Below are 72,089 nucleotides of genomic sequence, written 5' to 3'. Positions count from 1 at the left end.
ACTCTGCTTTTCAATAACTGCCAGAACCTAATCAGAACTCCAATTGCCACATCTATATTCAAAAAGTTCTGCTAGCAAAGCTTTGCCATCTCAGACCCTGACAAAGTCTACCAGCAGCTGACTATTGGGCCAGGAAAATGTCTTCAACACAGTTGTGCTTTCAGAAAAGTTCTATAAAGTAACCTTGGGCTATTGAAACAGGCAGTGCAAAAATTTGGTAGAAAACACAAAAAGAAACAAGAGCAAGCAAATAAACAAAAATTCCAGAACTGTCTGCAACTGTGGTACAAGTAAAACCAATCAGGACTTGGTTTTTAACCCAGGAGCCAAAAAGGATCAAACAAGTCATGCTTCAATCTGCCCTCCTCCCTCCCACAATGGGATGACCATATCCAAATTGCCTGTTAGGACTCGTTTTTAGTATTTGCTGCCACTCACACCCTTTGCAAATGTTTTCTGCTTGTTGCTACTGGCCATAAATAGGATGCAAACTGAGAACTGCACAGTCTGGACAATTATTTGATGTTCCACACTTTATTTACCAGTTTAGGTATATTTAGTGATTATATCTGTAGCAGATGTATTTTAAAAATAGCTTCACCAAATCACCTGTGGGGATTAGGAATCTCTTCTGAATGTAACACGTGAAGATAGTTATCTTATTGCCCTTATATATGCTCACTAAATATGTTTATTTAGGATTAAACTGTGCCTACTCTTTTTTGCTGTCAATACAAATCTATAGCTAGTCGGCTTTGTCATTCTCTGCTGTAATTGTTTCTGTTTGCAATTCAAAGTATCACAGGGATCAAAGACACACAGATTCCTACTCTCATTTTTGTATCAGAGAATTTCTGGTAGCACCACTGATGCATTTTGACCCCAAGCAAGGAGGTTTATGTCTAATTTTGATTAAAAAAAAAAAAAAAAAAAAAACCAAAAAAACCAAAAAAACCAAAAAAACAGAACAAAAGGGGGAAACAAAAAGAAAAATAATGAACAAGCTGATTAATTATTTTTTAATTGAACTAATTTGCATGGAATTGTGCTTGTGGTAGGTCAGAAAACAGTCACCTTTGATTAATAGATATCACAAAATTAGAAACATTAACAAGCTTTTTTTGGCATAGCCCATTAATCTAAATAGTTTCTCTTAAGTCAAGTCTGTTTTACATAGACATTTTAATTTACAGACCTACTTGGACCACTACTTACATTTAGCAAAATTTAGCTACAAAACTGATATTCCCAGAAGAATTTAACACTTTTTCATCCTCTACATAGATGATTCGCTTTGGTCAGCTGCCATACACCCACCCAGCCTCACCCTCCTTCTTCAGACATTGCTAATTAGGAAAACAGTTTATCAATTTCATGACCTTTGTGTCATAATTAATGGTATATGTCTGTGTCACAGATATCTAAGAGTTTTTAAAACTTTTTCCCAGGAGAAAACCCCTCCATATTCTATCCTGAACTACTATTTTGTAGAAACAAATCATCTAGCATTAGTTTTTCATCAGGTGTGTTTTTGGGGAGGAAAAGTTCCTGCTGTTCTTTTGCAAGGGCTCAGGAGAGGAAAATGTGGAACCATCCTGAGAACAACTGAAGCAGAAAGAAAGGAATAGGTATATGAAGAATATATGTGATACATGAAAAACTCTTTCTTAGGTTTAAAGTTAGTCTGCAGGTATATAGAGGGTGAGTTTTGCCTCATATTTTATGCTTACTTTTATGCTATTTATGTTTAATAAAGATAGATGTTTTTGTGTGTTTTAAGGCTTTGAAAACTTCTTACTTATCTCCTGCACTTTGAAAGCAAATTTTGAGAAATAAGTGAGCAGTGAGTGGAAGATGTGCAACAGAAAATTGACAGAAAGCCTTACATGTGCATTGTCAAGACAAATGTCATTGTATTGTCAGGAATATGGAAAACATTGGCTAAGAACAGTTAATTTGAGTGACAAAATCACTGTGTTCTGTTTTTCCTACCTGGACAAGAAATTTCTGTTGACTGCTCTGCTACTGCTTGCTCGGTTACTATTGATATACCTGATTTTAATAAGCATTAAAATTCATGCCAACACCTTGAAATAATGACAAATGCAACAAAAATATCTTCAGGCTCTGTGTTAGACAAGTTAACATAAATATTAGTGGATGGATCTCGAGCCAGTGTGGATCAATGTGCTTTACTTGGAGTCAAAGTGATTATGTGCAATTTCACAACCCCAGCTCATAATTCTTTCTTTTCCCCTTCAGGGATGGATTTTTTTCAAATATCTAAAAATGGATGGGAACATCTTGTCTCACTATAAATATTCAGGGAAAGTCAGGTACCTGATATACACAGATGTCATTGCTAGTAGGTTCTTTGATGGCACAAGCTAGGGAGATCTGTTTGAATATCTGTATTTTCTGGGAAGCAATGGGATTCTCTCATTTCTTGTCTTACTCAGAGAAGCCAAACCTCAATGAAAATAACTTTCGGGGGCTAAGCTGAACATACGTGCAGAAACAATCTCTGAAACCTTGAAATTTCTTCAGCTACCAGTAAAACACAGTTTTTGTCTTGTCTCCAAATGTAAATATACAGTTCCCATCAATATGCTTGGCAGCGAATCCATGTATCTTGAGGTAGGAAACTGGTGGATTTCAGTCAAACTAATTACACAGAGTGTAGTTTACAAAGTGATGTATTTCCCCAGTAACATGGCATTAAGAGTGGAAACCAAAATTCTGTGCGTTTATGGGCCAGCTATGCTGACTCCATAAATAAATAACTGTACAACCAAATTGCTTGGAAACTCTGTGTATACTATACTGAATATCTTTGCAAGTATAATTAATAAATAATGAGGTTTTTAACTGTGGATTATCTTTCCTGCATTTGCTGTGTTGATCTCATTCTAAAAAGCAAATAAACAACAGCAGCAACAAATGTTAACTGGTTTTAAATTTAAACTACTGTTTTTTCTTTAGAAATAAGAATCTGAGTAACACTGTAGTTTAAGAAGTTCAGTAAAATTGTTTGTTTTGTAAGTTTTGTTTGTTTTTATCTTAGCATATTAGATCTCTTGCTCTAATACTGTGGACACAGAACGCTGAATAGATGTCTTGAAGATTAAATGGTATCTGAAATATTTCCAGGACATCTGTTACATGATTTAGGTATGCTAATTCCTAGGAGTTACAGTGTAAAGATTTTAATCACTTTGAAAATGTGACTGTCCTTGACTTCTTATACATAAAGAAATAAAAGTGAGTTATTGGGCAATGAAAGTAATTGTCTCTCTACAGCTTATCAGGTTATACCTTCAATACCTCCATCAGCCTCGGGTACTTCAGAGACTTAGATCATACCAATAGTTCCTCATTTCCCATCCTAAAATGTGACAAAGCTTCTCCTGGAGACTGGAACCTTCCAGAAGCTCCAGAAGACAGACAGCACCAGCTGTTATGTCACTCCATGCAAATAGGATTCTGCCACAAAATGATGATTAATTAGATTAGGAAAAATCAATGAGGCACATTTTTATCAAAATAAAAAGCTACACTTCCCCAGCTCAGAATTTTTACTGACTTACATGAGTGAGTTTACTCCTGGTGAGTCTGTTTTGTGTTGTGCTTATTATGATTTTCTTTGAAAAGCTTTGTTTGTCAGGATTTTCTGTATTTTTTTTCATCTGAACAGGATGCACAAATGGCATTTGTCTCGTTTAAAATGCATTTGCAATTTCTAAGAATTCAAAACTTTAATTGCACAACCATCCAGTCTAATTGGTTGGTTGTTAGGGCTTTTCATCACCTGAATCTTCACTGCTCACTGTTTGTCTTGTACAACGATTCATTAGACATCTTAGCATGACAGAAATCTTGACATTTCTTGAGTGTTTATAAAAAAAATAATGGTTTTTTCATGATTGTACTTGATATAACAGAAACTGGTAGTGTGGAATATACACGGTTTGCTTTGTTTCACTTTAGTAAAAGGTACAGGGCTTATTCTAATTAAAAAGATATCTCTCTTTTCAATGTAATTTTGTCGAACTCTTCAAGTAGCTGCACGATCTTAACTGTGTTTCTGACATTATTTATCAAATAATTAAAAAAATATTACTAGAAGGTCAACTTTTTTCTTAAAGTTGAGATGGAGATGCTAAGAAAGAATTGAAGTTACCAACATTTTAAAAAGGAAAAATGACACATGTAATTACTTTCTTTTTATTCTGATACTGATCTTGGGCAAAATAATGGAGCAGCAGACAAGGGATTCAATTAATATTAAAAGTAAAGAAAGATAAAATTATTAATATCAATCAACATTGAAGAAAAGGTCAGCAAGCTAACTAAATATCTTGGCTAACAAGATAAAATATTTTGGCTTATAAAGGAAGTGGCAGTGGTGCCATAGATTGCAACTGAAAATTTGATTTTGTTATATATATATATACATATATATAAATTATTTTTTTAAAAATCCAGAAAATCGATTACCCCTCACATTTCATAAGGCAAGTGTGGAAGGGGGTTGGTATTTGTCCATAAGGGGTTGACATTTCATTTGTTTCCAAATATACCAGTTCTTGCCCTTGTATTGTATCAACCTCTTGCAGGGTTGGTAGCTACTGTTGCAAGACAAGTACCTTGGTAAAATTATTTATAAAATAATTAAGGATCATTTCAAATCACCAGATAAAAATTAACTGCCAGTAATCAAAAGGGTTTGGTTTTACAAAGAATTGCCAATTGAGAAGAAAGAGAGACATGACCTCTGCTTCTATTAACAAGACATTTTCTAGAATACTGGTTTCTAATTTTCATTCAACAGCTGAAAAAAATACTGAAGAACTGAGATAACACAGAAAAAGCCTTGAGAATAAATGGGAGGGTTGGAGAAACCAACCAAACCAGTTGTTTCACTGGTTGCAGTGAAAAACACAGATAGTTCCATGTACTTAAATTATGCAAAGAAAGAATGAAGAGTTGCATGAGCACAGACTCAAAGAACTGAAGTGGAAATGTGGAACAGGATAATAAAAGATTTTAGCACTCGGTGTCTATTTGGCAATGGGAAAACCAAACCTGATTCATGGAGCAATTCCCCTTTTCTCTGGAGAAGGCAAAAATAGCAATGCCAGCAGTAAATTTAAGCCATAGAACCAAATGAGTTTTCCTGAATCTGCACAAAGCTTGGTTGGGATCTGCTGTTGTACCTGTGTCCCAGAAGAGAGGAAAAACAGGATGGTGTGGGAGGACAGGACATCTGGAAGTTGTGCACACTTTACTGGGATGCATTCTGTCTTTCCAGCCACAGCACAGTGACAATGTGCATTCAGAAAGTGCCAGATACTGAAACAAAAAGACAAACTCTGTAATTCTCAAGCCAACAGAAGCTTTAATCAACTAAGCCTGACCTGTGAACATCTCGTGGGCAAATGTTCCCCAGGATTACCTGTCCAAGGAGATCATGGAAATTTTTCTGAAATTAAGCTTCCAGACTGATTCATTTAAAGGATTGACACTGATTATCTGTGGCAGGGATTACATTCCCAGCCAAGGTAATCAACTGCTCACTGCACCGTGGTTGCACATCATTAGTTAACGATAGCCACCATTGCTCTCATCTGTCTTGCTCAAACTCTGGGGACAAGAGGCATTTCTCTTGCTGGATTTCTTTCATTGCTAAGCTTATAAGTGACTCTCATGTGTTCAATTAAGTTCTCATTTACTTCTCTTTAGCTCCTCTGCTACCTTTTTCCTAAAGAATGAGGTGTTTCCTGCTGAGATTACTAACACAACAAATGGACTCCTAATAAAACATGCTGCCTTTAAATCCACACCACCATTGCCTTGAGGTAGCTGAAGAAACTGTTCTTTTATCAGAAAGCCACACCGAGGGCTCCAGGGCCATCATTATCTTTCCAGGCCTGAGCAGTAACGTCTGCCTTGCTTTCCTTTCCTGGGTGACAGCTCTGAAGGGCTGACATTAATCGCCAACAATCTCATGATGGCATGTAATTGCATATATGAAAAATATTCATCCTGGGGGCAGCTGCCAGTGCTGGAACGCTGGATATCAACCCAATTAAATCCTAGCATGGAGATAATTGTTTGTCACTCACTCCAAGGAGGAGAGTGACATTAATGCTATGTCCCACAAGTGACCTTTACATCATCTGGCCTTCATCAACTAATTAAAAGGGTTATGAGATATCCCATGTCAATCACATCAATTCAATAGACTGAGTGAAGCACAGAGATTTGAGTGGAAGTAAGAATGAAATTTTTTTTCCCCATCTTCTCTTTTCTGAATGATACTGCTGACACTAATAACAAAAGTACATTATCTCATTTAATTGTAGCAACATGAAAGGAAGCAATTGAAAATGGAGATATGGATTCCTCTCTGAAGAAAACGGGCTTGAGGAAGAAACAATAAGAAAATATATGAAAATTTTTAAGGTCTATTACAAGTTCCTAAACCTTTCTCTACATGAATCCAGATGCAAATGGGAATTATACATAGAAGGGGGAAAAAAAAACTACAGCTTGTATCTGTGAGTTGGGCCAGTTGAGCTGTTCTTTCAGCTCAAGTGATGTAGTGTTCACAAAGACAAGGGGAAGTGAAAAAATCTGTCCCTGTCTTTCTCTTTATAAAGGCATTTGATCACCAGCTCATCTTCTGTTTATTTAATTAGTAAAGGGCATCCACGACTGGTGCATAGGGAACAGGAATTCCACCTTTGTGTACACAGAGGAAGTCACTTACATGACATTGTCTTAGTGCTGTAACAAGATAGTTTTCTAAATCCTTTTGCTATAATTATAGTTCCTTTAATTAGCAAAGAATACTGCAATTAGTGTCTTTGCACATTCCAGACATCATTACTGCTACATTACCCGTGCACTTCACTTGCTTCAATGGTTTTGAATTAAGTATAGTTCACATTCAAGGTTCCTCTTTTAACATTTTAAATTCTCCATTATCTAGATTAATATTATGACCTAGATGGTATCCTTCTCATTAGTCCTTCCAGATCACGTTCTCTAGTCTTCTGCTGTAAGCTTTTTTTGCTTTTTGTTTTGATTAATATATTGTCTTTTTTTAGCAGCAAATTTTCAATTTTTTTTATCCAAACACATTTATGCCTTGTCCCAACTTAGTTTAAATTTACTATTAAATTGCAGTCGTTTATGACTGTTTCTAACTTTGTGATTTAATTTAAACTTTCAATTATTTCTGCTGAACTTCAGGGATGCTTTTAATTCTTATGAAGGAGTGACAAATCTCTTTTCAGTACACATGGTAAAGTCTCAACTCCAGAAGATACATTTTTTTATAATTATTATTGCAATAACCTATTTCTATCTAAATTTATCCCAGATGTTTTTTATGAATAATTTAAAATATGAGGTTTATTTTTGGTGTTCTTCTTGCAAAGACTGTCTTTATCTTTCAGCAGGTGGCTTATCTGTCCAATCCTTATCTGCCATTTTTCACAGGCTTTATATTTAAAAGCTCTTCCATCATGTCTTAATAACATAAAGAGACCAGCTGAGTCCAAAGAAGAGCTGATCCAAGCCATGAAAGGATCCTTGGATTTTTTTCTGTTATCCCAATGACTTGGGAAGGATGGGGATGACCCCAGAATTCAAAACACTCTTTGCTGACACCAGGCCTGCAGTTGCCATTTGGAGCAGCACTCACCTGACCAAAAGGGATAAAACACACACTTTTACATTTGAACTTGTCCCTCAAAGATTTTCGCTTTGAACAGAGAGATAACAGGGATTTTTGGAGTGCTATTATAAATATCTGGTTTGGGGAAGGAGGATTTGCACCCTGTTTCCCTTCATTTACTTTAAGTGGAGAATAAGCTATATTCATTTAGATCCCTGGCTAATTTGGGTCTTATTTGATCTAATTTGTTTTCTTATTTCAAGATCTCATAGCTCTTCTGGCCCAAGCAACCACCACTGTTGTCAATTTTTTTTGGCAGGAATTTTTCCCATGAATAATTTGAAGATTCAGATAATTTGAAGGTGATTCCCCCCATTCAGGGAAGATCACATCTGAAAAATATTCCTGTTACAAAGATGTGTATGTGCACATAATTGCACTTATTAATCCTGTTATCTTAAATAGTGAACTTGCATGGTGACAGCAGGTCCTGCTCCAATAAATTTGTAACCATATGGAGAAGCACTGCAGAAAAAATATTCTTTTCACATAATAGATCAATACAGAAAGAGGGGAAATTGCAATTTACATACACTTCCAGTGTTACATAGAAAGATTCTGTAAGAGGCACACTTAAACAGACCTCTTAGAGCTTTTTCCTGGGCTTTAAGTACACCAGTCACCCCTTTTTCAAGCCTGCTTTAAGAATTTTGACCAAAATGAGATTTATTCTTTTTATCTTGATGCTGTCTTATATGAAAGAAATCTACTGGAGAACATTTGTCATTTGAAACCGCTATTTATTTTATGCTAATGGAAGAAGAAGCACAGAACACGATTATAAAACAAATCCTTGACAACATCAGCAATATCTATCTTGTTGCAGCAGCATTTTGGAACACAGCTATTCGTTTCTTTCCCCTTCATTAAAACATTTTATCATGTTAATTATCATTATGACAATTTTAATATTAGAACTCAATTTTCTACCTGCAGAATGAAGTCCTTTAAGGATTGTCTTCCTCAGCCATTTCTCTTTCTGAAGTTGGGCAAATACAACTACATTCAGAATAACTTTTAAAAAAAATTATTTCTGTTCACTGATACTTAAAATTCAAATTAGTAAATAAATCATAATCTTTCAGTAATTCTGCTGCAATGAGCTAATCAGTAGATTCCTTCTCAAACCCTATGCACATGCCCTAAAGTCAGAGAGACTCTGTGCTTTGCATTCAGTGAAATTCATTGCAATAAAACAACATTTTTCCGATAAGAATTTCATTTATTCTTGCACTGTGTGGTGTAATTCTCTCTGGGTGCACTGGAAGGACCAGATAGAGGAAATTCAAATGGAAGACATGTACCTATGGCCTTCAAAAACATGTTGTGCCTATTAATATATAGTGATGTCATTGTCTGGGGGGTTCTCCCTATGGTGAAAAAACACCAAATTTCTCAACATAACTTTTGAGTCTCAGTCGTGTTCCATGCTTTGAAACTATCCAGGAGAGGCCAGGAGATTAAATTCCCTAAATAGACAATGCTAAGCTTGTAGCATGCTCAGCATTTCTTTGGAGGAGAAAACAAAGATTTTTAATAAACAGTAGAATCCACTTTCAGGGCATCTCATAATAATGGTTTTAAGAGGAACACATTTAATGTCCAAGCAAAATAGAAAAAGAAAAGAAACAAAATCAGAAGCATGTGGGAAGAGAGGTAAAGGAAATTTGAGAGCAAATGAGCAGGGGAAGTTGAAGTGTACAATTCAGCTGCTGCTTTTGATAACTGTCTTTAATTGGGGACAGAGGTCAATGGCTCTCTTCCTCTGCTATGGATTAAAAAAAAAAAAAAAAAGCAAAATGTAAAATTCCAGTTGAGAGATCTGTTCCCACAGCAAAATCCTGTGTCTTCAGTAATGAAGTTAGCACAGCTCTCACAGGCAGCATTTCCCAATAATGGGCAATAAAACTTGTCTGCCCCATCCTAACCCAAGAATATGTGCTTCAGTCATTGGAAAAAGAAGAATTGTTGATGGCTGATATGTAATGGCTGAATTCACACTGCAAATCCCAAGGATTTAGCAAAATTCAGGGGACAGGAGTTTTGGACACATCTTTGGGATAAATATTTAAATGCAAAAAATACTATATATGAGCAGAGGCAGTCCAATCCCACCTTAGGTCACACAATCTAACTTTCAATATTTTTCTGCAAAGTTTTTAAGGTGAGCTACTGAATTTCTGTCTATGAGAGCTATTTGTTCCTGCTGAACAAATAACATGTACTGCTTCTGAAGCATGAGACAAAAAAAAAGTATTTTCTGAATGAATTTATGAATCAAATATATCTACTTGGAAGCTTTAAGATAAAAGAAATTTGAAACAGAAATATGAATCTGGGCCTTGATAACAGTGAAAAAAATATAGTCTGTGACAGCAGCTGATAACAAAAGACAGATCCACACTCTGCAGTTATTCATTGGAAATATTTGGGTGCTGTGTTCTTTTGCTTTCAGACAGAGAAAGGCTTCTAGTGTAAGATGAAAGAGTCTTGCAACTCTTCTGTACAGTGTGCATATTGATTTTGTGTGCTTTGGGTGAGGGATCCAATTGCAGGACTGGGTTTTGTACTCTGCTTCAGGCCACTTCACTTTTCTGCAGCCCATCCCCTTCCTGGAGGACACAGGTTGGTTCAGATGGTCCCCCAAGGAGAGCCACAAAGGTAAGAGGCATGAAAAATTCTGGTGAGACACACAGGCTCATTATTCTTCAGATTTTGTTGTACATGTCTGACCCATGGATAGCTTTACACTCAAAAAATTTGCTGCAATTTATTTTGTGTGTTTGTGAATATTAGTTACATAGGTCCCTTCCTCACAGAGAATATAAGCGTTCCTTCTCATTCCCTTTATGTGTGTTAGTAAGGATAAGAAATTATCTTGACTGAGTTTCCAAAAGAGTAAATATGTACGTGATGGGTGCAGCTCTACTTCCAGATTAAGACATTCAAAATTAGGTGTTGAAATGTTTATGATCTCAGTGTCTGAGGTCCCATTCCAGCACTCAGCACTGGCACTTGTGTCTGTGAAGGGTCCAGATGGTCAGATGGAATCGTCCACATTCCTGAAAATGCTTCCCTAAATTCCCCTGCACTGGCTGGATGCCCTCTCCTGTGCTTGGATACACCATTCACACACAGGCACCTACAAGGCAGCACCAGCATTTAGAAACTTTTACCTATAGATGAATCCCACCAGATTAGTATCAAAGGACGTGGATGCATAACGTGGGGCAGAGCTTTGCAGAAACACCAACATTATTTCTCTTCAATATCTCATAGTAATTTCACTACTCAGCCCAGATAATTCATCATGCTAGGTAGACATCTTCAAAGCTGCAGCTGAAAAAAAAATTATTTTTTTTCCAAGGAGTATCCCAATAGGAAAATGATCTCCTAGCTTTTAATACATGTTAAATATCATTGGCACAAAAAGTTGTGACGTTCATGACTGTTATGCATGTGCCACATCTTGGCTGACTTTTCCCAAGGATACTTAGACCATGGAGAAGTGTGAAAGAAGCAAGCATAGTACATTATTCAAGGCTAGTTAAAGTACAGACTTGACTTGCTTTGACATTCCAAAACCATTTTATTCCAACCCCTCACTAACACATAAACTACAAGCAAAATTCTCTGTTTGAAATGAAAATGTCAAGCAAGTCAAGAAAAAACTTAATTTTTTCAGTGGTCTGCAGAGCTTTTCCTGCATATCTCAGTCAGATCTCTGTTCATATTATCAAGGTCCTTATATGATACCTGTGATTTCTGTAAAACTAATCTCATCCATAGTTCCATATCTTCAAAACACTGATCAGATCAAGAGGTTTTCTTTTCACTTATAGAGATAAATTAGCACTTGTTTTGATTAATTAATCGGAACTATTTCCACATCTAGCTCAAGACTGTGCTAATTGTGCCCAGAACGCCTCCTCCACAATATTGCTTGTAAAAGGACCCTTGGATGTCAAACTCAGACACAGGTATCTGTGCAGTTAGGATAAACATCTGCTCAGACAAATCTCCGTCCATCAACAGAGCCCTAACTCCTCCTCATATTTTGCACCTACCTGTAGGCAGAAATCTGATTAGTGCTAGCAAGCAGATTATGGGCACTCCTAGGATGCATCCCAGAGACGTCCAGCTGCCCCAGAGTTCTGTGGGCAGGGGACCTCCAGTCCACACCTGATATCTCCTGGGTCAGTGGCAGCTCTGAGCTCCTCTGCCTTATAGGAACAATTACAGGTTGATCTCTTCCATAATTTCCAGTACTCTAATTTATCCCATATATCTTAGACTGAATTTAGAATACTTCAAGTAGAGGTCACAAGGCAGATGAGGGATCCTCAGAATTGGATATGTGCCCCTCCAGTTGTAGACCAGGTCAGAGCCACTTCTCTCTTTCTGAATTATTAATTCCCTTAAATAATTAGCAGACATGCCACTCAATTATTCTTGATTTCCACATCCTATTTAAAGGTCACTAGGTTTTAGAGTCATCCTTAATTTGGCATAAAAATTATCTGTCCTTCCCAGCTCTGCCTTTACATCCCTGCAATCTGAAAAGCACAAAATCAACTTTGACAGCATTAACTCTTTAATGGAGAGTGCCCTCTTCCTCTGCTTTCACTCATGGCAAAAGATATTGTTCAATTATTTAAATTTAAAGAAAATTACATTTCCTCAACTGTTTTAAATAAACTATGCTTCTTCTTATAGATCATATTTCAATATTTATACTTATTGAATGTATTAGGACAAAATTGATGTCAGAAATTGTAATACAGCAATAAAATCCTATCTTGAATTCTTTACTCCTTTATCCTTTTGAGAGTTATTAAAAAATAGAAGATAACCTGATTTTATTTTATTTATTATGTCCTTTGGGTCACAGAGAAATGTGATTTCTCACAGACCAACTGAGTTTTCAATATGCAGAATAAAAAGCTGAACATTCTTAGCTATGCTCCATGACTGATTGTTGTCCTTTCTTCTTTCCTCTAGGTGATGCCAAATTAAATTGCCTTCAGTAAAAACACACAAAATATAATTAACCTTAGCAACCCAGTTATCCTCAGTGTCCCTTTTCCCACCGACTACAAAGTATAGAGAAACATTTCTTCTTTACAATTACTAAAAACTCTGTGACAAAACACAGAGTTATCCAAGTGCTGCTGTACCACAGGTAACAATATTGAGCTGCTGTAAACTTGCAGCAATGGTGTGGAAAAAGAAGCTTTTGTGAGCTTGGGGAGTTAATTCAGTCAGTATTTCCTTATGAACTGATTTTGTGCCTTGGAACAACCTCACATTGAGTTGTAGCCCTGTCAGAGCCCTCAGAAATCCTGTGCACATCCCTTTTCCTGCGTGTTTGCCACCCTCTCACTCTTGCCTGCTTCACTGGAGTGCAGGGAAGATGAGGCAGTAATTTGATATATAGATTATTGCATGGTTTTCTGACATTACAGGTAGGTCCAAACCACATGATACCAACAGTCTGGCATCTCTAGAAATGGAATCTACCAGTCCCCAAAACTGCTGCTCATGAGGAAACAGTGGCTGATTGTCAGAGTAGTTAATACCTGGCTGCAAAGAGAACTGTGGCTGGCTGCTTTGTGTTAGAAGGAAAGATGAAGAAACTGATTGAGAAATCCTTGGACTGTGTTTAAAAGCTGAGGTATACCAGTTATTACCAGACATCCTTCTTCCACTTTTGGCAAAACCTCAGGAAGCAAATTTGCTACCTTCAGTCTTAGAAATCCACCAGCTTAACATAGAGATGTTGCCTTGACTAGGCCTAAAGATGCTTATTTTGGGGGGTTGCTGCTGCTAATATTTATTCAACTATCACATGGAATACTAATGCTGAATTTATTTATGGGATCTGCAGACAGAAGCAGTGAGAATGCACTATTATATTCCACATTAACTGTGAATTTCCACTGGACTCAAGTTCCATCAATACCTAAATAACACTAAATGTAGATGGTTGCAAAGAGCCACAGGTGAGTCTAAACATCTCAGGAAATGACAATCACCTGTGGATCCATGTCACCACTGGGTACCACAGAACTCACTGGTCTTACTGCAGCTGAAGCTTAATTGTTATTATGGTTGAGTTTCATGTATTAAGCCAAAGAAGAGTTTTCTCAAATTCTTTTGATTACCACATTGTCATGAGCTCATGTAAGTTATTTTTCCAGTTCACTCTGAATCTGGAGTTAGTAAAAATCATTTATTTTCTTAGCAGTTCTTTCACATTGATTGTTTTTTCATTTGTCTTTTCTATTTCCATTGAAGACACAGAAAATTACAACTAATGGACAGTTCATCACTCAGCTGGGCTGTGGACACCTTCTTTAATAACACCAGGGGTACCCCAAAATAATTCTAAAGTTCCTGGGAAAGGTGAAGAAAAGAGAAACTTAAGAGATTAAGACCTATGTTTTGTTCAGTAAACTCCATTCCTCCGTAAATAACAAGAAATAATTTCCAGCTGGGTGTTTCCAAAACTATTTATCTCTTACTCTCTACCTAAAAAGATATACAAGACATTCAAGCAACTGCTGTATACTCAGGTAGTTATCATTCAGGAGCACAAAGCCCAGAGTACAATGAAATCTTGCCTCTGCCAGGCTCTGTGTAAGTCAGCAGATGTAGAAGCTCATCACAGAGAGCCCAGATGAACAAACAGATACCATCTCTGTGCCTCCTGTGTGGGGGGAAGCCAGAAAGATCAGCACATTCCCTGCAGCAGCTGCATGTGCTCATGTTCATTCTCCACAGGATTCAGAGGGGTCCACCCTGTGCTGTCAGCATCCCAAGCCGAGCATCTTTCAGGTCCTATCCAGCCTTTCAACAGGCAGCACCACAGCCTTTCTGGGCAAAACACAACCCCAAAGCACACAGCACTTCGCTGCTTGGCTGTAAAACTGGAGTCCTCTGAGTTTCACAACTTCACACGTTTGGGAAGTTTGAACCAGAGCCTGAGCTGGTGGCTTTGCTCACGTCGTGGGGCAGATGCAGAAGCAAAGAAACTCATTTGCTGTCTCCTGGAAACCAAAGGCAGCAGCAACATATGGGCCATGCTTGCAAACTCCCTTTCCTTGTTTCATCTATTGGCAAATGCCCCTTATCTAATGTCGCTATCTGTAAATTTTATATTTCATTACCCAAAGTGAAATCACGGCTGTGACTCAAGGAACAAAAAAATTCAAAACAGGCCTGCCAATCGTGTGTTTTCAGTCCAGGCTAGAAGAAAGGAATCACTGTGATAGCTAAAGGCAGCAAATATCTGTACACAGCACTGCTTTCATCATCCTCTCTGTCAGAATTGGTTCTGATTTTTTTCATACTCTGTTATGAATAAAGGCTATACATTGATTATTGTATGTATCCGGGTCAATTTTGAGAGTGTTTCCTTCACTTAGATGCGAAGGAACTTGACTGAAGCATGTGGACCTAGTTTAGTTATTTAAGACAAGTATTAAATAATCTTTTCTATGCATGTATTATTGAGCACTTCTAAATACCAGCACCAGTTTATGTGTTACTTCTGAAGATTAATAAGGTTCTTTCTTTTATTTTTTTTTCCTTTTTTTTTTTTTTTTTTTTTTTTAAGATAAACTTGTGCAATAAATGCTGGACAATGGCAAAACTTTGAAACACAAATATAAATCCAACAAAATACATACTGATAAGCTCAAAGGGAAATTCAAACTCTAGGGAGGGGCGACCAAACAAGAATTGGTATTTGAAAGGAATGTAGACTGTAGTACTATATATGAACTCTATTTTGGAGTGTATTGCAGTATCATAACCCCCCAATTATCTGGAAGAAGGGATGCAATGATACAGATATTTTTATAGCACCAAGTCCTAGAACACTATGAACTCATATTGCAGGATGTTTTCTCAGCTGTCTGATTATTCAGTTTTATGATCCAGCTTTATTTGAAAGATGCCTTCTTCACTCAGTTGGGGCTTAGGCTCTGAGAAATTTCCATTACACTGGGGTTCCTGGGATTTATTGAATAGAAATTGCTGCAGAAGGAAGGATTTTGGTTTCTCTCTAAAGCTGGGACTAGTAAGGTGAACTCCTCACTTCCAAATAGCCTGGGCTGTATGCACTGCTGATTACTTTTGTTATTTCTGGGTTATAAATGTCACCTAGCAGCTTTAGCCTCATTTTGGTTAGCACAACACACACGGGGAGAACAAAGCAACCTTCTACTCTTTGAGTCACACTTGGAAATACACATCAGACCCAAAGACAGCTTGATTGAGACATGGCCACCCTCAGAGAGAGTGAAGCAGTAATTTCTTTGAATTGATGGGGGGATTAGTTTAGTAAACATTTATTTTGTCCATCCCTCAAATATTACAGCTTTTCCCCTAGGCTTACCTTCAGGAAAACATGACATGCATCAATTAATTGGATCCCACAGTCTTCTGAAAGTGAGCTCCATATCATATGCATCAAATGCTCTTCTAATTACTTTTGCCTTCACAGCAAAATCTGCAGGACAAATACAGTCTTTAAAATACAAATACAGTCTTTAGAATCCAGCTAAAACTGGACCTATTAATCAACACTAGGAATATATTATTATTAATACTAGTAGTATTATTTATTAAATCTGCAACAAAGCAAAAAAGTGACATAAATTGAGGATGTGAGAATCCACTTACCATATAATCAAAATCAGTAGCATTTCCAGTGGATTTCTGTGCTTTTCAGATTAGAGGGTAAGACCAAGTCCTATATTTAGCTTTCAATGACCTCTGACACAGAAGAGGTAAAAATTGAGAGATTTGATCTTCTAGTGCTGGATATGTAGATACAGTTTTCCCCAGATTAAAGTAAGTAAATAGTTTTTGGGGTTTTTTTTAATGTTCAGAAATTGCAGTATCATAGAGTCAATCAGATTGGAAAAGACCTCTGAGACTATTGAGTCCAATTTAAAACCAAACACCTCCATTTCAGCTATTGCTGTGTCCAATCTTTTCTTAAACACCTCCAGGGTCTGTGACCACCATCTCCAGATAACTACTTCAGATTAGCCTCAATTAAGTACCATTTTAAAATATTTTTTGTTTCTTGAAAATGGGTTCATTTCAAATTATGAGGAACATTTAATTTAAAGTTTCCTAATGATCTAGAGTTTTGTTTGTTTCGGTTCTATTTTCTAACTATCAGCAATGCATGATCAGTGGAAATTAGAAGACACTCCAGTAACATCAATAAAAATGCTGGTAAGTAAAAGAAGTCAGCCTGATAATTTCCCATTATAACAAGTCCTTTAACTTTTCTATTTAGGCTTGAAAAATTACAGTTTGATGTTCTGATAATTTTTTTCCTCCTGATTTTCCTCCTTCCACGTGCTCTAAAATGTAAACAAATTAAAACATGGATGCTCTTGTGGGGTGAGTATTTACTGCCACATGAACACTGAGCTTCAGCATATCACAAGTGTGGCATCATTTATTCAGAAATGTTTTGAAAAATTGCATTCTCTAGATTTTCTGCATAAATAGGAGGGATCTGCTTGTTTTATAACTGTGCTGAGTCCTGTGAAGCACAAGCCGTGCTCCTGAACTATCAATTCAAGGGATTCATTTGGAGCCAAGCTTTAAGGCTGTCTACTTGACAGGAGGCATATTTTATAATCTTTCATTTCTCCCATTGTGTAGGAAACAATTCTACACTGGTAGTTTAACCTTCATCTACAAAGAACAATTGTTCTCTTCATGAAGTCTGTATTGCTTTCACTTCAGGAATACACTGAAGAAATTATTAATGGCAGAAGTGACAGGAAGAATGGTGTTCTTATAGCAAACACTGCCACTGAAATGCAGACAAATACTGGTTTAAAGGTATATAGTTCCTAATATCTAGAAGGGGTGGTTTTGGTTGGTTGGCTTTGTTTTGTTGTTTTATTTTTCCATTTCCTGCTTTTCTTTTTTGACATGCAAATATCTTTAAAATCTCTTCCATGTAGCTGGCCAGACCTCCATAACATTCAACCAAAAAATATATATCCAATCCATGCGTGTTGCAGTATTTCTGAAAGAAAGTTACTAAAACCGTATTTCAGGACCTGCTCATTAGTGGTAGGAGGTGGAAGTAGAAGAAGGATTAAATATAAATTCTACAAGATTCACAGGGTCACATGCTAAGAAACTGCAAGACCAATGCAGAAACAGTGTTGGGAAATGTTCCAAATCCTAGGCTTCCTTAGAAAAATATATTTCTGAAGAAGATTTCATGTGAAATTACATTTTCTCAGCCTCTGCTGTTTCGAACCAGGGTGTCCTTCCAGGGCTCAACCAGTTTCTAGGAATTAGGCATTATTTTGGCCACTCCTGTTACTGTGAATCCTTTTTTAACTCAAAGTCTTGTACCACATATTCCTAGACAGGTTCCCCCATGACTGAGCTGCTCTGCAAAGAGTGGGCAATATTTTTACCACAATGCCCTTCAGCCACTTATAGGCAGATTCACTGCTTTAATCCAAAACTAGGGTGAATTATGTGTTTAATAGATGAGAGTTTAAACCTGTGATTCCCATTTTCACACAAACATCTTACCCCTGGTTTCAAGTTATCAAAATCAGCAGTGAAATGAAGATTCTCCAAGGGCTGGAGCATCTCTCCTGTGAAAACAAGCTGAGAGTTGTGGTTGTTCAGCCTGGAGAGGAGAAGGTTCCAGGGAGACCTTCCAGCTCCTTCCAGTGCCTGAAGGGGCTACAAGAGAGATGGAGAGGGACTGAGATAAGTGCCTGGAACGACAGGACAAGAGGGAATGGCTTTCCACTTCACATCTAGATGACATTAGCAGAAATTTTTAAGGCAAGCTCGATTTCATTAGAATTAAAAGCAGTTTAAAATATGGTAACTCATTTCAGTTAAAAAAAGAAAAAAAATTAGAATAGAATAGAATCTGGCTTCATTCTTTTACTTTGAAGGCTGTGTGAAAACTAAGAACTGAGAATATAAAATGTTAAATGCATGTAGAAGGAATTTACAAAAAAAATAATAATAAAAAGGTCTGCTTAAAAATATCTGAAGGCTTGAAATTGGACATTAATTATATGAAAATAAGGCAATGGCTAAACAGAACCAGTACAAACTTAAGAGGACCACACTTATGCAAATAAAAGTGAACATAGCCGAAAGAAAATCAGTCTATATATTTATCAAAACAAATAAAGGACAGCAAGAACAGATAAGAGATTATTTTTAGCAGAGGATTTTGTCAATTGCAGAACTAACCAGCCACGGCTGAACAACATCCATGCTTGGATGAAAGATCACTATCACAAACCAAGCTCTGTAGAGGAGGCACAAATAACTGTGCTCAATTCATCAGTCATTTCACATGAGCTCAGCTCATCCCTCCTTTCTCCTCATAGCCCCCAGACAAATTCTCTGTTTATGAGGCACAGGGCCTGCACTGTAATTTTCCCATTGGGTCCCACCCTGCTTTTTTTACCTAACAGCCCCTTTTCAGAAAGAATTAGCTGATGAAATGAGTACATTACAGCCCTGCTTCTGTGTTTATTCCCTTCATGCTCTGTTTATATGTTTCCAAATACAGATTATAAATTGCAGGTTCCCATCACATATGTGGAAGTACTTTTTGCTAAACTATTTTACTGCAAAGACAAGGCACTGAAGTAATTTTCTTCATAAGTGTTGAGTTTTGAGGTACTTAAAATTACTGGAGTACTCCAAAGTTATAGAGACCCTCTTAGGCAAAAGGAGGTTCCCTCTAGACTCAATATTGGGGTTTTGATGCTCTGGAATTACTAGAGAGTACTACTGAGAGCTGTGGTGCTTTTTATTTAACACCTCCCTCTCTGAACCTGATGAAAACATGCGAAATGCACTGACCCATTTTTCACTAAAATATCTGACCACAAATACATTTTACATATAATGAAACTGCAGAGATGCAGTCCTTCAGGACACCAATTAATGTAATACCTGTGTGAAAATCTTAATTTTCAGAGTTTTCAAGAGAGTGGGTTTTGTCCTGCCAATATGAGCCAAAGATGCCACCAGTATCCATTCTGCTCCTGCAGTTTTTCCTACTGGCTTCTCTGCATTCAGACCCTGAATCATCCACTTTCCTGTGAGACCTCATGCTCTATCCATGCCACAATCAATATCCATAACATTTAGGATAACACTATGTTAAAAAATATTAGATTTTTAGAAAGACCTACCTGGAAGTTGAGGACTGCCAATACAAAAGCATCAGAGTAATTTCCACAAAATACTAAACTGAAATACATGGGCAAGAGTAGGCAGGTATTTAGTCCAGGCTGAAAAGCATTTATACTTGCTAATTAAGCCCATTGAGGGCATGAGTCAGTTCATTTTGATCCAATTGTATCCTCCTGGGAATATGAGTGACTTAAAAAAAATCTGCTTCTGTGAGTCCAGTCGCAATTATAAGATAGGGGCTAAAGCTGATGATACAGTTAGCCTGACAGATTAAAACAACTTTAGTTAATTATGATCTTAAAATCCCTAGAGAAAATTTCTAAATGTCTTACTCTGGGTGTTTTCCCAGAGAATCCTGGGATGTATTCCTTCATTAATCTTTTCTTACTTGTAGGATTTTTTCCCTGCTAGTTCTATTAAATGACCTGTCAGAGGGAGTAATGAGATGAATATTTTGTGATTAGTTTGCTCACTTTGCAGTGTGACCTAAACTCTGGTTTGAGTTTTAATTTCATCATCACACAAAGACTTAAAACTCAAATTATTAGGCACTTTATTAAAAAAACAAAACTAAAAAAAAAAAGGTAGAGAGGATAAAAACACACATATGAACTTAAACTAATCTGTGGACATAACCTTTGAAGGGTTTGGTTGAGAGACGTTGCCACACAAAAAATAGTTCTAGAAATGTCTCAGATATGAAGAAAATTAACTCTATCCTAGACAAAACCAGCACAGGAAATAAAGTATTGCCCACAGCACTGGGTGGTATCCACTGCAGTTAATTCTGAGCATCTGGCATGTTGACCTTTATCTCTGAAATACTGGTTTAGGTTTCATTTCTAAATGGAATAAAGAGTCACTTTGAATACTTGCTAAAATGGACAAATAAAGCAGGTTAAACTCCCTCTGTCTTTCTCCATTGGCTGCAGACAGCAATCTGAGAAGCAGCTGAGATGTTATTCTGGATATCTGAAACGGAAAAAAAAAAGGTATCCAGTGAGGAGTTTTGAACAAGGTTAAAGTCCTCCAGAGGAAATATTACCTACTGCCATCCCCTACTTTTGCTTCCTTTGAGGACTTTTAGAACATGAGCAATAGTCTTGACATGTCAGAAAGACAAGAGCTAAAATCCCCTGGGAAAAGAAACAGCCTCCCCCAGTCTGGCAGCACTGAGCACACGGTGACAGTCTGCACCTCTGATCTCAGCTCTGCTGCTGGCAGCTCACTAAACTCTGGTCCTGTGTCTTGCTCTCACCTTGCAGTGCAGCCAGGAAAGCCATGAAGATGAATTGAGTCAGTCCAGAACTGTGTTGTCAATTCGCTGTTTTATTGACTTGATTCTGAGCACTGTTAAAACTCAGATGTGTACATTCAATCTATTGCCCGGTGCAGCATTTTTTTCACCTCATAGAAAATATAAGGTTTGTTCAATATCTAACCAGTTTCCACTATTGACCATGGATCACCCTACCTTTTCTTATTGTGCTGAGAACCAAGTCCAGAGCAGGCAATGTGTTTATGCCTTGGTGCATATATATGAATTTTTGTATTTCCTAGGTCAATAATGATTCATTCTCCTGAAGTCACGAGTGCTCTTAGCAGTGCTCTATGGAGGTTCATTACAATATGTCACACATTAAGAAAATGCTCATTAAAAAAGCAAGAGAAAATGCGAATCTTGACTCCTAGTGGCAAGAATTTTGGAGAGAATATAACTGTTTTGGCCAAAACCAAATCAGTCGTAAAGACACAATCTGTTCTCATCCTACAATCCAGGTGAAATGAAACTGCTGAAGAGCTTTATTCTTCAATTTTCAGTGACATTCAGGATGATTTGGACTGTATTAATATTTTCTATATGTTCTATTTCTATCACCTAAATCCCTAAACTTGGAAATACATGATCTAAGGGATTAATGAACTTTTGATTTTCCAAACTCATGAACTAAGAAAAATTTAATTTGAATTTTAATTCAAATTTAGCTTGCATTGTAGCAAAAATTCATTGCAGAGCTGAAGAAAAGGATAAATAATTCCTTCTGAACTCACTATTTTACATCATGCCACTGCATTTCTTTTAATGATGTTCATCCTCTTTCTGGCAATGCATCTTCCACATGGGGAGTTTGTTATGTGGGTTAACATAACAATTGGGTTTTTACCTGAAAAATCAAGGCATGTAATGATTACCATAGCATGGTTTATGTGCATTACATTGATGTCAGCTATCACTGGAATATATGGAGCTCCTTTCACTGGGATTTGTCTTCCTTTGAGGCACAAACAGAGGAATACCACAAGATGGCATTCCCTTGTTCCATATTCCATTGCAAGGAAAATCTTGGCTTTATTTAGGTGCTGTGAGCAAAACAGATATTAAATAGATGCAATTAAGTAAATAATAACAACAACAGATTGTAAGGGAATTTGTAGAACACGTACTCCTGGCAGAACTGTATGGGAAACTGTGGAAAGAAATTTGCCAAAACCTGAGGTACCTCTAGAAGAACAAATTGTTCTCAAAAAACAAGGTTTGCAGATTTCCAGAAGTATAAAGCAGACTAAAACTCTCCTTTCATAAAAATGAAAATTCTTTAAAATTATTATTTAGTTTTTGCTCTTTGTCTCATGGAAATGAGGGCAAGTCCATTCTAATAAGATAAGAATGATTAACCCTTTTTTAGCAATGAAGACAAAATAGATGTAAGAAATCATCCATTTGAATTTGGCTTTCTTAATCCATGTCAAACACTGCCTTTAAAATTGGCTGTCTTGACTAATTTGGTTTTACTGGAGACCCTGTAAATAAATGTCTGTGAGAAAATATGCTCAAAACTCTAGAAATGAAGTCAAACTGACCTAGAAAAAACTTTTTTGGGGAAAAGAAAGGGCAGTCTTGACTGTTGATGGATCTCCCTCTTTATAATTGTTTCTGAGGATCTTTTTCATCAGTCTTTGAGAATGTTATGGGGGAAAATGGAAGGCACTTCATCACCACAGCCTCCATTCTAGTGCAGATGATCCATTTCATGTGCCATAACAGAATCCTAAAATGGATTACAGCCTAGGAAAATATGGAGGGAAAGAAGGCTAACCTTCAATTACCATGATTAGACTACAAAAGAAAAATAGATCTAATTTTTTTTTAAAGTGCTCCTATTTAATTTTGTGAATATTTGCAAAAAACCCAGACCAAAACAAACAAAAAAAACCTCCTAACCATAAGTACCTGAGATATTTCATATTGCTGTCTCTCCAAGATCTTGTCCTAAAATCCAGTTTAGGTCAGAATCACCTGGTCATTGAAAACACTCTTTTGCAAGGAACCAAACATTGAGGAAAAACCAACACTACATGTTTAAAATAAGAATAATCTGGAAGATGTCAAATAAGACTAATATGTTCAAAGCTTTTCCATAACTTAAAAACCCACTGAATTAGGAGCAGAGCTGCCTGCATGTTGGAAGATCAGACTTCAGAGCAGGGTGAAGGACTTTTTATCTCTAAATTCAACCATTTCTGACCCCTGAGCTGCTGTTACCAGGCTGAGATCTCCCTGTTCATGTAAACAGTGCTGTGCTCTCATGGCCTGTGTCACAGGACTAGCACCAAAGGGACACTTGTCCTGCACCAAATTCCTCATAGCTCTCATTCTGAGCAGGTCCAATGTTTCTAATTTAAAGACTTTCTTTATGACCTAAGCATATTATCAATTTTTTCATGTTTTCCACAGTATCCTTCCCTCACAATTTACCAAGATATCTCTTTGCTGTGAAATTTCATCACTTGCTAATGGGCTGAAAACATTTCTGAAGCTGAAAAAATTATACCCCAAATTTAGTCCAGTTTTACTTTTGCAGGTAAAATAACTAGATTAACAACAATCACTTGATCTGTCTTTTATGCCCACTTACTCTTGTAATTTTTTAGAGAATCTTTTTTTTTATTGTGAACAATAAAATTTCCCTTATTTTTCTGCATTCATATGAAGCAAAAATAACTCCACTAAAATCAATGCCTGTAAAATGGCAGATGGCAACAATCAAATGTGAAAAAACCATCTTCTGCTCTTTGCAGGAATGTTCAGTACATGGCAGGTACTTCCCAAATATCTAAAAGAGAAAATCTAATTTTCTCATTTCCTGTCCATGGCAGGGGATTTCTACATGCACAAATAGGACAGGGCTGAACCCTTACACATTTCTCAAGCAGAGGTTCAGAAGCATGTCAGAAATTCAGTTTATCAGAATTTGTTCTTCTATTATGCTTTAGAATTAAAACACGGATTTCTGTATGGCAGGGAATTTGGAATAAGTTCATCTTTAAGGTCCCTTCCAACCCAAAACATTCTATGATTCTGTTTTAAGAATAACACTAAAATAGGGAAAAGCTGGAAAATGTGACCAAACAGGGAATGCTTGAGTCTATTTTGGGTGAGGTTCTTGTAACCAGTGAGAGAAATTAATCCTTCTGAGAATTTTAGTACAGATAAAAGAGACAATCAAGACACAGAGAAGCTGTTTGTCAGTGGTGAAAAAGTTAGAAAGACCAGTGAAACTAAAAAAGCAGAAGGAAAACAACACTGTATGAAACCCCAGATATGGCTTTTGGAATATAAAATTTCTCCCAGACTTAGCATATGTATACTCAATTCCAAGATCTCAGAATTTCTTATGTGAAATGGGGTGATTCATATAATCTATATGTATCTAGGTTTTGCATCTGTAAAATGTGAAAAAAAAAAGAAGAAGAAGGGATGAGAGCCAAAACAATTTACGTCATATGAAAGCAAAAATTGTAACTTGCAAGACGTATGTGGTAACCTTAGTAATCCTTCTAATCTACTCAGTGGCTTTGGCTGAAATGCTCTCCTTAGTGTTACACAACATACTTTAAAATAGTTGTGAACAGCTGGAAGGAGGCCAGAGAAGCAAAAATGATCCCAGAAATCTAGAAAATGGCACTCACTGGATGCTGAAGAACATGTAATTTTTAGAGCTTGGGAAAAGAGGAAATACAAAACCCAAGAGCAACAAGTTAACTGTAAGAATTTATAAAGGAACTGCAGGGGGAAAAAAAAGAAGAAATAAAGTGTTCTCCATGCAGTAGTGGATAGGGCAAACAATAATGGCCAAATCTCATAAAAAGCAGGCCTGGAAATTTAGATAAAATTTCTGTTGATACAGTTACTGAAGCACAAGGAAATGTTGCATGAGTAAACTGCAAAATCTGCATTAAAGGAGACTGTTATCTAACAGCTTAACAGACACTGCCCAGGAATAGCCTGTTTGGGACCTGTCAGTGACATTAGTATGACCAAAGTTAAATATTTATGTATTAAAAAATAAAGTTGCAGATAATCATCAAGCATTCATGATCCCAGTGTTTCATGCCAATATGTCAGGAAATGTCAGTCTACTGAAGTTTCACAGACTAAAAGACAAAGGTACCCTTCACTTCATTTCATTTCCATTTACTTTATCAATGGAAATTAATCTAATTTTGCTACAGAACCGCTTCCTTCTTTAATACATTTTGAATGCACAGCCATTAGTGAAGGAGATGCTTCATTAAAATCTGCCTGTTTTGTTTTAGAGTAAAACTCATAAAATTTGCAAAGATTTCATTTAATCAGTTAAGCTGGAAATTAACGTCAGCACTACTTTCTTCCTCTTGTTATTAAAGCAATTGGACTGTTTGTAATTTCTTTACTATTTAAATTTAATCTGGAGACATGTTCAAATAAACCATCAGTATTTTCAATAAAGGAAAGAGCTTTGAATTTCAGGGGTGAATCTTGCAAGTAGTAGGCCATTATGGTCAAGACACTTTTTATTTCCTTTGAGAGATGAGTCTACACATCTCAGGGATTTAAATTATAAATCATGGATTGCACAGTAGAAAAAACAAATTCTGGTCAATTAGGATGCTAACATACTTTTGAACCCCTTTTTGTGAAAGGTGTAAGTACTCAGCTATATCCTACTTGTACATGTAGGAATTAGAATAGCTATGAAAAGAAACATAAAGTCAACAGGACTTTGAGAAAGTCCAGGCAGAATAATATTTCAGAAATAGCTCCACTGCGAGGCAGCTCTGTGCTCAGTGTACCTCTGATGAACTTCCTTTATTTCAATGCTGGAAGTGTTTATTTTTGTGCAGCCAGCCACTGTCAGTGGAGGCAGTGAGTGCTCCCTGGGCTGAGGGTGATGTGCCAGGTGCCTTCTTTCCTGAGGGATCCATCATTTGCCATTGCCTTAGGTATGACTGATATTGACTGTCTCCCCTCAGGGTCACAGCTCTACTATTTCTAAGGTTATTTTAACAAAAATTGTGTTAACAAAATTTTTCTGGTCCTCTGTTTCTTTAATTCCATGTAATCTGATTTCAGATTGCATGTTAGTTGCAATAATCAGGGTATTCAGGACCTAGAGAAAGACCTAGAACAGTTCTTGTTTTTCTGTCTTCCTCTCTCACCATGGGAACAGAGAGGGTCTGTTGGGACCTCTCCTTCCAGATCACTCAGAGTTAAGGGAAAACAGAATCACAGAGTCATAGAAGAAGCTGAGTTGGGAGAGATCCAAAAGGATCATCCAGTCCAGCTCCTGGCCCTGCACAGGACACCCCAAGAGTGCCAGCCTGTGCTGAGAGCATTGTCCCAACACTCCTGGAGCTCTGTCAGGCTGGGGCTGTGACCACTGCCCTGGGGAGCCTGTTCAGTGCCAGCCACCCTCTGGGGGAAGAACCTTTTCCTGATATCCAACCACAGACACCTGCAAAGAAAAATCACCTCAAAGACTCCAGAACAGTGATAAAAGCTGAAGCATAACTAAAGCCAAGCCCTTTCAGCAGTCTCAGAATGCTGAGCAGTTTTCCCTAGAGTGTGTAGGTGTCTCTTTGCTCTTTGGCAGGGACCTCTCCGTGTTGCATGGCTCTGATGCCAGGAGCATGGCTGAGCTGATGTCCATTTGGCTAAAAGCTCTTTCCCTCTCTGAAAACAAGAAAACCAAATCCCTTCAGGGCAGCGTGTTCATGTTGCACACAGGAATTTTGTTCTGTACCAAGCATTTCCAAAAACATTCGTTGTCATGGGCCAAAATCTTGCTCCTGGGTGTGGAAAAATCCTTAACTAGGCTCCACTTATCTTACTGGTACAACCAAGATTTTCTGGCCTGAGCTTGTCTCAGTTAGTCCTTTCTTGAAAGCTACTTTGATTATTTAGATGATGATCACTTGTGACAGCATTTTTACACACTGACACAGCAAATAATAATAATTTGGAATATAACAATGAGTTTTACTGCCCATAATTGGCAAATTGCATTCATTCAGATATCTCTGTAATGCCCAGATTTGTCAATGCTGCAGATCAAATGGCCTAACATCTGTTAGAAGCCAGGATTTACATACAGAACAACTTCTTGGGACACTTAGGGTCAGGCTTTTGTCATATGGAAGGTTTCAGTGAAACACAATAAAGGAACTGAAGATGTGAATAGTCATAGGGGTGCCTGCACTGGTCATCAATAAAACATCTTAGGATTCCTCTTAGAAAGGAGTTACTCATTTATTATCCCCAAATATCTATGTTGAAATGCACTTTGTCCTCTGGGCTAGAATGACAAATATAATCTTACGTTTCTTTAGTGTTCCTGCTTGTACTTCCTAAGTACATTTGAATATGAGATTTTTACGAAATGTCTGGCTGTCCATGACCTGGATAAAATACATAAACCATTATACATTTCAAAAGCAACCTATCTGACCACAGAACTTCAGCCATGTCTGCTACCACTGGCCTTACTGATGGGATCCATCTATTTTCTTCTGTGCTTTTAATTTTTAACAGAATTTGGACAGAAATAGATCACTCTATTTCCGGCTTGTTTACACTTAGATTAAATATTTCAATTGAGGTACCTTTGGAAGAGAAAATGCTGTTGTCTGAAATAGCCCTTGGGCTTTTTGAGCAAAAAAGTGTTATAGACAAATCATAGCCAGGATTACTTCATCAGCCAGAGAGATTTTCCCTTATGCATGTGAGGTGTGACCAACAGGTTACCTGGGCACTTAGACTTTAATTTACCCATTCATAGACAAACAAGAGAAAACCATTATTTAGCCTTTAAATAACTAAAATAGTAATTTAGTATAGAAATGGCTGCTGTTGCAAAACAGAGATTTAAAATGTAAATTTTACTCAATCTCTCAGCACTGTCTCATCTGACTGGAGAAAAATGAAGTCTCATGCATTAACTGATATGGAATTGCACAGAAAAGTATTGAATGATTTATTATTTTTCTATCTGCATTTTTCAGCGTTATTTGTTATTCATAGCAATAGAAAATCATGGTATTAAAATATAGATAGACTTTAACTAATAAAGGAAATATATTTATTCAATATGCTAATGTGCAGTTCTCACTGCCTAACACAGAATCTCTCCTGCAAATCCCCTGAGTGGCTGCCTGTGAGGTTAGATCTCCTGGTGCTCTTAGGCACCCACACTTGCCAGGTTGTTTTCTTCAATGAACCAAGCAGCTAATAGTTGCTGCAAAGTTGTTTATTGCAGAAGCACATCAGTCTCAAAAGCAAAAGCAAAGCAAAGCAATGGCAAAAGCAATGGCAAAAAGAACCAGCTCTCCCTGATGCATGTTCTTATATAGAAACTTCCCAACAAGCTAAGACACAAACTCAGACCACTACTTCTTAACCTATTAGAATTCTAGTTCCTTAGCATGCCAGGCTACATATAAACTATGTACATGGTCTATCTTGTTCTAACTGAAAAATGTAAACAATGTTCTTATATAGCTTTATTATGTCTAAAACGATGTTCTTGGAGCCTCCATGGAAACACTAGTATCTAGGACTATGTTTTGCAACCTTCACTAGAACTCAAACTTCTATACTGTTATCTAACACCTTTTACTTACTAAAAGCACTAAAAACTCATTCTACTTACTTACTTGCTCACTCATGCTAAAACCTAAACTTTCACCTCTGCCTTATGTGTGAGTGGCTTAACATACTTCATCCAAAGGCTTTAATTCAATCCCTGCACTCTGATGTCTCTCTGAAGAATTCAGAAAGACTCCTGACTCCCTGACTCCAATAGCTGCCCATTATTTCTTTTGAATCCCATACTCTTCAAAGGGTAATTTGCAGTTCCTCAGCTGTCTAGACTAGACCAATATTAACCCTTAATTACTATTCAATAAGTCATCATGCCTCAGCTGAGCTAAGCCAACCTGCTGGGACAGTGCTCTGCTGTCCTGCAACAAGAAATAATGTGTGTTATCTCCTATATGCCATGGACTGAGAATATATGTACACACAATCATTTACCACAGCCCTGCTGATGAATGGTAACTCATTAAATAGCTGTACTTGGAGTGGTACCTCATTAAATAGCTGTAACTCTAAGTCTACTTTCTATCTCATTTTTATGTTTGTGAAATAAGCATTTTGTGTCCTGTGATTAATAGGATGGTAGCTCACCAACATGGGACCTCTCAGGTACACAATGGCATTTCTGTTACAAGTTCTGTGTTACAAGGATGAACCTTCCAAAAAACCTCAAGGGGATTTTTGCTTCATAAAACCAAAATAAATTGAACTAAGTTTTACCATAAATCATTAAGTCTTGATCTAAGATGTGGGGACTGTGAGAAGGAACTCAGATGGAGGGAAGAGAGAGAGATGAAAACATGACACTTCAAAAAGTTCCAAATCAATTGGTGACTTTATTACATTCAAATATAAGAGAATTTGGTGACCTGAAAATGAACATAAAAGTGAAGATTAATAATCCACAATTGCACAAACCAGAAAGAAATTCCTGTAATGTCTTAATTTGTAACTGTGAATGATACCCAAAAAGACTCTTTTTTTTTTTTTTTTGACAAAGGCATGAGTCTGCACTTCTATCACTTATTATTAGCCTCTTTATTTGCTTAGTACAAGGCAATTTTCATTAAGAGCCTACTTTTCTCTCTTCTGTTTTTTGCTTTTTTTTTTTCAGATGAATTTATGTTCACAGTGGGAGGCATGAGAAGCCATGCATTTGCCACAGAGAATAGCAAGCGATCAGCAAATTTACTTTTTGGTTCCCTACTGATTTGCCAGAAGTAAAAAGATCATTTAGTCACTGTGCACATTCAGTTCCCATCAGCTGGGGCCCCAACGGGGCAGGTCAGTAAAATGCCAGCAGGGCTCCCAGTTAGTGCTAAACATGCTGCTGACTTTTTGGGGGTGTTGTGGACCTGTTGTTGTCAGGTTTAATTCTCGAGTCAGAACTCCCACTGCTGCCACGCTCTTTGCAGGCTGTCTCACTTATTTTTTTCTGGCTGACCTGCTGTCTTCTCCTGGTTCCTTGCTGTTCCTGTCTCTTGTGAAAGCAATGGTGACTCCAGATATATGCATAAAAGTGCTGAACTTATTGTAGGATTTATTTTAAGAAAAAAAAAAACAACAACAAAAAACCCAAACAAACAAACAAACAAACAAACCCAAATCTTCATCACTCATTGTTACAAATTGTTTTTACCTTGCTAGAATGAGCTATAAGAATGAGGCTTTGCCCGTTTGTGCTGTCACAAGGCTGTATTTGTGTTGCTCTCACGACAGGGGAGGTTTGTTCACAATCCCAACAAAAGTGTGTCTGTCAGGTGCTTTGGCAACAGCGAACACACCTGATTCCCTTCCTTACCTATATACAAACGTGATTTCCTAATCTCTAGAGTTTTTAGCAAGTTTTAGCTCATGGTGATCTGATATAATGGAATATGGACCTGCAGAGGCTGGGACACTTAATACTTGTTTTTTGACTGTTGTATCCACAGCTTTTGTAGCTTGCTAGCATTGCATGATGCACCCAGCTTTCCCTTAGAACACTCCAAGAAACAATTAGAATTTCTTGCAAATCAAATGCTAGCTCAGATTGGGCAGACAGTTTATGGGCATGTGGGGATGTTAAATGCACCTGGGATTGTTGTCTCATAATAAGACATGTAAATAAACCCTCTTCCTCCTCCCAAACTGCCAATTTCCACGCAAACTATGGACCAAAACAGTGCCAGAGATGAGCAATTAAAGCATATCTACAGTCATGTTTCAGTGTCAGGAACATTCCCAAGCATTCCTTAATTCGTTTTCATAAGTGTTAATAAAGTGTCTACCAGCCATGTGGGATTCCAGAGTTTTGATAATGAAGTGATTTGCATAAAATATGTCCAAGTGCTCATGAGTAGATCTGGGATCTAAGCTTTTTCAGTTTCTGATCAAAGCCTCTGACTACTGAGCTATTCAGCAAATGAAGGCTGCCTGTAGTTGTCTTCAAATAGTTGCTTTTTTAAAATTAAAGCTTGTGGATCCCAGTTAAATACTAACAGCTTCTTCCAGCCCAGAAAAGACCAGCCTAGGACATAAACTCCAGCACTGGCCCGCCCACTTAAGTGGGGCATTTTCCTAAAAGCTTGGTGCCTGAAGATTATTTTCATAACCTTGAGGGTCATGCAGCCAATGCAGGACACAAATCTCCACCCAAAACCAGGATGTTCCATTGCCTACTGGCAGGGTGCCCAGGGTGACCAATTTCCTGAATTGACATCTCAGCTAGATATTAAAACTTAGGTGCAATGATTCTTTCTTCTATGGATCAGGGTCACAGGAAAAAAGCAACATTTCCATGTACAAATTCAAACAAATCAGGATCAAAGTTGTTTATTGATTGCTTAACAGAACATAATTAACAAGCAATAAGTAAATTCTGCATCTCACATAAATATCAGCAATGCAGCAGATAAAACACAAGCCTAGTTCAATTCCAACAGAATATTGATGGACCTTTATAAATTTCTAAACAGTGAGAAAGTCCCCTGAGATCACATCTGTACATTAAACAGAAAAATAGATGTTGTATATACAAGGTTCTCATTTAGGATCTTGGTCTTATATTGTTTACACAACTGAGCCATGACAGAATGAGGAGAAATTAGTCCCGATTATTTTCAGTGGAAAAACTGAATGAAGAAAATCAAGGTCTTTGACAATTTTATTGATATTTTTCTCTGTATCATAAAGGATTATTTCTTTGGTTTCTTCTGAGTACAATGCAAAAACTGCTATATAAAGATATTTCATTTTAGATCCACACTTTATTATTTGTTCAATTTCTAGACTTCCAGACAATGCTTGCCATGGATAATTAGTCGGTCTTCAGAAAAGCAATTAGTATTCCAGTTCTTATTTGAAATTAAACGTGGATATGTATGCATGTGGTTATACATGAATGTGTGTGTATATACATAAATAAGAGAATCCCATTCAGAGGATGTGATCCATATCTCTGCCAAAAAAACCCACAAAGGAATCAAAAAACCAAAACAAAAAAACCCAAGATGAAACTCTCAAAAAACCCAACAAACTAATAAATAATAAAACCCCCCAAAAAACTAATAATAAAAAACTAAAAACCAAACCAACAAAAAAAAAACCAAAAAAAAAACAAAAAAAACCAAAAAAAACCCAAAAAAACCCCAAACAAGAAAAAAAAAAAACAAACCACAATCCAACCCCCAAAAACCCACAAACCACCCAACCGACCAAACAAAAAAAAAAAACAAAAAACCCACACATAAAACAAAACAAAACAAAACAAAACAAAACAACCCCAAGCACTATGAAGTCTTTCTTGAAATATATGAACAAGTGTGAATTTGAGGTACAACATAAAGTAGATGGCATTGCTGGAGGAAAAGAAATAAGTAATAAACAGGTAGAACCGGAATATCAGAAGTGACTACTAGGCAACAGTGCTGTCTTCTTTCAAGTGCCCAAAGTCCCTGTCAGTTTAAAAGAAAACAAATGAAACTAGTACAAACCCAAAACAACTTCACCCTCTAGTTCCTCAGGCAGAACTGGAAAAATGCCAGGACCAAAGAAGATGAACCCGTGCTCACGACCAGGAGGTTTTCAAGCCAGAAGGCAGAAAAGGATCCTTTTGTGGTTGAAAAAGCAGAATAAATCTCATATGCTTCAGCCTTGAGAGCTTTGAGTTTGTTGTTTCTGTATTCAAGAGGCTTTAAACACACAAAAAACCCCAAGCTTTATTTGTCCTGATTTTATTTGTTTCTGTTTGAAACGGAAGATGAAACCAGTTTCATTAATCTAAACGGTCAGCTTTTGCTGCCTTTGTGATTTGTTTACCAGAAACAGGGCTACTGATACCTTGTTTGGGACTAAGATTTATCTCCAGGTCTCTAATAAAGAAGATTTTTCTTCCTCTTATATCCAAAACCCTGAAAGGAGGGGGGTTTTATTTCAATTATTATGATGCATGCCACAGATGAGAAGCCAGCTAAGTGGGTAGTGTCCAGAGGCCAAAACATGCTGAAGTTGAGAGCAGGGGAATCTCTGATGCTCTGGGCTAAAAACTGAGCTCCTTTGCCCTGCAGAGGGCACAGATTCATATTTTTTTTACATCTTGGAGCACAGAGTAGTCATCACCAGTGTGCTCCCCTCTCACCAGTGGATATGACTGGCAATAATTCATCATAAAATAAATATAATGTTGAATTTGGAACTAGCATGCAAATTTACTGTATTAATTCAAGTAGTCACTCATTCTCTCTAAAACCAGTGCCTAGTTAAAAATATCCATTAAGGAAGGCAGCCTGAGGATTCTCAGTTTGGGGCAGATTTTTCCTGTGAGAGTTAAGCAGGAAGGATAAGAAACCTCCCATGCCCCCTGCTTTTCTTGTTTATACAAAATGCATTTGAGAGGCAATGGAAAATTTCAGGTCTACCACAAATACTTGAGTGTTAGAGCTTAATTATAAGTTTTAAATCGTGTTATTCACTCATTAATTATTTAATCGTGTTACTCACTCAAGTGAGCTTATGATTTAGGTGAACATATAGGGGCAGTTTGGGCCATTAATAATCACTGGAGAGGCCAGACAATTACTGTACTCTTTGTTTTCTGAAATTTACCGGTACAGACAGATTATTTTCCATTTCCAGAAATAGCAACCATTCCCAAAACCAACACAGGCTGTTCACCAGTGGACCCTGCATTTCTGCCTGTAGGCAGGGAAGGTTGGAAAATGCTGGACATGCACAGGGGTCCTGTGAGAGGGAATTTGCCAGACCTTCAGTCTTGCCAAATGGAAACCCAACTGGAACAGCAAATGCCTTAGAGCAAAAGGAACCATAGCCTACAGGACTGCTGACTCTGCATTCTTCTGAGTCACAACAAATCTGAATTTTCACGTGGCTAAAAGCCATTTATTTGTTGGGGTTTCAATGTCCTGTCACTACCAGATCACTCAGGGATGGAGAGAAGGCTGCACTCAAGATGTCAAACGACAGAGGCAGCTTGGATAGGAGCTGGAGAGGGATGAAGCACATCTCAAATTCTGCTGCTGAAGGATTATTGTTTTAGGCAAGAGATCAGTGAAAGGTTTAAGATGGTTTGCCTGGTGGTAACAGTGATTTTACCAACAGGACTGGAGGGACTCATTCCCATGGCAGCAAGCCAGACCCTCTGAAGGCTGCAGGGAATCTAAAGGTCACCCAAATTTCAGTTAATTAATTTATGAGGATGATACTTTTTTGTGCCTTCCCTAAACTTTTAGGAGGTTTTACTTTCCAAGTTTTGCTACCCTTTTTTTTTTTTTTTTTTTTTTTTTTTTTTTTTTTTTTTTTTTTTTTTTTTTTTATTGTGGGGTTTTGGTTTATTTGGTGGCTTGTTGGATGTTTTTGGGTTTGGTGTTTTCTGGGTTTTTTTTTATATTTTTAATCCAGATGCACCCTTCCTCTGTATTCTGCCTGGGTTTTTCCTTTCATAGGAAAGAGGCTACATCTGAGTGTCCTTATCTATGTACAGATGCACTTATCTTCCATTCCCATAAGTCCTAAATAGTGGTATTGATTTAAAAATTTCTTTCTGATTCATCTTGATATGTTGAGGTACTTGTATATTACTTGACAAGGTGATTCCAGATGTCCTATACATGTGGGAGACATAATTCTGCTTGTTTTCATGGACTTCAGATTATTTAGAAAAGAGAAGTAATCAGTGTTTTGCATTTCTTCCAGATGGGAATATGAAGAAATAAAATGACTTTACTAAGGGGTGAGGAGGGGAGCAATTCCCATATGAAAATGAAGATTTCTATATAAATGGCGAGTCATTGTATGATACCTATCTCTGTCCCCATTGTAGAAAATAAATTATGAAAAATTATTTTTAAACACTTTACTTTTCCATTACTGAAAGTGGGTAAGAAAGCCGTGTACAATAAGCCAAGTAAGCAAATAGGCTTGAACACTGGCTCTACAGAACCCCAGAGTTATTTAAAAGCAAGGTGGATGTGGCACTTGGGGACATGGTTTAGTGGTGACCTTTGCAGTGCTAGGGGAATGGTTGAACTTGGTCACCTTACAAGAATTTCCAACTAAAAGTTTCCAATTGAATGTTTCTGTAATTTTGTAAGAAAACAATAGAAAACATTGTTGAGAGATTATAGTCAGGCAATAAGAAACACTTCTGGGCAGCTCTAATTAAAGGCTACTGGTTATTGCACCTGAAATTGGGAATAAAATTAATTTCTGCAGAAAGAAACTTTCTAAATATTGGTCATTTTTATTTTGTTTGGTTTGATAGGAATCAGCTTTAAATTAGTTTTCTGAAAAGAAGCAGTGTAAAATTCTGTTGATCCCAAGTCTTTGACATAAATGCTTATGCTTTAATTAAGGGAATAGTCTTACCCTAGAAAACACTGCTAATGCAGTTCCTTTCATTTCAGAGAGTCACAAAATGCAACACTCATAAGATTAATGTGTCCTTCCCTGCACTTGTCAAACCATTAAAAGGCCTCTCACCAGAAGGTTTCTCACTGAGGACCCTCCCTCCTGAGAACTCCCCTCTTCATCAAACCTCCCTGAGAGAGCCAACCTCCAGTCCAATTAAAATAAAAACTCTTGCTTCCTCCTCACACACTAATCTGTTATGGCACTAAGAGGATTTAAGAAGGTGTGAAGTAAATGGATTTTTATACTCTCACTGGAACAGCTCTAGGTGATTTTCATATGTAATGTGATCATTGTTTTTAGTACTTCAGGGAAATGTTAAGAGGGGAGTCCTTCACTAATTTTAAGCTAACATTAATGGAAATAATATCCAAGAATCAATATTGTTCTTATTAGATTAACCTTCATTGGCTACTGTTGTACTTCCCTGGTATTTGAATGTGCAGATGGTTTCAAATCTTTCTGTTTATTTAGGGAGAAGCCTTTGCTTCTCTTCTTTGTACTCATGGCTATACCTCCAATGTTATGACACATAAACTAATAAAGGGGGAAAAAAAGTGAAAAAATAAAGGTTTTTTTGGTTCTAAAGCAAAATATTTTATTAATGCTTTCCCCTCTCTATAAAGGATGTTGCACCATCAATAGATCAATTAAGGGGAGGTTTTGAAGGATATTACAGCTGCAGTTACCCTATCAAAATATAGGCTGATGTTGTGAGTGTACATTTGTCACTGTGCAGCCACCTGTTAAAATAGCTTTTTAAAGCCTTTCAGACTGCATAAGTGTCTCTAATATTATGATAAGAAGTTCTGCCTTATCCAGATTAGCTCCAAATAAAAATAATTTAATTTTTCTGCACATCTCTGAGGGCACAGTTAATCTGTTAACCTCCAAACAGTTTCTTTTTTTCTTGTGTAAGTGCATTTTCTGTTTGCTCTGTGACAAGAACAAGAACAGCTTGTTTCAGGAAATTTTGGTCTTCACCTCTGCATTGAAAGCAAGAAGTCAAATGTAAGTACCAATAGTGAGAAAGGCCACGCTCCAGGGGTCACAGTGATAAGGTTTTCCTATAGAGAAAGCAAACAGGTAGATAATCACCTGAATATTTTCAAGTAGCTCAAATGTATTCTGAACAGTGAAATATTTCTGCAGAAAGCAATCTCAGCATGGCTTTACTGTTGTAAAAAGCAAACCATACAATATACACAGTACAATGAGACAGAAAAACAAAGTGATTGAATACAATCTTTTAAATTCAAGAGAATAGGATTTGTTTCCACATGTGGTCCACTTGTAATATCAGCAATTCTGCTTGGCTCTTACAGAGCTTTTTTCATCAAAATGTCTCAGAGAACATTATAAAAAGGTGTGATATCCCTTTCTCTAAAATTGAAATAAGACTTGTATGAGGGTACTCATCAGTCACTTTGATCAGGCAATAATAAAAACCACTTCTTGAAAATTTTCAGTGTTCCTGCCATTTGCCAAAGCTGCTTCTCTCTATTACCTGCTCAGAAACCAGCCAGGAACTAGTTCATTGAAATAACTGTAATTACACCTCTGAATCACAGTGTGTGTAGAACTCATGGCCTCCTGTCCTTAAAAGCAGAAGCCTTGTGCCATGCACGTAGCTCAAAGAACAAAGGGACTGAGGGCATCCCAGCAAGGCCTCCCAGAGTTTCCCTTAAATAATGACTAGTAAGTATAGATTAAGGTCCATACTTGAAAAGGGTAGATTGATTCTACCCTATAAATCTGCATAATTTATGTCCTATGCTGTTAATTTAACTCCACTTTAAGCAAACTATTTACTTTATTGTAAAGAGAATTCGATTGCTGAAAGACCAAAAAAAGCAAACTGCATTTTTCTGTGAAGTTAAATATCCACAGTATTGCTTAGCTGGATCACTCCATTCCTCTTAAAACTAAAACAGACATTGAGAGCAAAGCCAATCAATTAGAGATACCAACCAGCAAACCTTTCTAATCAGAAGTGAAGCCTTGCATTTCTCTCTCTGCATTTAGGAGATTGCTCTGCAACCCTCTCACTTAAATTGTATTCATCTCCTCTCATATCTGATGAGTTTATGTATGCAACAGGGAGAGAACAGATGATGTGGGATGTGCAGGGCTTTCAGAATGAATGGTTCAGGAATTCTGCTGCATGGAAATCAGGTAAAAGCATTTTCTCTAGAGAGGTCAGGAAATCCTCAATATGGGACAAAAGGGGAGGTGGATTTTATTTCATGATACAAATTCATGGCTCTCTTCCTCATCAAGTTTCATCATCTTCTTAAAGGAAAAAAAAGAAAAAGTAGAAGGCAAACAAAAAAGAGGGACAGAACTGTAATGTGCCATTAAAAAAAAAAAAAAAAAGAGAATAAAAAGTGTTGTGTTTGTCTGGTGTATAAAATGTGAGTTCTTATACCTGCCTTCTTATCACTGGGCTCAACTGCACTATCAGTTTCTCCCAGCAGGTACCGGGTCTGTGTGTGTGTTTGCAAGGTTTTTTATTCACTTAAGGTGCTCTGGAAATAACAGGCCTTCGTGGAAGTACTTCATAGAACAGCAGGATACCCCTCAATATATCTTACAGAAATTCATGCTGGTTTCTGTGTTGTTTCTAGGAAAAGAAGCACGTATGATAATGTAAACTGCCTCAGAAGGTGAATTTCAGGGAAATGACTGCTACCTGCAGTGCAAAAATTTTGTTACTTTGGAGGCACTACAGGAAAATGCATTCAGCATTTTTGGGTGAACCCAGATGAAAGAGTTGAACTTTTTTGGTTTTTTTTTTTTTTTTTTGTTTTTTTTTTTTTTTTTTTTTTTTTTTTTTTTTTTTTTTTGTTTATTCAAAGCTTCACTGCAGAGGGTTGTTAGGTTCACAAAAGGCAAAGCTGTCATTTGCCATGTAAATAAGAGTTTTTGGGCTGTCATGGTTGCAGTAAGAACCAGAGAGCTGCAATCCATGGGAAGTGGGGAGAGTTCCCTGCTCTTGATAGGAAATCAAATAGCTGCTGTAATAACCAAAACCTGCTGGAAAATGTCTTCAGTGTCAGTGGGAAGGGAGATCTGTGACAACCCCTAAATTTCACTGAAATGCTGAAATTTGGAAATACTGTTCTGGTCACAGCTCCTCCCTTGCCTGCCATAGGGTAATAAATTATACCCAGGCTGTTCACTGAATACTGTATTTATATACAAGCAATAAGGACACTCTGCTTGGATGAGGGAGTCTTCAGTTTAAGTTTCAGATCTAATGATAAGTTGTGGGCTCTGTGAAAGACATGTCCCTCACAACCTCCTAAATTTACTGTAGTCATGGTGATTGATGAAGAATTCATTGATTTTATGTGTTTTTAATGACTTAAGAGATTGGTTCCTTTAGTGACATTTTATACACTGAACTCTACATAGTAAATTTCAAATGTAGCTTTGTACAAAATAAATAGTTTCACCCCTGAAATTGTTGATGTCTACAGATTGTAACACTTGGTCAGAGATTTTTCATTGAACTGTAGCCTGGAAAAAGATTTCTAAGCTATATTGGCAGAGTGTAAAACGATTTCACCAACTCACTGTAGTGTTGTCCATTACTTCTTCCACTTATAAACCTGTCAGGAAGGCAGAGACACATGCATTGTTCCTTATTCTCAATCATCTCCTCCAGAGGCTGGTGACTGGGGCATAATCTTGTTTTCTCCTAATATGCAGGTCTACAGCTGGTTTATTGACTTATGAAGATAAACAAAAATAAGCAAAACTTCATTTCTTTGGGGAAAACAATTATAATTGAACTTAATATTTATTATTTGACACAAGTCTTTGGATTTCTATCCTTAAAATTCAGCAAAAGACCACAAACTTTCAGATTAATTGCTAAATGCAAAGCATATAGTCCAAGTCAGCATGTAACCTATAGCTCATATAAAGATCAACAATAAGCCAATTCTGTCATCCTGTGGAACAGCTCTCATGTTTTCCCCAAGCAGTAACAAAAAACACCAAAGAAAGACAGGAATATTTCAGTCTGTTCCTTATGACTCTCAATAATTTAAATCTAATTACCAGTCTATTTACTAAAATTACTTATGGCTGACCAGAGCTATAGGGAGCCATTCATCTCCTAGGAGATGCAGTTCAGTTTCTGCACATCTCAGTGTTTCTACCTGGCACCGTGGATTATCCCTCAGGAAACACAAGCACAGCAGCTTTCCTGCCCTCTGTCAGTGCATTGATCCCTCTTGTGAGCAACAAGCAGAGGCAAATTCTTCTTCTATTACACAGAACCTGTATTTCTGTTGAGTGGCTTGGGAGGAATATTTTTTTTTTCAGGGAATAAACCTGTGCCCAGGTAACAACATAGCCCTAGTTTAACTGTGTGTTTAACATGGTGCAGGCAGATGATGATGGGAGAGCAGGGTATGAGCCTTCTACACTTCTCTGCCTTCCCTGACTAAATCCAGGTATTTTTAGACCAGTGCCAGGATATTTGCATCTGATATATACATCTGATAGTGAACAGGAAGGCAGTTCTGGCTCCAGAGAGTTGGCAGGCTGCTCTGCCTTTGGCTCAGGCCATTTTGAGTTTGTCTTTGTTCCTGTGGAGTTTGTGGGATTTAGCAATTTCATATCTAGTGATTATTTCCACCAGTAAGGAGAAATGAAGTATGAGTAGATACAAGCAGATTGTGTACACTGGACCTCATCTCAACATGCAGGGAAATGCATGTTTTTTGAGTTTTGTCACGTGCACCTGCACAGGACAGAGGGCTGTGAATGGCCCTCTCAGCTGCTCAGCAAGAAGTGACCAGCAGTCATCTCAGGGGACACCATGGGAACAAGTGATCACCTCACCTCACCTCTGCAGGACTGCAGAGACAAAAGCCCCCTTGTCTCTTCCCTCCCTGACTGCCCCATGGATGCACTTTGCCATCCTGACAGCCAAACACACTGCCCTGGGTCTAGGACTAGTGGGAGGGCTGTGGACCTTGTGGTGGCAGAGATGGACAATCCCCTGTGTCATGCTGCTGGGGAAGCTGGTGTCATATCTGGGCCTACCAGGCTGCCACAGCATCCCTGCTTCTCTCTGGGACAGTTCCATGGAAGGGAAGTGGTTTGGTGTCCTTTTGGCCCCATGTCTGACTCAGTGTTATGGGATGCTAGAGCTCAGCCTGCAGCAGTATATATGGGCCTCCCTCATGTCCCTACAGCTGGAGACACCAAAAATGGTGACACAGAGTGGTGATATCTGGTCCGCGTTCTGCTTGGAGGGGTCACATACCAACATGGATACCTCTGCCCCTGTTGTGTTTGGTTGTTATCAGGGCACCCCACCTAAGACTTCCCCTCGGCTGTGGCTTCAGCTCTGCCTTTGCCATCTACATGGACACTCCCAGGAAAGGAGGAGAGAAACTGCAGGTGAGGGAGGAGCAGTGGATATGGGACACTGTGGGGTGAGGCTGGCACTGGTCACCACATTGTCCCTCCAGCACTGGACACTGCTGCCAATTCGGACAGAGCAGGGAGATGGCACCCACCATTTCTATTTCCATGAACAGGAGGCTCTTGGGGAGGGGGACTGGATTCCTCACCAAAGCCAGACTGCAGCTGATCCTCAGGCCCTCCTCTGTCAGGGCGTTTAGGGCACAGTTCGGGCTCTCCTACACTGTGGGGTGCAGGGAAGTAGAGAGGCAGCTCCCAGGCCCCACGGCATGGATAGAGCTCTGTGGAAATGGGGAAGCTGCATATCCACTGCAACTCCCTGGAATGGGCTTGATGGTGGGGTCCCAGCTTGAAGATCCTGTCCAGTCAACTTTTCCAGGAGTCTGATGACTGTCAGTGGAAACAGTCCTTCCCAGGCCCTCCAGACCATCTTTCCCCTTGGGGACCATCACACTATAGCTGCTCTAGTCCCTTCATTTCTTGCACTCCAAGGAGAATTCCTAGAGGACTGCTCCCTCCAGCTGTTCCTGCAACCATCCCTAACTCCACAGCTGTGGTCCAAGCTAGAAGTACTCATCACCTCAACTCTGGGAAATCCCTTCCCCAGGATGAGACCAGCAGTGCTGAGGGGTCAAGGGATATTATCATCAGCTTTTATTTTTCTCTTACCCCTCCGAGCTTTCCAAGGTCATGGCCCAGCTCTCTTGCAGGTTTGCCACATCACTGGCTTATATAACTATGACCCATCAGCATAGCCTGGCTGTAGTATGGTTGGGAGGTGACAAAGAGGCATGGGACCAGTGCACAGCCTGGGGGCACAGAGAGCCCAGGCATGAGGCCGTGTGGTAGGAAAAGGGCTTGCCTGCCCTGTGGGAAAAACAGTCATGTTGTTGCGAACCCACTTGACAGCACAGAGCAGGTGGCAATGTCTGTTCTATGCAGGGCCAGATATTCCAGGCACAAGTAAGGGACAATGAGGGCAATGGATGCATCACATGGCCAAGTGACACATCCATCTGAAAGGGGGGTAGAACAGAGGCCTCAGCTCACCCATATCACCCTGATTGTCAAGGTGCTGCTGGAGAGGAACCGCTCCTGCACACAATGGAATGACCTTGCTCACAATCAAATTCCCCCAGCACTCACAGCCATACTCAGGATGCTCCAGCTCACTCCCAAGTGGGAAACCTCAGAGCCCTCCCCTAAACCTCAGAGCCAGCCCCATTGGCTGCCAGGGCCATTAGCACCAGCAGAGCTGCCCAGGCAGAGCCAGCCTGAAGAGACGTCTGAGGCCACATCTCTCAACAGTCTATTCTTCCTGCTGCTGCACTCACTGCTGCACACTCTGGGCCTCACTGCTGGAACCATGCAGTCCCCTTGCTGCTGCCTTCTCTCCCTCCTCCTCTACCTCCTCCTCCTCTCTGGGACATGGGCAAACCTGGAGGGTAAGTGGGACCCCTGACTCATACACATCTACCTTCATGGGACTCCATAGGGGAGAGGCTTCCTGCTCCCCACCCACCTTGGGCACTTGCTCCCTCACTCCTGCTTGTCCCTTGGCTGCACACCTCCTCCCCAGCAGGGATGCAGCCACCACAGGTGGGTGCAGGGGATGGGAACTGGGGCTGCAAATGCTGTAAGGGGCTTATGGGGGACCCATGGATCCCTGCAACCTCAAGGACCCATCCCTCAGCTCCTCTACTTTCCTCAACCTTCTTCTCCCAGTCCCATCTCCTCCCTGTCAACCTTTGTCTCATGTAGGGGCTTTCACTCTTCGGCTGCTCCAGACCAGCATCTTCCAAAACACCTCGTTTTCAGACATGGAGGGACTGGGCATGCTGGAAGACATCAAACTTGGTTATTTTGATAAACATACATTGTCCATCCGCCTCTGCCAGCCCTGGGTGCGCCCAGCCCGGCCCCAAACTGACTGGGACGTTCTTGAGAACTTTCTTAAGGCCTATATGCAGACGTTCAACCATCTGGTCAACAAAATCGTCATGCAAAGAGGTGCCTTTTGTGAGTGCCCAGTCTTCATTGCATCCCTTTCTGAAAAGCAGCTGGGAAGTGGGGAAGGATCTGATAGAGCTGGCAATGTATAGGAGACACTGACCATGTCTGCAGGAAGGAAATCCCAACCTTTCATGTAACCTCTCCCTCCTCTCTGCCCCAGCAGACCCCTTTGTGGTTCAGTGCATGGCAGGCTGCATACTGTACCCCAACAGAACCTCCCAGGCCTTTGCCTATGTGGGTTACAATGGTCAGGATTTCCTCAGCTTTGACACAGAGAATGCCACCTGGACCCTCTCCCAGGACACCGAGTTGTCACGGTATGTCCAGTCACTTCTCCAGAACTACACTGCCTTGAATGAGCTGGTGCTAATTACTTTCACTGATACTTTTGTCAATGACATTGAGTTGTTCCTGCACTATGGGAGGGCAGCTGTGGAGAGACAAGGTGAGACCACCCTGACCCTGCAACAGACACCCCAAAGCCCCCCACACTGGGGCCCAGCCGGGCCCCACCAGGGCTTGCCTCACCCCTTTGCCCTCATTCCCCAGAGCTGCCTGTGGCCACGGTCTTCGCCCGCACCCCCAGCCGAGACGAGCTACTGCTTGTTTGCCATGTCACTGGCTTCTACCCCCGTCCCATCAGCGTGGCCTGGCTGCGGGATGGCCAGGAGGTGCCTCCGGGCCCGGCTCTCAACACCAGCACCATCCTGCCCAACGCTGACCTCACCTACCAGCTCCGCAGCGTCCTGGCCGTGGCCCCCCGTGATGGGCACAGCTATGTCTGCCGTGTGCGCCACCGCAGCCTGGGCACCCGCAGCCTTCTCATCCCATGGGGTAGGTGCCACCCATGGGGATGAGATGGGGGTACTGAGCCACCCTGCCCCATAAGATGGAGCAAAACCCAGAAAGTTCACGGCAGCTTCTGCTTATGTTTCCCAGGGAGCTCAGGAGTTGTGCTGATCATAGGGCTCATGGCCGGGCTTGCTGCCATGACCATTGCTGCCATGTCAGTGCTTTGGGTGCGGAGACAAAGGTGAGCCCCTGTCTGCCCCATGGAGCAGAGGTGAAAGAGGAGAGGAAGAAATTTCCAGAGGATTTCTGCAGTGAACAGCAAAGCTCTTGCTTTGGCCCTGCCAGATGCTGTCTGCACTCCTACAAGGTCTCTGCCATGGAGCATCCAGCTGCCCCTCTCTCATTTCAGAAAGCGCCAGCAGATGGAGGAATCAGAGTCCAGGAACTTCATCCTGAGCAAAGAAGCTCCCACTGCCTTTATAGCGACAAGAACTACCTTTTTCTGCTTCACTTAAGTTCTGGGCATTGCCAATTGCAAGACTAATTCAATTCAGAGATGCACAAGAGAAAGCTGAGCTTTTGATTCAATTGAATTTTATAAACAGACATAACTGCAAGTCTAAGAGCACCTCACTTGTTACACATGATCATCTCTTAGCTTGTGGCACTGGCCAGTCCACCCACTGATGCTCTAGGGCATCTCAATCCCCAATGGCAAATGCTCCTGGTTTTGCTTCAGTAACAGTTTTGTCAGAAGGTGGAAAGCTGTCCCCTTCTACTGTCACTTTGTTTTCCTAAAAATTGTCTTTATTAACTATATTCCAGAAATATTTGTGCTGAGACTGAACTTTTCCACACAGACTAACAGAACCTGGCCGGAAATGGCTTTACAAAGTGCTGAGTAACACTGAAACTCTGGTGTGGGAGCTGCAGATGTGTATGAAATTAAAATAAACCATTCATATTTTCACTAAGATCATGTACTTTTCCTTAGCAGTTGAATGGGCTTAAAAAGGTTTTGATCAGCCATGTATGGAAGCTGAAACACTGCTGAACTATTTGCACTACTTGCAGAAAGCACCAAGGCATGGGGAAAAAACCGTACATGTGTGTCTGTGCATATATAAACATGTTTTCACATATTGCATGGAAATAAGCAACTGTGCACATGGGGGTAAAGTGACCCCGAGGCTCCTAATAAAGGAGAGAAAAGAAGCCCATGTCCCATCAAAGATAGCAGAGTTCACACACACACAGGAAGGCACATAGTTCATGATCCAAATCAACTTGAACATGTAGCTTCAAAAGGTTTGGCTTCACTGGACAACTTCCTGCAAAGTTTCCCAGTCTGGCAGCTGTATGCAAGCCAGACAACCTGGCTGGCTTGTGGCCATATCCACCACAAATCCAATGGTGCTTGTTCTCCCCTGGCCAGAACCTGGAAACTACATTGCTGGGGGGAGGACTGTGTTTCCCTAGCAGCCAGAGTCATCTGCTGGCATCACAGGGCTCAAGGACCTCTCTGCAAGAGGAATGACACCAAGCTTCTCCCAGCCCCTGCTGACTTGGGACAGACAGATGAAACTCTTAGCTGTGGGCATGCCTCCCTGCAGCTTTGTCACCCATAGGACAAATGGGGCAATTCCTCTCCCAAGTAAAATGGAACATCCTGAAGCACTCATGGGACCGGGCAGACTTGGAGATGCAGCCAGTGAGGAAACCTGTTGAGAAAAACTGTTCATGTGAATGACTTCCCAAGAGGCCCTACAGTACCAGACCCACAAACACCTGGTACCAGGGGGGGTGTCTGCAAGTGTTTGCTCACATCCCCTAAGAGACCTTACAATAACATGCCCCACCCAGGTATTTTTAGAGGGTTCTTAAGGCCCCTCATCACAGCCCAATGCAGCAGTTGCTGCTGCTCACCCATCCACCCAGTATAGCACCCAGAGGCACTGCATCTCTGTCCACCCCATCTCAACTCACCCAGGCACGGCTTGGGGGTTACATCCATCACCTCAGGGGAGAGTGCAAGGACCAATGGCACCTGAGAGAACTGTAAGGACCAATGGCACCTGAGGGAACTGTGGAGACTTGGGAGTGACTCTGAGTACCATGGTCACTTGAGAGGACTCTCAGGACCAATGGTCTATGTGGACCAACATCCCCCTGTCCCCTTGGGTCATTTTCAGAACAGAGATGTGACAATATGAAGGAGGAAGTTGTGAGCAAAAAAAGGAAGTGAAAAAAACCTCAAAAACGTGAGAAGCACATTCAATAGAGAAGTGGAAGGGCTAAAGTGGAAGGGCTAAAGTGGAACTTTAAAGCAGATCCACTGCAACAGTGGGAGACATTTGGAAGAATTTCCGAAGGGACTGAAGACATTCTGACCATCCACACAAGCCAGGTGCCTGGTCCTTTCCTATGAGCAACTCAGACACCAGTAGTGTCACATGCACCTGCACAGGACAGAGGGCTGTGAATGGCCCTCTCAGCTGCTCAGCAAGAAGTGACCAGCAGTCATCTCAGGGGACACCATGGGAACAAGTGATCACCTCACCTCACCTCTGCAGGACTGCAGAGACAAAAGCCCCCTTGTCTCTTCCCTCCCTGGCTGCCCCATGGATGCACTTTGCCATCCTGACAGCCAAGCACACTGCCCTGGGTCTAGGACTAGTGGGAGGGCTGTGGACCTTGTGGGGGCATAGCTGGACAATCCCCTGTGTCATGCTGCTGGGGAAGCTGGTGTCATATCTGGGCCTACCAGGCTGCCACAGCATCCCTGCTTCTCTCTGGGACAGTTCCATGGAAGCAAAAGTATTCAGTGTTTGGATGCTACTAAGGTGCACCCCTCAGACTTCCGTTGGTTGTGGTTTTGGTTCTGCCTTCGCCCCCAGTGCAGGCATCATCCAAAAAAGGGGAAGAGAAACTGAGTGTTGAGGGGAGGAGTCAGGGAGGAACAGTCGACTGGGGACATTGTGGGTGAGAGGCTGATTGTCACAGGTCACCCCCTGATCCCTCCAGCACTGAACACCAGTGCCAGTGGGGACACAGCAGGGGAGTGGCTCCCACCGTTTCTGTTCCTATGCACAGGAGGCTCTTGGGGAGGGGAACTGAATTCCACACCAAAGCTGGTGGGAAGGAGAGGGGAGTTGCCAGGCCCATCCCCAGGTGTTTAGAGCAGAGTTGGGGCTCCCCAGCAGTGTGCTACAGCTTGGGACTAGGTGGTAGAGTTTGTCACCTCCTCTCTGGGAGCCCCATCCCCAGAATTACACAAGTGATGCAGAAGCAGCCGGAGATGGAGGTGGCAGGAGTGAGAGGAGGATGACCCAAAGTATTCCTTCTCCCTATGCAGGGGTTGAGAGGACAGCAAAAATCTTTCTCCAGTCAGGTCTGAAATCCAAAAGCCATCATCATCTGCATTGGTGCTGATGCAACCCACAAGAACAGGGATAGGACAATGTAATATTGGTGGAGAGGGAGAGTCAGGAAAACCCAGCTTAGATGTTTAAGTATCTTTTTCCTAGTGCTGTTTCCTGGGACTCTCTTTCCCTGCCTTCTCATTCTATCTGGGCTGTTCCCAGGCCCAGCATGTCACAGCACTTCGTCCTCAACAACTTACTTCAGCTTTTGTCCCTCCCACACATCCCCAGCCTTCAACTTAGGACCTCTGGGCCCCTCCCTGACACACCGATTCTCCAATTGGTGGGGAGCCACCGCAGTGACTGCTGGGCTGGGTAGAACATTTTGATCCTACAGGTTCTTTCTCCTCCCGCAGTTACTGCTGCTGCTGCTTCTTCAGCCTTGCTGCATGCACCATGCAGCCCCCTCACCTCCTCTTCCTCTTCCTCCCGATCCTCCTCCCTGGCATGTGGGCAGACCCAGAGGGTAAGTGGGAGCTCTGGCTCACCTCAACTGTTCTCACCCCCCTGCCCTGTCAGAGGACACCACAAGTTCTGCTCAGGGGAGGCATGGCCAGGCTACTGTGCTGTATGGGGGGGCCGATGATTCCCAACATCAGAGGGCCACCTCTCACCATGCACCACCCAAATATGCTTTGCTCCTGCCCACCCTCTCTGTTCCTGCCTCCAGCTCAGGACTTCTGCCCCACCAGCTCCAACACAGGGCTTTGGGCACACAAGCAGAAGAGACAACAGTGGTCCCCAGCCCGGTCTTGGGTATTGAGTTTTTCCGCAAGATGTCCTCCCCCTGCAGGGAGCCCGGAGGTGCCAGGCAGATCTCAGCTCCAGATGGTGCTGAGGGCCCCTTCCAGCAGCCCCTCGTTCGCTGGGGAGCTGCACCTGGCAGAGGGTGTTTCGGGTACTGCTGTCACACAGAGAGTTTTACCACAACCCCATGAGTTCTTATGCTTCCGGGGCAGGCAGCATTGGACACAGAAAGGCAGGATTGATCTCTGGGCTGGGCTGGTGTCCTGGCCCAAACACGGAGCCCAAACCTGGACAAAATGCCCTTTCCTATCAACCATCCTCCATATCCTCTGTACTGTGTCCAGGTCTTTGGCAGATGCATGTCCTGGCACGGGTGCTTCTCCTGGGTGGAAACATCACCCCAAATGAGCAGCAAGGTGCCCCTTCATCTGCTCTGCACAGTCAGACAGCAGCTCTGTCCAGGAGGGAGGCATGGAAGAGAGGGGACAAAATGCCTAAAATCCTCTGCAGGAGACAACCACTTTGTTGAAAGTAAAATAAAGAAGGAAGAAAAGTGAGGTCAGAGGAAGTTCAGACAGGAAAGTAACCCTGAGCAGGATTAAGAGCAAACAATCATAGAAGCACAGAATGATTTGGGGTAAAAATGACCTTTAAAGGCCATTCAGTCCAACCCCTCTGCCATGGGCAGGGACACCTTACCCACTCAGAGCCCCAAACAACCTAGCCTTGAATGTTTCCAGGGATGGAGCATCAACCAGATGTCTGGGTAACGTGTGCCAGTGTCTCACTACCTCTCACATAAAAAATTTCTTTTTTATTATCTAGTCTGAATCCCCTGTTCCCCCTCCAGCACCTCCACTTCCCATTTCCCCTTTAGCACCTCCACTTATCTCCTTCCTGCACCCTTTCCTGTCTCCATCCTCTCTCCTAGCAGAGCCACAGGTTATCCAGTACCTCCTGACTGGCGCCTTTGCCAGCATCAGCTCTGCTGAGGTGTCATGCATAGTACTCCTAGAGGACATACCCATGTTAACACTGGATCCAGCCAACTGGAGCATCCACTTCTACTGGCCCTGGGTCAGCCAGGTTGCAGCCGAAGGAGACGGAGAAAAGATAATGTCCCAGTACAAAATTGCTCTGCGCAATTTAATCCGATTTGTGCACGACACAGTTCAGCAGACAAAACAGCACTGTGAGTACAGGAATGAGTCCTGCCAGAGCCCTAGTCCTTCTCCCCAGATTCAGGCTGTGGCCTCCTTCCCACCAAGATGGCATCTGGGGTGGGGGGGGGGGGGGTCTCACAGGATGCAACAGCTCCGGAAATACTGCAGCTGCTGAAGCATATGACTAGCAGGAGTGGGTAGGGCAGCAGACTAAAAATACCCTTCAGGGATTCTGCTCTCTGGTACAAGGAACCCCTCTGCATGTCAGGGAGCTAACACCAAATTTATGGAGTTGCAGGATTAATACAGCAAAGATCATGAAAGAGAAAATTGGGGGCAAATGTTTTGGGGGACAGAATTCTTTTTAAGCAAGCACCCCATACAATTTTCCACTCCATTCTTCCAAAGAGCCTGAGGGCTTGCAGGATGTCTGGGGTCACCTGAAGCATGGCCTTAAGCCCTGCTGCCCATTGCACCCTGTTTTCAACTGCATCCCTGTATGTGCCCTCAGTCACATCCCACCTTATGCCATGCACGTTACACACACTCACGGGACCTCTCCACTGGCTTTGCCCTTGACAGACCCATTGGTGGTCCAGATCCGCTTAGGCTGTGTGGCGTACCCCAATATGACAAGCCAGGGCTTCCTGAATGTTGGCTGGGGTGGCAGAGACCTCGTAGCTTTTGAGATAGATAAACAATGCTGGGAGGCCCGGCAGCCATCTCAGGTGGCAGAGCTGGTCAGCGAGAGCCTCAACAGGCAGAAGTCCGTCACAGTGCTCCTGGAGTACCTTCTCACCATCTGGGTATGCCAGAGCAACTTCCAAACCGTGAAGACGTATGGGAAGGAAGTTCTGGAGAGACAAGGTGAGACCACCCTGACCCTGCAACAGACACCCCAAAGCCCCCCACACTGGGGCTCAGCTGTGCCTCACCCCTTTGCCCTCATTCCCCAGAGCTGCCTGTAGCCACGGTCTTCGCCCGCACCCCCAGCCGAGACCAGCTACTGCTTGTTTGCCATGTCACTGGCTTCTACCCCCGTCCCATCAGCGTGGCCTGGCTGCAGGATGACCAGGAGGTGCCTCCGGGCCCGGCTCTCAACACCAGCACCATCCTGCCCAACGCTGACCTCACCTACCAGCTCCGCAGCGTCCTGGCCGTGGCCCCCCGTGATGGGCACAGCTATGTCTGCCGTGTGCGCCACCGCAGCCTGGGCACCCGCAGCCTTCTCATCCCATGGGGTAGGTGCCACCCATGGGGATGTGGTGCAGGCTGCAGATGGTAGACACTGGCCCTGTGAGGGGCAGCTCCTGACTGGCGCTGCCACCCTCACACAAATTGCCCTCTTCCCTCCGTGTCCCAGAAAACCGCAGCACAGCTGCAACCATCAGCATCACCATTGCAGTGCTGCTTCTTGTGACCACAGCCTCTGCTGGGGGATTTTGGTGGTGGAAGCACAGGTGAGCTCTCCTTCCCATCACCTGCTATAAGATTTATGGGCATGTAGGTCAGTCCAGGAGTTGCAGCAGCAGCAGCTCTGTAGGGCTGAACTCCCTGACTGTCAGCACAGCTCACACATACCCTTTGCAGGAAAGGTAATGAAGCTACATGGGAGACCCAGGATTGCATCATTTGAGGCCTGGTTGCCCACACAGCAACAGCTGCTTGCTCTCTCTTCTTACTTCATATCCTACTCCTGATCCATCAGCACCGACAGCTTTGTTCTGGAAAACCACCACATTAAACAGCTACAAATTTCTCCTGATGCATGTGGCTCCTTTGTCTCTCACCCTTTCATCGCCCTCAGGAAACTGCTCAGCGCACTACAGAGACTCCATATTGCAGCCTGAGACTTCCTTTTCCTGGCTCTAGTTGGTCTCTACCTGGCATGTCAGGAGAAGCCAGTCCTCTGACAGCCTCTCCCACATCTCTCCATGGCCAGTGTCTGTTCCTGACAGGAAAGTTAAAACCCAAGGCCAGACCACTGTGGGGCTGCTGAAGGAGATGTGGGATGGAGCAGGCCACAAATCAGAGAGTCTTTCACTGGGGACAGAAGGGGGAGGGAGGACCTAAGTGACACCCCTGACATCTCTGACACATTTTGAGCACATTGAGCTGGTCCATCTCCAGGCTGGTCTCACCCTCAAATCAGAATGGTTTTAGATCAAGATCTCCTCCACTTCTGACTCCTGCCCCCATGCCTGCCTCCAGTCTCTGTAAAAGCTGGAAGGATGGGGGATTGTCACCCTTCTACTATGCCTGGCAGCCATGAAAGAACCATGCTGAGGCTCTGGGAGACTCTGAGCAACACAGCAGGATGTGGAATGAGGATTATCATCAGTTTATTATGCATTGTCCATTGCTCCTTCCTCTTCAACCTGCTCCATTGTGGAGTCCCACACACAGGAGACAGTCTTCCACAAATGTCTCCAGCACGGGTCCTTTCCATGGTCTTCAGTTCTTCACAAACAGCTCTAGCATGGGTCCTTTCTATGGGCTCACTCCTTCAGGAAAACGCTGCTCCAGTGTGGATTCTCCTCAGGGTCACAAGTTCTGTCAGGAGCCTGCTCCAGCAGAGTGTCTCCACAGGGTCAGAGTCTCTCTCAGGCACACCCACCTTCTACAGCATTGGGCTCCTCCAAAGCCTGCAGGTAGATCTCTGCAGGTGTGGACTTTCATGGGCTGCTGCAGAACAGCTGCTTCCCCACAGTCTTCACCACAGGCTGCTTGGGCACCATCTCTGCTCAGTTGCCTGGAGCCAGCAGGGTCCCTCCCTGACCGTGCCCGGTGCCGCTGCCCTGCCCGCCTCACGTTTCCACCAGCCATGCCACGGCCCATTTGCCAATGCTGTCCGTGTTCCTCCTTTGTCACAAGTCACTGGTCACTGGTCACCGGGCTGAGCCAGCCCCCCATCTCTGCCCTCAGCCCCATCCAAACCTGGACCTGTGCTTCGAGGAATTCCCTGTGGCTTCCCATCGATTCCGCGTGTCCCCAGCCCTCAGTCTCCCCCAGCACTGAAGAGCCCAAGGATGAGCCCAAGGCGTTTCCTGCCTCAGCTCCAGACTTCAGGATAAAGGCAAAAACCCAGGAAGATGTTTGCAATTGTCAGGCCTGCTTAAAAACCCTAAGCCGTGCTGCATCACCTGCCTGGGGGAACCAGAGACACATTACATAGTGAAATAATCCAGCCATTTGAGCCAGAAAATTATTTATCAGAGCTCTGTGGACCTCATTATCATCACATCGTTTCCCTCTTTCTCTCTTTCTGTAATCTTGAGCACAGGTGAGCCCTTATGGTGACAATAGTTTTTTCTAAATTTTGTCTTGGCTTACATGAGAGGCTGAGAAGTTGGAATCTTGACCTGCTCTGGGAATTTGGTTGAGAAGTTTAATTTTGCAGGTTAACAATACCATGTTGAAGTACTCTGAAGGAAACAAATTTGATAATATCCCTACTCCAAGGCCATTTTTGTTTGTTTATAATGTTCTTTTTTTCTTCCTGTGAGTTTTTCCATTGCATTTGCAGCCAGTTCTTAGAAGCAGCCTCATAATAGCAAGTAAAAGAACCAAAATGAAAAAACACAAAGCAGAGAGACATTAGCTTACCAAGTTCTGTGTAAACCAGTGCTGTAATTTAAAAATCTTTGGGTGCTCCCATATCATAAGATTCCTAAAAATACACCTTCTGAATAAATTGGGCAGAGGTTTGCAGAAACACTGAGAATTTGTACCAGGAATGCTAGAAACCAAGATGGGAAAGTACCACATCCAGCCAGGGACCATGGTATAAAAAAGATAAGGAATAAAGTGTACTTCTCTCAGAGACTGTAATAGAATCTTCCATTTGTTATTTAAAATGCTGAACCTCCTCGAAGAAATTGTCAAAAAAGTATGTGTTTTTTTCAAAAAATATGACCACAAAAGAGGTGATGACCTCCTGATGCACAGCACCCTGAGAAAGTCTAAGCAACAGGTTTAAATCTCTTCAATTTTTAAGAGAGTTTGAAAACTAAGTGAATTTTCAGAGTGCTAGGACATTCTGTGAAGAAAGTTCCTCCTCCTGAGGCTATCCCTCTTTTTGAGGCACAATTAAAAATTAATTGAGCTGAAAGGCGAGAAAATTATGATTCTATAGGTAAGTGATCAGGCAACTTGCTGTTTCTGCTCCAGTGAATACTTCACACAAAATTATGTAAATATTCATTAGAATGTCAGGAACTCACGTCTCCCCTGCCACATGAATACCCTAATCACTAGGATCACAGAGTCTTTTGCCCAATGAATATTTAGTTGTTCTCTAAAGTCTAGCAGTTTCAGCAGGAGACTCAAAAGACTCTCTTCTCGAATACCTAAAACAGAGGGGTTGAAATACTGGAATTTGAAGTTTAACCCTGAACCAGCAAAGGATGGAATAAAAGTCAGATATCCCACAACCATTAATACATTGAGTTAAAGAAAGAATGCAATGCTGTTTCTGCTAATCCACTATGATGTTTTGAGAATCATCTCCTGCATTGTGCAGACAGGCAGGGAAAATGTTTCTGGAGCAGAACATACCATGGGATTACCAGGCTACATAGAAGTGCTCTGATCACTGCAGCATTAGCTACCTGGCAAAGCAGCAGTGAAAGAGATTATAATACAAATATACATAATGAACACTAACAAATAACCAGGACCAGATGATATTGCCTCTAGAGTTCTATAGGAACACACAGATTAATAAATATACTACACATGTAGCCTCTCACTTAAAACCTTGTGGCAGCTGAAGACAAAAACACAGGGGATGAAATAGCAGTTCTTAGAAAATTTACAGATGTGCTCAGGGACTAACAGTCCTTTAAACCTAAGGGGAAAATTAATACTAACATTAAAAATTATAGAATAGACCCTTGAATATTTTTATTATTTTTTTATGTGAGAAGAGTAATCATGGCTTCTGTTGGAGGTGCTGTTAAAGAGGTCAAGGAACATAAGAGATAAAGTGGCAGGGGCTATACAATCTGTTTTAATTTCCTACAAAATTTTAACAAAGGCTTTTGCATAGGCTGCCAGAACACTGAGTATGATGGGACAAGAAGGAAGACCCTCACATGCATTAATCTTTGGTTTAAAGGCAGGAATTCAAGGATAACTGCAAAAGGTCGTGTCTTGCAATGCAGGATTATCACAGCAGTTGTGCAGGAGCCTGTCCTGGAACTCATTCTGTTCAGTCTGTCAAAAAATGACCTACAGAAGAGAGATGATCTGTGTGGTGATAATATGATGTGAATTATGATGATCCAACATTATATGAGGCACTTAGGAACAGGACAGGCTGTGAAGAATTTGAGGAGAACCTTAGAGGCCAGAGTATCTCGGCAATAAAATGTCAAATGAAGTTCAACACAGATAAATATAAAGTGATATAATGGGGAAAACCAATCTTACCTGACACACGCTGAGTTAGCCTTGGCTTCCAGCCAGACTCCTCTACTCTTTCCCCTCAGTGGGGCAGAGGGGAAAAATAGGATGAGAAACCCTGTGGGCTGAGACAATTATTGGAAGATTGTTTTCTAATTCCCATTGTGGGAAAAACAAGAGAAATTAATTTAATTTATTGCCAATAAAAATAATTACTTAATTATGGCATTTTAAATTATTAATTAAGGTGGCAAGAAACTAAAATATGAATGTTGAAACAACACTTTCCTCCCTCCTTTCCCGAGCTCAACTTCCCTTGCTCACTTGGCTCCTCTCTGGCACTGGACAGCCTGGAGGGGTTAGGAGAGGAGGTTACACCTGGTAATGAAGCATCTTAACTCTCACAGTTTTCCTGGGACTGTCCAAGGGCTGCAGTCCTTCACAAAAATCTATTCCAGCACAAGCTCTTCACAGTTTCCTTCAGGAATATCCATCTGCTCCATTAAGTGATACTCCATGGTCTGCTGTGGTTATCTGTGATCTCTTCCAAGGGCAGATAAGACAAAACCTTAGAAGAAAAATCTGTTAGAAATCTGAATTTTGTTCTTAGGCAGTCTTAGTGATATTTAAGTGCAGAATGGTAACACATTTATTTGTATTTTAGCACAACACAGAAAACAAATTCATTAGTTCTTGCACATTGTTTTTCTGTGGCAAAGAAGCTGCATTTTGGGAATAAGGTACCTACAGAGCTCTTTATCTGAGTACTCCTCTACTGAAAAAGAGGAAAAAAAAGCTGAGCAACTACAAGTCTATTTTAACACTGAACTTTAAGAGGAAGCCTGATTGATTTGCATATGTTGTACATCAAGTTTTAGGCACTGGAGTCTTTGATATAAGTGCAAATTAGACTGTCAGGTTTCTGTGCACTAGTTACCGTCTTGTCTTGTTCTATTAAATTTTTGGATGACAATTCAGCTTACTTCTTTGCAGAAGTTTTGTGGTTTCTCTTCAAATTTGGGGTTCTTTCTTTTGTTTTAATTTCTTTATTTGGAATGGTGGTAAATGAAGTTAAAAGATAGATGAGTATCATATTGTGAAAGAAATGTCATCACTGGGATGGATTTTCAGTGTGTCCTTAAATCACATGATTTTTAAGACTGTATCAGAGAAGCAGATACCAGGAAATTATGCAGCTGGAGAATTTGCCCTGGAAAAAATCTCAGTGTTGGTTCTGCCTGATCTGGAAAGCTTTGCAGAATGCATTTTGTCTCAGGTCAGAGATATTCTAGTTCACAGAATTTAAGTCATAATGTAAAAATGGTGCATAAGTCTCTTCTAACATATGTGTTTTAGAGTTTGTAAAAGAGATAATGAATTCTGAAAGAAAAAGCTCCAAAACCTAAATCTGAAACAAACTAGACTAATAAGGTAGAATAACAATGACACACATATCCTGAGGAAGAGACAATGAACACCTGCAGTATAAGGGATGGTTCATACCCAAACATTTTTGATTTATTAATAATAAAATATGTGAGAATTAAGTATATCATCAATATTACATCAATATTACATTACATACATTTTCATGATAGAGTGCTACACTTGCAGTCTAAAGAATTTCTAATGAAAAGGAAATGAAAAGGAATAGAAAAAAACAAAGAACATTCTTAGGTGAGGTTCTGTCATACAGGTCACCAGATATCTTCGTAAACCAAAATATTTTAGGATGTTTTCTCCTATCAGTGGCTTAGAAAATTAATTCACAGAAAAGAATTAGAAGTTTATAGTATTACCTTTGAGACACTGTCAATGCTTTTGTTCTTTAAGTACAGACTTATTCCAGAGCATCCAGAACTCTGACATAATCTATAGACTGAAAGGAACAGTGTTACTCATGTTCAACAGAAAATACATGAAATAAAGATGCCATTCTGATGTATTTTTCAAGTAAAGAAAACATTTCATTCTCAAATCATCAGTGGGCAAAGGACAACATGTGACTTAACTGACTACTGGATAAATAGGTCTTTATCTGAAGACTGCTCATTTAGACATCTAAATTTAATTTAGAGTGCAAAGATGAAAGATTTTAGATTTACTCTGGGTGATTGCCAAGGCACAAAGCTATCAAAAAATAAAAATTACCAGAGGTCACCTGGCCACTAAAAGTTTTGGAGGTGCAAAAATAATCAGGAGGCATATGCAGGGCATGAATCCAGAGTGTTAAACCTCACTGGTTATCATATTGTTGCATAAAAAAAGGCAATATATTCTGTAGAGCTTTGTTCTGCTGTCAAGGAGGTACAGAATGTCAAAGATTATTACAAACTGCATTTTTTAACAAGATCTTGGCCTATTAAGCTATAGTCTTTATATAGTAATTTTATACATGAATAATACATACATTTTAATGCAGTTCCAGAACTCCTGTTTTGAGTCTTCTTTTTTTTTTTTTTCTGAGATGGCAGAACACAATGCAAAATGGTTAAAGCATTTTCAAGTGCTGCAGCTTTGACATTTAACGGAGACTTCGACTTGTGCCAATGAATATGCATAAATCATATTGTTGAACTGAAAAATATAGCAACTGGGATTGGAAAGTGTGAAAGATGAGATCAATTTGTTTTGAATTTTTGATGAAAGAGGCTTATATTTAAGGAGTGACTATCAATTCAACTCAAAGAAAAGGTATATATTATAATGGATGAAAATACTGAGAAAATACTGCGATTTTAAGGAACTAGATGGAGGTGTGTTTTTCTTAGACTGGATTATAGGTCAGCATCTGAACTTCTCTCTAATAAATCCTTTATGCTTCTACATTGTAAGGGACTCCACCTCCAGAAGGCTTCAAGCCCTGGGGAATTTTTCTTTCCCAGTTCACCAGAGACAAAAAGCAGCAGGCTCTCTGCACCAGGAGCGCCCTCACATCCCTACCCAGAACAGCCAGGCTGCAATTCCCTGCCCCTTGTCCAGCCAGAAGGGAGACTGAGCACACATTCCCAGCAAATATTCCCATTCCAAACCTAAACACACACACAGAACTCTGAACCCCTGCTCCCAGCAGCTTCGTCCTTTTCTCACCTCGACCTTTGGTTTTCTCTGCTTTGGCCACTTCCAAAATAATAATAATAAAAAAAAACCCTTATGATGATGTGAAAATAAACAAAAATAGGTATGTGATACTCCTCTTTTATCTAAAAATTTAGGAAGATGAAGCTGACTTTCACTCCTGTATAAGATGATGGTTATTTCATTTTATCTGAGCTTTTCCAATACCTGCTGGAAATACAATCTGGGCAGAACCTGCATCAGTGCCTTCCATACAAACCACCCCAGTGCATCATGAATGTTGAGTCATTCATTTGGATGCATTGTTTTGGAAGCTGGAAGGGGAACAATAGCCCTTTGATGAAAAATTCTAGAATTTTGGGGGCCGACCCACTCAGCTGTGCTCACACATTCATTGACTTGGAGAATACAGCTTGCCCTTCCAAAAGCAATTTTGTATATTGATGATGTACTAAGAAGTACACAGATTTCCTGACATGAGTGATTTCTTTGTCTCTTTGTGTAGCATACCCAGTTGTCAAGGATATCACGATATTTTCCATGCACCCTACTGCTTTGAAAAGATAAAGTAAAAAAAATAAATAAAATATTATGCTTTAAATTTGCTTTTCAAAAGAAATAGAAGCTGAACACAGTGTCTCAAAGGACTAATCCCAACTGAAAGCTCTTCATGAGGAAAACATAAAAGCCTTTAGGTTGTTTGCATTCCCTTCCTATTTTTTAAAATTGTATTATTTTGTAAATAATTTATAAATAATAATTGAGAGCATTTTGCTGTCTTTAACCATGTTATCCCAGGAGTAATGTTGAGAGCTCTATAGATCAGAAATATGATTAAGAACATAAAATAATAGCAGGATTTGTCCTATTTTTTCTTTTTCTTCATCTGGGCTGAGAATAGTGGTAATTTATGCTATATTGTTATTAAACCACTAATTTTCCCCTTCCATTAGTTATGAGGCAGCATGGAGAGTTCACAAGACATAAATGACAGCTAAGCAATAATTCTGAATACACTTTTGGCACTGCCAGCTGTACAGGTAGGTCTGGCACAGCTGTTGCTCTGCCTCAGCTTTTTGTTTGGTTGTTTTTTTTTCCTAAAGAAACTCTTTTCAAAGGTCACCCTGCCAATAATAAACTGATTGTGAATTCACATGGGCAGTGGACAGGAGCCAGTCCATCTAATCCTCTTTTTTTTTCAAGTGTTTTCTGACACCAAAAGCACCTGGAGCATCACCCATGGCTTCTCATGAGTCTTAAAAGCATCTGGAAGTTTCTTTCCTATAAAGTCGGTGTGGACTAACTCAAGTCAGAATATTGAATTAATCTTTACCTGACACTTAAGAATCCCACAAGCTCTGGTTCAAACTCCTGTGAGTGTACATTACAAAACTTGTTATGGCATTTCCTGGTAAGCAATTAATAAATTATAAGAAAAGAACATTCTAGAAAATGTTTCCTTGAGTGTTTTGTTGGGGATATTTATTTAAAAGGCTAATACAAATTACAAATACATACACTGATATATAGTCAAAATACACACTAATATGCATAATTTGACCTCGTGTCTCAGACCACTGATTTCCATTGACATTCCATTCCATGCCCCTTTCTTCATGTCCAAAGTCACCTGGATGGTTCTTTGGCATGATGATTGATAATTATTTCATGGCAACTGTGAGCTCCAGAAAGCAATTGGCTCTTATATTTAACTCCTCTTTCTCTTTAATTCCTCTTAAATTACTCCAATAGAAATAAATGTAATGAAGTCCTTACAGCAAATTAGTTTTGTTGCTTTCACCACACATTTGTAATTGATATAATATCTTTTTAATATTATGGTGACCAGAAATAGAGTAATACCTCATGCCTGTTTCCTTCAGAAAATCATTATCCTCTAATAAACATCTCAGAATACCTCAAAATCTTAAACTATATTGTCTTTTCTCAGTGGTGCAAACATTTTTAAAGATATGTCCATTGACAATTTTGTTTCCCTTGAGACACTTTCTCCTCAGTAATTTATATTTTCCTATTATTTTAATTTGCTTAAAAACAACCTTGTGGTCAATATTGAAGGATAGTGTGGGGTAAAGTCAACTTTATATGATATGAACAGAAACTTTCAAATTGCAGTGACTGTTGGAGCTCCTTTCTTTGTTCCTTGATAAATGAGTCCTGGAAAAGCCACCTGCTATCCGTGTTTTAATGGGATGGTCCCTGTTCCAAGCTCATCTGCATGGATGCTCACAGGATGCCTCCACTCCTCTGTGGGTTTTCAGAGAACAGACTGGGACTAGAGAAGTTCCTGACCTCACCACAGCTCAGGAGTTTGTCTGTTTGCCTCCTTTGGAGCCTCTATCAAACCCCCCAGAGTTTGTCCCAGGCCTCGAGCATGTCCTTCATGTGCCTGGTGCAATCTCCAAAGTGACAGATATGATTTTGATGCAAAAGTTTTTAATAGAATACAAGTCAGCTGCAGTAATTACTCCCATGAGATCATGATGTACAGCACTGGCTATTTATTTTGGGAACACTGTTTGTCTGTTTTCTCAGGACTGCTGGATACAGTCTGTTCTTTTTGTCTGCTTTGTCTATCTGCTTTCCTGGACTGTTATAGCCACCTTACTCTCCCCAGTGAACTCCATTAAATTCTCTGTATCAAATAGAGAAAAACCTATATTTCTATATAAATCAAATCTATATCTCTATATCAAATGCAGGCATGCATGATTTCAGTAAGCATGCATGATTTCTATTTCACTTCTGTTTTATTGGTGTGATAAGCTGTGCAGAAGAATATCTTCAACTCTGAGGACATAAAATCAGTGTGCACTGTGATATCTTCTAAATAATGCCATCTTCCAGAAACCAGTTTCCATTTTAGAGAAACAATGGCAAAACTGCCTGAACTGAGTTCAAAATGCTTTTTTCTTTTACGTAACACTTGATCAGACTATGAGGTTTTAAAATAAGCAGTGCAATAAAGTCATCTCAAATGGAACATTATCTTGAGCATTTTTCCTCTGAGGAACTCTTTTTCAGCCAAGATTTTTACTCTTTTTCTGTGACTTTCCTCTGTTTTCCACATGTGGGAGCAACTTTCCCTAGGGCTGCATCAACATCAGCAAATTAAATGTATCCAGAGATATCTTCAAGCAAGGAGGCCAAGTGGTGCAGGGCATCTCTTATCTTCCCTAACAAACTGTTCCAGACTCTGGAGCAGGGTCTGTGTGCAAACTGCCTGCTGGACTGGCTCCTGGGCTCCAGCTGCCAGGCCACATCCAGGAACTGTTCAGGGAAAGAGCTTATTGGAACGGGCCAAAATCATGCCAGGAAACATTACAGGAGTCAATGAGGATGCTCCAGTGCCAGGGAATCTTCCCAAGCACGCTCCACTTCACTGGCATAGATGCAGACCATGCCATTTTTCCCTGAGAGGAACACTTCTGCTAACCAGCTGTGCCAAAACAGCTCTCATTTGATTGCCATTCTGTAAGTTCTCTTCCTTCAGTGGCCAAGATCATACCTAAAGGGGTATGAAAGTCACTTTTCCCAAAGTGAGTGTCAGGCTATGTGAGGAGAAGTGGTGTTTCTGGTGCCATCTGGTAATGTTGAAGAGGTAAGAGAGAGGGAGAACAGCCACCATGCAAACATCTTTATATAAAAACTTCCCTGGGAGACCTCAAAAATTCCTGAATTCCCAAAAGCTTGCCAGAAAAACCGTCTCTTCTGATAATTTTTAGCCCTTGACCACCGTGGGTACAAAAAAATCCCCTACCCTTCTAAATAAATTTGCCCCCTCAAAAAATGCTGCACAGCAAATATGAAGGCAATAGCAGAGATGTATGGGTTTTTCCCAGTACAAAAGATTCTCCATGCTGATTTAAGCATTTACCTCAGTTATTCTTCACCAACAATCAAAGAAAAAAATCCTGTAGATGTCCCCCATGCTGTATAAGGGACAAATGCAGTCATATCTCTCTGTCCAGTAATTCCATTTTTCTAAAGCATTTTTATTTCCTGCAGCCAAACTCATTTGCCTTAAGTCTTCTCAGACTGGCTTACTCCCTTCACTAGCATTGTCTTCTGCCTTTTCCTTATTATTTTCAGCTCTGTAAAGGCTCTTCTTTCTGCATCATTTTCTAAGGATTTATCAGTCTGGTATTTAGTATATTCCCATTATGCAAGGAAGAAAAAAATTATTTTTTGCATTTGAACTAGACAGTGATGGAGCTTGTGTTCATTTTCAGTTCCAGTGGGAAATAATATTTTTCTTCTTGTTGGCCCGATGGGACTTTTCTGTGCCCTGGATATGTTCATTTTCCTCTCTGTGAGACAGCAAGTATCTACAGCAAAAGTGAGCTCAGAGGAACTTTTCTGCTGTGGTGACTTGGGAGTCTCTGCTGTGACAAAGGACACAAATTCCTCCTGGTGCATTTTATTGATGGGGGAACTTTGCACACTTGTACCCCAGACAGCAGCAGGTTGCCTGCTCTTGCTGACATATTCATATTTTTCACATTAATCCTAATTGTTCTTCCTCTGCTTTTGTCAGGCCCAAGGGACACACTCTATCTTGAATTCATCTTCAGAGCTTCTGTTCACTTAATGAAGACAAATTCCTGCTCAGTAGGCAAAAGGTGCTTTAATTTTGTTCTCTCTTATGTCCCAAATGAAAGACCTTCAACTTCTTGTGTTTTCATAATTATTTTTAACCTCCTGGATTCCTGAAGGCAACTTCCATTTATTGAAGGAATAAATAATAACTGAAGACACAGTAGCTCAAATAAGCTGTTGCCATGAAAACAATTGAGTGTTAGAAACAAAAATCAGGTAATTTTATATGTTTTCTATCTTTTAAGGTTGGATTAGTTTCACTTAGCTTTAAATGCTTGTGCTATAGATGACGTGCATTGTTTTCACAAACTTCCATTTCTCTCTCTCCATGGATAATAGAAGGCTCATGGGTGATTACCATAACTGGCTGCTAAGCTTTTAAATTAACAAAATTATATAAATCCCAGCTAACTTGTTGGTCCTTTCTACTCTAAAATATGAGTCTTTGAAGATCATTTCCTATCTATTAAGATTTTCTTTTCCTTTTTCCCCAGCCCATTTGTTAACAAAGAAAGCAAATGAGAAAATGAAGAATCAAATAGTGGAACATACATTGAAATGAGTTTATCCAAGATTGTGAGGCAGATCATGAAAATATAGAGCCTGAGTCTCCTGTTTGCTTATTCAGACCCTTGTTTGTAAAAAAACAAAATTCTAATGGATAAGGGTATGACCCAGATATTACAGGTATTCAGATATTACAGATAATTGTATAGGGGTCATTTTCAGTCAAGGAAAAGGGAACCAGAGAGCACTTTATTCTCTCCATTTTAGACAACTATGTCAGGCTAGGGAAAATCCCCGTATGGAGTTGCCTATTTCCATTATTGATGGCAGAAAAAACTTGGATAACTGATACCAGCTGACAGCTCCCTTTTAGATGTCTACAAGTTGTGGTGGCAAAATGTGCCCCAAAGGACCACATTGTAAACACCATCCCAAGTGGCACCAGCCAACAAGAAGTGTTCATTTAGCAAGGAATTCCTTCTCACAAAAGCTTTCGAATTTCTGTTCACTTTTGAGACAACCTCAAGCAAAACATCAAGAATTCCCATCTTCTCACACATAAGAGACTTTTCTTTTCCAGTGGAAAATGCAAGCATTTTTAATCAGGGGGGAATAGGTGTGTAAGAGGTGGAGAAGAGGTGGATGAGCACTCCATGCCATGTAGGAAATTCAACATTTTCTGTCTCTGCTCAGCCTGAGTCAATGACATGTTCCACCCTTAATTGCTCTGTATCACAAGAGAAACACTTCATCTTTATGGAATTTTTTTGGCTGAGCAGAAAACTAGTTCTAGGAAGCTGCCTTTGCAGAAGAGCGGTCAAAGACAGGCATGAAAAAAGGAAGGACTTTTTTCATATTTGCAAGTAGGATTTAGGAAGTGTGATTGTGGCAATGTGCTGATTGCAGTGTTGCTCCTGCAAGATACATTCTGTGAAGCAAAACACACCACAAATTGGAGAGTTTTACTGCCAGCCACAAAACTCTTGCTAGAATTAGTTTTCCATTCGAAAAGAAACTCTGGAAAGTCAACATTTGAAATAATATCTAACCAATCACTCTCCTCCCCATATGCACTCAATTTTTAAAAGATGTCTTCTGTATCATTTTAAATAACATACATTTATTTTAACACTACAAATCCAGCAGATTTCACTACAGCACAGGGGTTTTTAGGGGGTGGAAATGTCCAGCACTGCACATTATGATTGCATAAGCACTAATAGACTCCCTCTGTTAAGTGAAATGCTATGAAATTATTCCATCTAATCAAGCTAATCATGGAAGTGGCAAGGGACCAGCCAAAATGCATCTCTCTAGTTTTAGGGAGAGTGCAAGACTAGAATAGCAAGCAGTCCCTGCCTTAAATCACAACTGGCCCCACAACTGCATCATGATTGCACAGAAGGGAAAAATAAATTGTTCTGTCAGAACCAGCATATGCAATTACTTTATTTGCTCAAGCTAATTGTTGTTAGATATCAGGCATGCAGCTTATCATCTGTCACTCAAATGGGATCCACGTGCTTGAAAATATATTAAAGTTGCTATAAAGATGAATTTCTAACAATTTTACTTATTTTCAATAAACTGTTAGTGAAAGTGATTTTCATACATGTTTTAAAAAGAGAAGCTGGCAGAAGAGACAGGACAACTAATGAGTCCTGGACTAGACATATGGTGGAATATCCTTGAAATTCTATTTACAGCAATGTTTTTTTTTTATCAGTTTATCTTATTTCTCCTGGTTTTCTTCAGATTATTGATTTAATCCCTATATTAAGTCATTCTGTTCTTCACCAAGCCTTCAGCTGCTCTATCTGTCTGGAGTGGACATAATAAACCACATTTATCAGCTGCATTTCCACAAACTGTGTTTTGTTTTGGAAAGTCAAGCCATTCCCCTTATTTCATATTAGACACTTGGGAGATAGGTTTGTGATGTAATTTTTGGATACATCCTCTGACAACAAAGTAGAAATCCTTTAAATTAGTAGCACCCATGGAAGTACTGGACTGTTTTTTCACACCATATCACTCTGTGCAGCCCTTGGATTTTGACATAAAACAAAACAAACAAACAAAAAAAAGACGCACAACTCCCATACCTGATTTACATTGTTTGACCTGCCTAGTTAGAAATATGGCATTGCCAACTCTGCAATCCTCCATGATCTTTAAATACTCACCTTATGCATGTGGGTGTTTATATCTACACATATGTACATATATATATATTCACATAAAGATATAACACTACAGGAGAAGGTTATCCCTGCATATACCTGCAGTAAAACTCTGTTTAGTGCACTGACATTTAGCTGAAATGACAGACACGAAATATTTTATTTATTACTCAGTTCTCCCTCCCAAGCCATCTCACTCAGAGATGTCACCATTGTGTACCTCTGAGATTTGCCTCAGAATACAAGTTTTTCTGAATGAAATATAAATACATAAATAAAAATGTTGTCTCCTAGGAGACTGTGATTGGAAATTGGGAATTCACACAAGCAATCTCCAGATTCTGACATTGTGGAATTAATACAATAGATGCTTTGTGAGGGGAGAAAAAAAAGGAAAATAAACAAAGCATTTTAGGAACAATACCCTTGTTTCAAAGAAATCTTTAAGTATTTTAAGCCTTATTTAGCCTTCTAGCAAAATCACTCCCAATGTTGCACCCTTTTTATGAAATGGATGTTTATTGATTGAATAAACTCACATCATTGCCAGTGGTCTGGTATCTGCACCAAGAGACTTGGTTGAGAATTTTGGAAACTCTTAACTTCATTCAGTATTCTTTATTTTGTTGCAGTGATTTCAGAAGGATTTGTATGAAAATGCTTAGCACACTCCAGCTTTCATGTGGGGATACTCATGGCCTGATTTATGCAAAAAATAGCATAAAACCATGGACCACAGACCATGGGCAACCATTGTATTTGCAGGAGAACTGTGTTCAGCAGTCTTTATCAGAGCAGGATGCCAGGAAACAAACAGGAATTCTGGACTTTACTGGGAAATCTGTCCTTTGCAAACAGCAAACATTTATGTTGCTTTGTATTACTCATCTTCAATATCAAGCATCTACTGAGGGTTGTGTTTTTGTTGGGGTTTCTTTGAACAGAAAAATGTGATCAATCTTCTGGATACCCTGTATTTTAAATCCTACTCTAAAAATCCTTATCTGGCTCAAATGGTGATCTTAAATATAAAATCTGAATGTTCAAAGCCTGTTACCAAGCACTTACTTATTACAATCTTTTACTCGTGTAGGATACTTACGGTAGGACTAAATATATAGTTGAAGTTATTTTTTCTTCCCATGTGTTTTTTGCAAAGCCAAAATAAATTATATTTACTCAGGGGAAATAACTTCCAGAAGAAAGACATAAAATTTTGAAAATCAAAACAATAAAAATAGTGACATAAGTCTCACAGAATCACGGAATAGTTGGGATTGAAAGGGACTTCTACAAATCATCTAGACTGAATTCTCTGCTGAAGCAGGTTCACCTAGTTCAGCTTGCAAAGGATGAGGTACAGGCAGGTTTTGAATATCTCCAAAGAAAGAGACTCCATATATTTCAGCCAGATCATTTTTTCCTTGATTTTCAGTAACATCTGCAAAATTAAAATAATTTATGCGTGCACAGACTCATTTCTTAGCAGCTTGTATTCAAGTACCTTGCTTTCTAGGCTCCTGTGAGATTGTGATCATATGGTTATATGGAAGATGCAGTGAAGTTTTGGATGCCCTATCCGTGGAAGTGTTCAAGGCCAGGCTGGACAGGACCTGGTCTAGTGGGTGACAACTCTGCCCATGGCAGAAGGCTGGAATTAGCTGATCTTTAAGGTCCCTTCCAACCCAAGACTTTCCATGATACTTTCATCCATGTAAGGAATTTACTGTCCTTAGAAAACAATCATTTACTCAGCATAATGTGACTTACTGCCTCACATCACACAGATCTCTTAGCAGCACAAATTTTTGTGCCTGTAATTTAGTCCAAACCATTTTTACAACAGTTTTTTTTTCCTCTTTGATGATGTCTTGCATCAACCCAGAGACACCTGAGGTTGGGAAGATGGCTTCAGTGCCATCTGTGGCCCAGAGATGTGAAATGTCCTGTTTGGAGATGGTTGCAACCAACATCACACACTGATAGAGACCCTGAGTTTGCAGAATCAAAGCAGCCAGTTCTATCCACTCATCTTGGGACAAAAATCTGTTCTCAAGCATTGCCTTTCATATGCACCTGTCCATTAGACACAGACTTCAACCTGGTTTTTTTTGCTCTTTTTCTGGGATTTTGGGTCTTTCCCAAGTTTTATTCATCCTTTTGATGACATGCCTGGTGCAATCCAGATATTAACCCTTAAGCCCAAAGTCATCACTCTAAAAGAAATATGACATTTTCTCTCTCAAGATTGGGGTTAAAATATTAATAAATTGTGAGTCAGTGTGAGCATTTATGGATGACTTCTGAATACTTAGAAGTTAATCTAATTTCTAAAAAAAAAAAAGAAAAACCAACATTTTGAGGAATCAGCTGTCCCCAATCACTGCAATTTACATTATACTATAGAATATTTCATTAGCTACCCTTATTCACTACTTGATGCATTTTCCATTCTCATTCCTACCATAATCAGAAATCTTTCTGTCCCTCTCTACCCTTCTTCTCATCCATCTAAGGCAGCTTAATACTGATATTTTATTATTCCCCAGAGCTTTAAAATGATTCTATATATTCCTCAGCAGCCATCTCCACAGAGGAACATGGCAGCTGTTCAAAGCTCAGAGTAACTCACTGCATGACATTTGAGGGGAGAAGGAGCAATACTTGAAATTACCCTGTAGATTTGTATTCAGTGGATGAAGCTTTTCCAACTGGAAACCAGCCAAGACAACGGAGCTAATCATCTCCCTTCTGCAAAACATGCCACGTGTCCTTTGGCAACCAGAAGTGATGAGAAATACAATTTTGCCTGCCATGAAGGAAGCATTGCTGGGTTCTGATAGCATAGGGTTAAAATGTTTCTAAAATCATGGGAACTGCATACAGTAGATTCAGGGGGGTGGAATGGAAGATTTGGTCTGGTGGGCCTGGGAAAGGGAACTGGGCCCTGGGAACAAATATTGGGCTTTGTTTTTTTCTAGATCATGTGAAGCTACCCCTGTGTAATCATCATATGATAAATGATATGATTGTTAAATGTAATGATTGTTTGGTAATTGAATATAATTATTGTTTAATCGAAATAAGAATCAAGAGAAACAATGTAATCGTAACAATAATCATGAGAAAGAATATTTGGGGGGCCTAATGAAAATTACAAGAATACATACTTGGATAAGATCAATTTATATATAGTATACAATAGAATAATATGGGTTTAATAATTAATACATAGTTATATAATGAAAAGAGTATGAAAACATGTTCATCTGGGATCCATGTCGGAGTCAGATTTGGGTCTGCACCCCTGATTCCCAGAGCTCTTCAATAAAGCACCTGCATAGAATCATTCTGTGATTATGTGTTTTCAACACTATCAGTTCCACCAGGGTCAGCAGTCCTGCACTGGGTCCTCTGCTGAATAATTCACTGAGAGCTGTGTTTGCTCACAGGTTTCCTTCTTCTGTGGAACTGCAAAGCTACACCAGCCAGGCTTTTGCTTGAGATCTGAGGGACTCAGAGCCCCCAAGAAGTACAGCTCTGATAGTGTAGAAATACTGTGAGATAGGAAAAAAAGAGAAAGAATACCTGTTAATCTCATTTTTTCATGCAGTGGTATGACCGAGGCCAAATAGAAGCTGACAGAGGATTTAGACACTTACAAGCAAGCTAATCCTAAACCTTAAAGTTCAGAAGAATTCTTGCATAAATTATAGGCACATTTTGATCATGTCTGATGCTTTATAGAAAGGCTTTGATTTTCCTCTAAAGCAAATAAATTAGGAAATAAAGAAATTTTGAACATGGTTTGTTTATCTTTGTCACTTTACTGTGCCACCTAACAATTTTATCACACACCTTAAGACATCTGATCTGTTTCCTAAAGCCTCAGATCCCGAGCCTGAGGATGGGAATCTCAACCTCAAGAAGAGGGTTCTCCCCTTCTCACTCATCCCATTCTTTTAGGTCTAATTTTCCTAATCTTCTTTTTATAGTATATTTTTGAGACTATAAACAAAACTTAAAATTTCCTCCCCCCCCCCCACTCTTGTGAGACCCTGCCTGGAGTTCTGGGTAAGAGTGAGAAGCAAAAAGCAGAGCTAGTTTGAATCACAAAAGGTAACAGATGCGTGGTATCAGACTCATCTCATGCATATTGTGTCCAATGATAACCAATCTGACAAAGAAATTACTTAATTATTGTTTTGTGCTTTTAAAATCATGATACTAACATAATATCTTCATGCTATTCACCAGACAGGGTAATGAATTGCACACTGGATTCTCCTCGGGTGCTGCATATGAACATGCAGTGCTTTTGGTAGATTCAACTCTTAGATGATTTTTTTTTTTTTTTTTCTGGTATAAGAGAAAGATTACCAACAACAGGTGTGATTGTTTTCTGACTCTTAGATTTGGTATCTAGATCAGAGACAATCTTCCAAAAATAGTTGATAGGAGTCTTGGTTGATCACACTCAACCAAGACTCCTAAAAGTTGTTCTGTAGGATATAAAATATTTAGAATATGCCTAAAATTTGCATCCTGTCCCCTGAAACTGAACTCAATTGCCCAAAGATTTCCTAGAACATTAAAATCACACTGCACTAGAGACATGTTCCACGCTTTTGCTCCTCATTTCACTGCAAAATTCTCTATTGATATTAGGAAGAAACTCCAAGGGTATCCAGGTGAGACTATTTGGCTCTTTGAAATCAATGATATAAAGCCAATTAAGTGGGTTAGGTTTATGTCCAGTGTTTATAAAGCAGGTAATTTAACAGAACTTCATTCTTGTCTCACCACAGCAACTGAAGTTTTTATTTCAGTGGTCTGGGATGGCTGGGATTTGTCTTCATTACTTCACTTTAGAAACACCAGCTTAGGCAAGATTCCTGTGTTGCTTTATAATGCAAGGAAGAGGGTTAGAAACATCAAAAAGGTTTCCACTCTTCATTAACTCATTATTTTAGCAACTAAAGATTTAAAGATCTCCTGAGTAGAGATAAACACAAGTTTCAGACTCTCCATTCAGGTCTAAACATTCAATTAACTGAGTAGTTACTAATCAGTGTATCAGAAACATGGCTTTCACCAGCTGAGCAGTGAGTCTAAACACTGACAGGATCTTACAAGTATTTATCATTTGTGTGGAGTGAAGCAAGAGAAAGAAAAATGCAGTCTTACCATACAAAATAATAGCTTTCTTATGTTGCTGTTAAAAATCCCACTGTGTGATACACAGACACAGACACAGAGTGTTACAGAACCATGACCCTGGGCATATTCCCACTGACATCTTTTCTTTTACACCATGCTTGAAATTCCTGTTCATTTTAATAAAGCCAAGCACTCAAACTGATCATGTTTTTCTCCCAGCCACAGAGGCATTGAATCAGAATTGTTTAGGTTGGAAGAGATTTTAAAAATCTTCCAGTTCCAAGCCCTGACACGGCCAGGGACAACTTCCACTAGACCAGGTTTTTCAGAACCCTGTCCAGACCAGCCTTGAACAATTTCAGGGACTTCCAGTTTTTCTGATCACTGTTAAATCAGTTCTGTTGCTCAGACTGGTAACCAAAAATCTCCTCTCACCCAGCTCCCACACTGAGTTACTCTCAAATGTTCTTTCCCTCCCAGCAGCGTGCAGATCTAAGGCATGGTCTTGACTTTGATTGCTAAAAGTGGTCTCCTCCTCCAATCGATTTCCAAGGGGTTTTTACACTCACATTTCATTTTCACTGACCTAAAGGCCACCTTTTCTCTTTTGATCTGAAACCCAACCACTGAAATTCACATTATTGATCGTGTCCATTTTCCATTCCATACAATTTTATTTTGCTATGACTTTATAGGGTTTTTTTCAGTCAGTCTTTTTCCCCTGCTTTTAACAAACACATTTGAAGAAGTGAAAGTGGATTTTTAAAAACATTTGTTTCTTTCTAATGAATTTTTGGTATTTAATGAACTTTTCCTTTATGCAATGCCTCAGCTATCACTATACAACTTCAAAATAAAACTCAGTGCTTTTCAGAATATCGATTATTTTTAAAGATGATAAAAAAGTGGGAAAGAGTACATGGAAGTTTTATTTCCTTGGTTTTTTTTTTTTCATTTCAAATTTTCTGTTGTATTCTCACTAAAGCTCTAAACTGACTTATATTTCAAAGAACTCACTATTTACATCCCACTGAAAAACTCCACTGAAAGAATAAGTATTTCTCTTACTCCACAGGAGAATTTAACAAAATTCTCCTGATTGAACTGAATTTGAATAGTTAGAATCAATTATTGAGTGTATGAAATCAAGAAAAGTTAGTTTGCAAGAAAAGGGTGCTGAAAATTTTGGGATTGTTTTCTTTAGAGTATCTTCATTTTTACTAACATTTCTGGATTTATTTTGGGAGGGAGACAGCTAGTTATTTTTAGGTCAGAAATCTACTTGTAATTACTACCAGTAATGAAAAGCTTTTGACCATATAAATAAACCAAATAATGCCTTATCAGACAGATGTATTTAAAATATAGTAGACCAAATGGTGTATTTTTATTTAAGAGAAAGGGAAAACATGACATCAGAAAGCTGCATTTTAGCCACTAAATCTGAAGTTCACATGTTTAAAAGCTTCCATTTTTTTCTGATTCTAAAGAATCATAGACTCATTAATGCTGGAAAACACCTCCCAGATCATTGGATCCAACCATTAACCAGCACTACCAAGCCAATGTCCCCAAGTGCCACATCTACACACATTTTAACATTTAACACAATGTCTAAGGAATGTCTGAGTTCATCCATCCAACTTTGCAATGCACACCTCTGTTTTATTAATGTTTCCAAAGACATCCCTGCTAAAGGTTTCCATGGGGTTGGCAACCTCTTGGACTGTGACCTTGCAGTAAAAGTTTGATTGAGTTCCT

General features: G+C 40.0%; 2 protein-coding genes across 3 annotated transcripts; both read left to right on the top strand.

Moving 5' to 3' along the window:
- The first annotated feature begins 42,521 nt into the window (after window positions 1-42,521).
- On the top strand, window positions 42,522-44,700 carry LOC106853116 (T-cell surface glycoprotein CD1b-3-like). The gene is made up of 6 exons (XM_088162981.1): window positions 42,522-42,682; window positions 42,999-43,256; window positions 43,414-43,695; window positions 43,800-44,084; window positions 44,190-44,283; window positions 44,452-44,700. The coding sequence occupies exons 1-6, from the start codon at window positions 42,604-42,606 to the stop codon at window positions 44,555-44,557; spliced, it is 1,104 nt and encodes a 367-aa protein (XP_088019107.1). The 5' UTR covers window positions 42,522-42,603; the 3' UTR covers window positions 44,558-44,700.
- Window positions 44,701-47,747: 3,047 nt separating this feature from the next.
- LOC106853161 (T-cell surface glycoprotein CD1b-3-like) lies at window positions 47,748-51,139 on the top strand. Of its 2 annotated transcripts, none has more exons than XM_014876237.2 (6): window positions 47,748-47,930; window positions 49,146-49,403; window positions 49,957-50,241; window positions 50,331-50,615; window positions 50,738-50,834; window positions 50,965-51,139. In XM_014876237.2, exons 1-6 carry the CDS (start codon window positions 47,861-47,863, stop codon window positions 51,008-51,010), a joined length of 1,041 nt encoding a protein of 346 aa, XP_014731723.2. In that variant the 5' UTR covers window positions 47,748-47,860; the 3' UTR covers window positions 51,011-51,139. The 2 variants fall into 2 exon arrangements, with proteins under 2 accessions (XP_014731723.2, XP_088019108.1); XM_088162982.1 differs by having other exon boundaries at window positions 49,143-49,403.
- The last annotated feature ends 20,950 nt before the right edge of the window (window positions 51,140-72,089 follow it).

Source organism: Sturnus vulgaris, chromosome 4, assembly GCF_052056855.1.
Source record: "Sturnus vulgaris isolate bStuVul1 chromosome 4, bStuVul1.hap1, whole genome shotgun sequence".
Taxonomy (NCBI): Eukaryota; Metazoa; Chordata; class Aves; order Passeriformes; family Sturnidae; genus Sturnus; species Sturnus vulgaris.
The sequence above is the reverse complement of the archived record's forward strand: the minus strand, read 5'-3'. Positions and strand labels throughout refer to the sequence as shown.

What these genes read in the sequence shown, in the direction of transcription:
- LOC106853161 (XM_088162982.1), top strand. Translation starts at nt 47,861, where the DNA reads ATGCAGCCCCCTCACCTCCTCTTCCTCTTCCTCCCGATCCTCCTCCCT. An exon ending in TCAGCAGACAAAACAGCACT is followed by an intron (nt 49,404 to 49,956) that starts GTGAGTACAGGA and finishes TGCCCTTGACAG; the next exon opens with ACCCATTGGTGGTCCAGATC. An exon ending in TTTTGGTGGTGGAAGCACAG is followed by an intron (nt 50,835 to 50,964) that starts GTGAGCTCTCCT and finishes TACCCTTTGCAG; the next exon opens with GAAAGGTAATGAAGCTACAT.
- LOC106853116 (XM_088162981.1), top strand. Translation starts at nt 42,604, where the DNA reads ATGCAGTCCCCTTGCTGCTGCCTTCTCTCCCTCCTCCTCTACCTCCTC. An exon ending in GGCAGCTGTGGAGAGACAAG is followed by an intron (nt 43,696 to 43,799) that starts GTGAGACCACCC and finishes CTCATTCCCCAG; the next exon opens with AGCTGCCTGTGGCCACGGTC. An exon ending in CAGCCTTCTCATCCCATGGG is followed by an intron (nt 44,085 to 44,189) that starts GTAGGTGCCACC and finishes TATGTTTCCCAG; the next exon opens with GGAGCTCAGGAGTTGTGCTG.